A 72,089-nucleotide genomic window follows, 5' to 3' on the forward strand; every position below is an offset into this window, starting at 1 on the left:
AAAGTCTTTGTTTAGAAACACAAGTTTGCATATTCATTATTGTTTTAGGTTATTTATCTTTAAAAATGCTGTACAGTTAGCCTCAACAGTGCATAAAGTCTAGTTGAACGTGACTCACATACAGCTAGAAGTTTTGGCTTGCAACACGGGCCCGTACGGCTAGTCACTGCCTAAAATTTAGTCACAATTGCTTATTATCAGTAGATTCTAGTAGGATGAGTTCAACACTATCAAAGCAATCAACTTGAAACTTGTAATATTTGATTTTCATGACAAGACACAGTTGTAAAACTAGAGACATCATTCTTTAAGTAATACTTTGGGAGTTATGCCCTTTTAAACTTATAATATTTATGTTTTTTAGTCCCCTACCGGTTTACTGGAGGGGACTTTAGGTTTACCGTCAGTCTGTCCGTCTGTCATTCCGTCCGTCCGTCTGTCCGTCCGCACTACCGAATAGGGATAGGGGGGCATCTAACTGTAAACAGAACAAAAAAGAACAATAGAGTTCATTCCGTAACAATAAAATAAGGGGCCATTGGCCCTCTATTAAACAATAGAAAATAACAAAAGAAATGGCCCCTTATTCCATTTCGGCCGGACGTCCGTCAGTCCGTCCGTCCACAAAACTGGATCCTGCGATAACGCAAAAAGTACTGAAAATATTTTTTATGAAACTTGATATATGGATAGATGGTAGTATGGAGATTATGCACGTCTTTTTCTTTTCTTCCTATGTTGAAAATTCTGGTTGCTATGGCAACAAATAGACTGAAAATATGGCAAATTTTACACATAACCTGGATCCAGTGATAACGCAAAAAGTACTGAAAATATTTTTATGAAACTTGATATATAGATAGATGGCAGTATGGAGATTATGCACGTCTTTTTCTTTTCTTTCTATGTTGAAAATTCTGGTTGCCGTCCGTCCGTCATTCCGTCCGTCCGTCCGTCAATCCGTCCGTCAACAAAACTGGATCTCGCGATAACGCAAAAAGTACTGAAAATATTTTTATGAAACTTGATATATGGATAGATGGTAGTATGGAGATTATGCACGTCATTTTCTTTTCTTCCTATGTTGAAAATTCTGGTTGCTATGGCAACAAATAGACTGAAAATATGGCAAATTTTACACATAACCTGGATCCAGTGGTAACACAAAAAGTACTGAAACTTAAAATATGGGTAGATGGCAGTCTGGAGATTATGCACATTCTTCTCCTTTCTTCCTATGTTGAAAATTCTGGTTACTGTGGCAACAAATAGACTGAATTTCAAGATTTCTGATTCTAATTTTTACGTTTTTTCACTATAAGTTCTTTATTTCTTAAGGTATTTTCATCAAACTTTAAATATACGTTTCTAGTCATCAACCACATCATTTGTGACAAGGTTTAAAACTCTAGCACATAATTTATCAGAATTTCCTCCCTTGAACTTAAAATTTTCATGAAAAAATATTGTTTTTTTTTAATAACTTCTTTTTTCTGAATGTATCTACTTCAGACTTCATATATATGTTTATTATTTTCACTCAACATTTGTTAGAAAGTTCAATACTCTAGCAAGACTATTTCAAGAATTATGCCCCTTTTGAACTTTTTTTCGAGAAATTGGTAATTTTTACTCCAACTGCTTCAATCATTATAGGATTTTCTTCAAACTCCCACATCATAATAACATGACAAGGTTTATAAATCTAGCATCCATATTTCCAGAATTATCTCCTCCTTAAACTTTGAATTTTTCTTATTCGTTCTTTTAATTTTAAATCTAGCATCCATATTTCCAGAATTAGCTCCTCCTTAAACGTTGAATTTTTCTTTTTCGTTCTTTTTGTCGTGAACACAATGAAAATAAGAGAAACACTTTTTCGTTTCTACTTTTAATATTCAATTTTTAAACACTTTTTACTTTTACAATCCACAAGTTTTTATCTCTCTAACACTTTTTTACTATTAAATGTATTTTTCATCAAAATCCTTTTCATATCTCAATCACTTTCCTTTTACAATACTTTTTAACACACACTAAACTTCTGTGACCATGCGGTCTCTATTTATACAAAGCTATCATGAAAAGCACGTGAATATGTTTGTGGCGGGAATTCTAAGGCGGGAAAGTTAAAAGGAGCAATTTAATATAATAAAACTTTGGCGCGAAAACCAAAGGAGCAATAAACGGAGTATCAACATACAATGAAGTTAAAAGGAGCATATTCAAAGAACAGCATTTAAATACCAAGTATTCATTACATAATCGGTATGTTAGCGACACTTCCGCCATAGAAAATGAGCATACAATATTTATAGTAGAAAACACAATATGTATGTTTTTAAGAAAAATGTTTAAATAGAGCTAATTATTAAGATTTAGAAACATCTATTAACAATGCACATTGATTGACTTAGAAGTGTCAAATTAATGCAATACATGACATATGACCTATTTCCAAATACATGAAGTAAAAACAATGTATAAAAAAGTGCTTATATACAAAATAGTCTCTTCACAATCTCTTCCTGAGTGTTTCATGCTATAATGTCAAACAATTAAAGACTGTCTTCGTGTCTCTATTCGATACAGAATGTATTGTTTAATGTTTAAAAACATTTTTTAATGAAATATCATTATTTACATCATTGATTTTTTTTATAAATTTTACTTAAAATAGTTTTTTAATTTTTTGTTTTGCAATTTCCGCTGCCTTTCTGTTTGATACTTTATCTGGTTTCTTTTCACTTTTCTCACTGTTCGTATCCCCTTTGTCATCAATAAGTGTGAGATTTTTATCACATTCAAGAAGATAAAGTAAGTTCAAAGGTCTGCCTATCAGTCTCTTCGAAGGTAGTTGTACTTTAGCAGATCGAATTTCTCCATCATTACTAGTCACTTACTCAACAATGCGACCAATTTTCCAACTTCCTGTAGGTAAGTTTTCCTTTATTTACACAACATCACCCACACTCGGTATTGTTTTGGCAGTAATCCGTCCTGATTTTGATTGAGTCTGAAGGCGCTCTCTTAAACTCGCAAGGTACTGATCACGCCAAATTTTCCAGAACTCATTCAGTAATTTTTGTCCTTTTTTCCAAATCTTTAACAGTTTTTCAGTTGAACTTTCGACAGGTAAATAGCACCACAAGCATCGTCTTCTAAGTCTGGTACACCGGTGTTTGGATTTAATGTTAAAAAATGCCAAGGTGTCAAAGTGATGTTAGAAGATAAATCATTTTCTTCGTAAACTAAGGGTCTCGAATTGACAACGGTTTCCACTTCCTTGATAAGTGTTTGAAGTTGAATCATTGTAAGAAGTTTTCGTCCTTATGATTTTCTTAGTGCCATTTTAACAACCCCAACTAACCGTTCATAGAATCCCCCATCCAGGGAGCTAACTCGACAATGAAATTCCAACGAATGCCCTTCGAAGCTACGTATGACATTACTTCATCACTTTGCACTACGTTTTTTCATATATGATTTATTACTTTACTTGCAAGTTTAAACTGAGCAGCGTTATCAGAAGCAATCTCGATAGGAGTGTTTCTTTGCGAAATGAATCGTTGCAAGCACATCAGGAATTCTTCTGTATTTAAATCCTGAATCACTTCCAAATGAATAGCACGTGTTGTCATACACGAAAATAAACACATCCAGACTTTTCTATTACCATTTGATGTTTTAATGTTCAAATGTCCAAGATAATCTAATCCAGTTCGTGAAAATGCACTTGACTTTTGTACTCTTGAACTGGAAAGTGCGGCCATAACAGGCATTTTGTATGGGCCTCCATCGTAGCGGCGACAAACATTACACTTATTTAATGCTGCTTTGACCGCTGAACGACCGCGAGTTATCCAATATGTTTGTTTTGTTCTGGATAGCGTATGTGATATTCCATAATGCATACACTCTTTATGTGCCCTTTGAATCACTAGTTCAGTAAACTCTTCTTTGTGAGGTAGAAGAATAGGCTGTCTTTCTCCTTCTGATAAGCAAAAGTTCCCCAAACGCCCAGTACAACGCAATAATCCATTGTTGTCGATAACCAGTCTGAGTTGTCTTTGTAGTCCGGACGGCTTTTTCTTTTGAATATTCTTATAGTCCTTATTATAAATGTTCTTTTGTACATTAACTATCCACAAATTTTCAGCTTCTCGTAAGCCGTCACAAGTTAGATATTTTGCATCATCTTTTAGATTTTTGAGTTTCCTAATGAACTTTAACACAATAGCTGTAACATGCAACAATTTTGTCAATGTTGAATATCTTTAAATGTCAATTCCACAAGGTAATACAATATCATGTTTTGTTTTGCTTTCATTTTCTTCGACATGCAATGAAACACATGGTTCTTTTTCATCTTCTTTTTGCTTTAATTCCATGTCAATAATATTGTCGTGATTTGTATTCCAGTTTCGTGGACTTTCACAACACCAAGTGGGACCGTTCCACCAAAAAGAATTATCCTTTAAATCACTCACCGACGAACCTCGAGTTGCAATGTCAGCTGGATTATTTTTTGTGTCTACATGAGCAATAATCGAACAATTATTGTTTTTGATTTCTTTAACTCTATTTTTCACAAATACGGGAAGTTGCTTTTTAATATTAATGCAGTCTAATGCTACCTGAGAGTCGGTCCAAAGGTATTCTTGCGATATTTCTATCATTAATTGTGTCTTCACAAATTTCAAACACCTAACACCTATGAGCACTGCCATTACCTCTAGTCTTGGTATAGTCATTGCCTTGACTGGAGCAAGACGTGTTTTGGCAAAGATCAAGTTTGATTTCACATCAGTTGCATTTTCTTGCTGTAGATAGATTGCAGTGGCATAAGCCTTTGACGAAGCGTCACAAAAACAAAGCAAATTGTATTTTACATATTTGCCTTGATAAACGATACTCCGGCGTATTTTGATGTCAGATATCAACCTAAGCTGATCGCTGATAAATGACCACTTATCGAGCACATGTTCGTCTGTTATCTTTGTATCCCAGTCGAAACCACTTTCTCACATTTCTTGAAGCAACATTTTTCCATGAAGAATGACTGGTGACACAAGACCCATGGGGTCAAATACTGATGTTATTCCTTTCAGTACGATTCGTATTGTCACTAATGAACGGTTTATATTCGAACATACAGATTTTACTGACAAAATATCTGATTTTATGCCCCAAACATGTCCTAGAACCTTAGTTTCAGTTTCAGTGGATCTGTCAACCTCTGGAATAAGACTGTTTACTTTTTCACTACTTGAACTCCACTCCCGAAGATTCATTGAGGCGTCTTTAAACATGCTTTTTGCTTCTTTATACAAGTCTACAGCTTGTTCATCGCTGGATGCTCCGGTTATAATGTTGTCCACATAAATGTCATGTTTCAGCTGTTCTGATAGTTTAGTGTCATAAGCATTCAAATGAGCCTCAATCGTTGCACTCAGAAGAAAAGGGCTTGAAAATAATCCCAAACGGTACTCTACAGAAACGATAAATTTCGATGTTGTTTAGAAAAAGTGATGGTCTTTTTGTGTCTTGCAGACCAACTTGAAGAAACGCCTTTTCGATGTCCGCAACCATTGCCACTCTATGTAAACGAAATCTCATAAGTAGCCCACACAAGTCCTTGAGTAAAACAGGACCTCGAAAAAGACACTCATTCAAACTGGTGATGGTGATATTTTTGCCGACGCATCATAAACAATCCTTAGCTTTGTTGTTGACTTTTGTGGCGTGATAACCGAATATAGTGATGCATAAATTCCTTGCCTTTCCCCGAGTCTTGAACCTTCTCAATAACTCCTTTTGACAGTTGGTCTTTTAAAACATTGTTGTATTTTTCTAGCAGGTTTGTTTTGTAGTCTTTTCAAACACGACTTAAGTCGTCCAATTCAAGTCCTTTGTTTTCGGGTAAATCTGGATTTTCTTCTTTCCATGGCCAGGTAACACTGTATCTACCATCCTGAAAGGTGAGTGTGCTTTTAAACTTTCTCATTGGTAACTCATCATCATTCATTTTGTCTTTGTCACAAATGCCTATAGCCTCTATGTTCCAAAAATCCTCTAGATCTTGAATCGAGTTTTCACAAGAATCGATACCACAGAATATTCCTTTGTTTATAGTTGAATTGTTAACACTTCCGTGTGTGAATGAGCATGTTTGGTTCCTCTTTCTCTTTTATTTCTGAGTATGACCTTCCTGTCCAACCGAGTTTAGAACACATCAGATACAATCCGGGCTGAACTTCAATCTTTTGTTGAAGTGCAATGTCTAGGTAATGATCATTGCCGATCAAAAGTTCTATTTGAGATGTTTCATTTTTGTCGGGAAACGTATCAGCTAGATCCAAATTTTCTGCAATATCTCTGAATTCTTTCAGGACTTGTTTATTCAGTGACTTTCTATGTATGCTTCCACTTATCACTGGTTCAATGTTTGCTTTAAGACATAGCTTTTGTCCATTTCTTAACTTTAAATTGATGGAAGTCAATTGTGTCTTTATCACTCTAGCATCTTTACCGCCAAATGTAAATACATGTAACTCTTCGACATACTGTTTCTTTAGTCTTAATTTGTCAGCCAGTGACTGTGTGATATATGTTCTCTGAGAGTCACAGTCAAGAAGAATTCTTGTCTTGACACTTTCGTTAGATGTTGGGTTTTGAATATCAGTTAGCGCCGTCTGCATAAACACAGATTCTCCGTGAGACAACATAGCATTTTCTTCATTTTGCTCCATCGGTGAGATATTATTGATTTGCTCCGTTGCACTCATCTGTGATTCTTCTTGTGTTGTTTGTTTATATTTCTTAGGACACAGACTTCTATGATATCTATTGAATTGTTTACAGTACACACACTTTTTATTTGATTTGCATTCACGAATTCCATGACCATCCTCTGATTCTGCATCCTCTGATTCTGTTTTTCCGTTCTTCCAATGTTGCGAATCGAGTACACATGTCACTCCAATGATTCTCTGCACAATATCTACACACTGGCTTGTTATGAACAGTTTCATTGGCCAAAAATGTGTCGGCACTGCTACGGAATTTCTGAAAATGATGTTGATTATGAAAATCTGTATTCCAAGTATTCGTTGGCAATGCTCCTTCTTTCTTTATTCCTCTGTTTACTGAATTAAATTGACCTCCATGCATTCTATCACTCTTTCCTTTGTCAGACTTTTCACAAGCGGTAATGTAATCTCGTAGGTGATAACGCAAACTGTCAACAGTCCACTCATTCTTTGCTCCTTTTATTATTTCCAGCTGCCGGAGCACATCCTCTGGCAGCTTTGTGCGAATCATTGAAACAAAAACATGTTGATTCCCATTTTCCTTTAGCATCTCAAGACTGCGTAAGTTTTTGTCAACTTTATCCAAAAAAATCGCAGGCTTTCAACCTGTGTAGTTGGTGAATGAACATTAAGCATTTCTTTGTAATGAAGATCAATAATCTCTTGTTTGTTGACGTACCTCTCTCGGAGAATTCCGGCTGCAATAGAATAATTGTCGTTGGTACGCGCAAGTCCAGCTAATGCTCTCTTCGCTTCTCCGCCTAGTTTGCTTAGCAAATAATTAAACTTTTCTATGTTGGATAGTTTGGTATTTCTGTGCACAATGGATTCAAAAGAGTTCCAAATTTCCCACCAGTTTATTTTGTTTCCGTAAAACATTTCCAAATCAAGTTTTGGTAATTTAACTGCACTTGTATTTTTTCTGTCCGTTTGCATCTGCACCAACATTTGATGTTGCTGTTCAATTTGTGTCATCATCATCTTTTGTATTTGTTCTTGATATGTCTCTTTTTCTTTCTCATCATGTTTCAATGGTACAATTGACTCACAAAATTGGTCTCAATCAATCATACAATTTTCTACCTCGAAATTCAAATTGCAATCCTCATCTACAATCTGTTGCAAATATTCCGAATCACTTTCAGTTAAACGTTCTGATAGTTTATCCATTTGACTCATCAATTTCTCAGAATAAGATTTCAATAGACTTTTACACTTGTCAACATCTTTTAAAAACTCAATTTCTGACACTGCACTCACCTCACTCAAAAGGTCGTTTGCTTTTTGAAGCTCAGTTAACACCACTTTTCTGTACTTCGTTCTCACTCCTTTCAATGAAGCAACAGTTGAATAAAAATTCAGGTTGCACAAATACAATTTTATCAAAATAATTAATCGAGTAAAGAAATAATCCACCTTTAAAAATGCACTTAACACCTTTTGTCTCAATTTAATTTTCACTTCACACTTTACATCCATTTTAGTATCCGGTTCGCGGGACCATTTTCATTGTCGTAAACACAATGAAAATAAGAGAAACACTCTTTCGTTTCTACTTTTAATATTCAATTTTTAAACACTTTTTTATTTTTACTTTTACAATCCACAAGTTTTTATCTCTCTAACACTTTTTTACTATTAAATATATTTTACATCAAAATCCTTTTCATATCTCAATCACTTTCCTTCATACAATACTTTTTAACACACACTAAACTTCTGTGACCATGCGGTCTCTATTTATACAAAGCTATCATGAAAAGCACGTGAATATGTTTGTGGCGGGAAAGTTAAAAGGAGCAATGTAATATAATAAAACTTTGGCGCGAAAACCAAAGGAGCAATAAACGGAGTATCAACATACAATAAAGTTAAAAGGAGCATATTCAAAGAACAGCATTTAAATACCAAGTATTCATTACATAATCGCTATGTTAGCGACACTTTTAACTTTCTTTTACTTCAAATTCAAAATAAACATTCATCATCAATACCTTCATTACTAATTGTTCTTTGTTACACTCACATCATGTATGACGTCTTGCGTCTTTATTTCAAGAGTTATCTCCTTTGTAAGAATTTTGCTTTTAAAAATGTTATATTTTGATAACAGGGATGTTTAAAAATATAACTTTCTAGAGTGTTTAGCTGTCTGTACATAAAAATTGTTTCCTGTGATCACTTTTAAAGAACTTTTTCAATAAATTTACTTAAAATAGAAACATACGTGAATGGCCAATGGCCCTTCAGAATGTTGCTCGGGTTCTTACCGGTAGGGGACTTATGGATTGCTTGTAATTATAATAATTGCATATAGTAATTGAAACGTCCGTCCGTCTGTCCGTACGTACGAGGTTAACCTAGAACGGCAAGTTGGATTTTTCTTAAGTTCTACCTGTACCAATGGCTTCATAATTTACATACTTACTAATCCATACAAAGGATATGATCTGGGCAAGTTACATAACAATGACTTTCATTTGCACCAAGTTATTTCCCTTTTCAGCACTTAGAAAATGAATAATGGTTAACCTAAACCGGAAAGTTGGAAATATCTTATGTTCTATCTGAACTAATGGCTTAATAATTTTCATACTTACTTATCAATACAATGTACATGATATTGCCAAGTTATATAAATGTGCCATCCATTTTCCCAGTAATTTCCTTGTTTATCACTTTGAAAATAGGGCCTTGTATGATTAACCTATTCCGCCAAGTTGGATTTATCAAAAAATTTCACCTAATTACTTAATTTATTTAATGATATCATTCATATTTGGTAGGTGGATACCTTTAACGGTCCTCTAATATTTTGTGGCGTTAGGCGTCTCTACGTCAAGGTCAATGTCACTTGTGTAAAAAATAAATCTAAACATTTCTGCTCATACAGCTTTTATTTTTAAGTTAATGTCTTTCATGTTTATAATAGTCATACCAAGGGAAGTCCTCTTCCTTTTCCTTTAGTAAGGGGTCATTTGGGTCAAGGTCACCAATGTCAAAAATGGATTTTTTAACACTTTTACAGGTGTATTAACCTTTATCTATCGACAGATGTCTTGTATATTGTGTAGGAACATAAAATTGAGGTATTCTCATTTGGATGGAGGTAGGGGTCAGTTGGGTCAAGGTCACCAGTGCTTAAAATAGATTTTTACACTTTTGCTCATACAGCCTTTATTTATTGACAGATTTGTATTATAATTGGTAGGAAGATAACTTACATGGTATTCTTTCTTTGGATGGAGTTAGGGGTCAGTTGGGTCAAGGTCAACAGTGCTAAAAATAGATTTTTACACTTTTGCCCATACAGCCTTTATATATTGACAGATTTATTTCATATTTAGTAGCAAAATTAGTTGCATGATATTCTTCCTTTGGATGGAGTTAGGGGTCAGATTGGTCAAGGTCACTAGTGCTAAAAATAGATTTTTATGCCCCCCTTCGAAGAAGAGGGGGTATATTGTTTTGCTAATGTCGGTCTGTCTGTCGGTCCGTCCGTCGGTCTGTCCGTCGGTAGACCACATGGTTTCCGCTGATTATCTTGAAAAGTATTTATTACAAAGTCTTCATATTTTACATAGTGATTGGTCATAACTAGTAGATGACCCCTATTGATTTTGGGGTCACTAGGTCAAAGGTCAAGGTCACAGGGACCTTAAATGTCAAAATGGTTTCCGCTGATTATCTTAAAAAGTATGTATCACAAAGTCTTCATATTTCACATAGTGATTGGTCATCACTAGTAGATGACCCCTATTGATCTTGGGGTCACTAGGTCAAAGGTCAAGGTCACAGGGGCCTTAAATGTCAAAAGGGTTTTCGCTGATTATCTTGAAAAGTATTCATCACAAAGTCTTCATATTTCACCTAGTTATTGGTCATAAGTATTAGATGACCTCTATTGATTTAGGGGTCATTAGGTCAAAGGTCAATGTCACATGGGCCTTAAATGTCAAAATGGTTTCCGTTGATTTTTCCATAATTGAACACTTCCATGTACCCATTTTTGGCAAGTTTCTTTAATAAAATTACCAATTATGTGAGTCAATGGCTAGAAAGGGGGGTATATGTGTCGTTCGACATTCTTGTTTACACTTTTGCCCATACAGCCTTTATTTTAAATATTGTTACTGACAAGAATCTGAGCCGGGGGCATTTGTGTTTAACAAACACGTTCTTGTTTATAATATCATCAGATCATGTATAATTGATATAATATACTTTGAGACCATACACTTGGATAAAACGTAATAGTTATAGTACATGAAACGAGTTAGTTACGAGGATATAACACTGGCTGGGGCGACATTAAGGGGTGTTTCTGCTAAAAAATTCGAGGCCGTTTGGCTGAGACAATTTTTTTTCATAAACATCCCGAGATGTCGCCCCAGCCAGTGTTATACCCCCGTAACTAACGACTTTCATATACTATAACTGTTTTATCGCAATGACATAATGTTTTCTTTTTTTGTAATAGAAACAAATAAATAAATAAATCGTAACAGCTACATTACAGTTATTTATGATAAGGCAGTTTTTTTCAAGTTGTTTTCGCTGCCGCAAAAACAAAAAGATATACAAAAGACATCCAATGTTAGAGATGGATTGTAAACTTTTACCAATATTGATTCAAGATTAAAAGGCTTTTTTCAGTGGAAATAATTCATTCAGCGGTTGTACCTTTTGATTAAATGAGTGTAAATTGCATTTCGTTAATTATCTTTGTTTATATTTTTCATTGTATTTATATATTTATTTTATTTTATTGATTCCATTATTTTATTGTTTTTTTGCTACTGGGAATGGTCGTTACTACTGCCCCATCGGAGCCTCTGTGAAAAAAAACTGCATTGATATATACAAGGTACGAAAAAATATCAACCAATATATAACAGTCGAGTTTTTTTCCTATATGAATCAATGAAAAAACTGTACTGTTATATATCAATACAGTTTTCAAATGCTCATTGAAGTGTACTAAGTATAATGGGTTAGTAAGAACAAAGGAAAAGTTCCAAACCATGCGATAATGTTCACAAAAAGATAATTAATGATATCTGTAGAAGAAACATTTTTAAAAAACGCTAACATGATCGAAAATATGCGCTGCAAACTGCGGTCCCATAGCATTAAAGTGGTCCTTTGGAAAGTACTATATTGATATCAGATTTATTTTGCATGAAAACTATAATTTGTGTAATGTAAAAATGTATTTCAGAAATTTCCTTATTGGTACTTACATTAAATAATTTGAGCCGCATCATGACAAAACCAACATAATCGTTTTGCGACCAGCATGGATCCAGACCAGCCTGCGCATCTGCGCAGTCTGAACAGAAGCCATGCTGTTCGCAATCAGTTTCTCGTCTTGTTATATGGTTCGTAATTATGCAGGCGTCACACTGTCCCGAAATTGACACCAGATGGGCATACGAATATGAACTTTTTAATTTCGTGCGAATATAGCCCCGAAATTGGTCGACGGTCTCTCAACAGCCGAAACAAGTACGATTCCTACAGAAGGTCACGCGATCGCATCCGAGCCACACACGATTCTTACCGAAGGTCACGCGATGGCATCCGATACACACATGCAGTCACCTCAAAGGTGTAATTTTGTACCAAGAAGTTTACCAGCAGGACACGGAAAGGTCACAGGATAGGTACACGACGTCGTATTTGGAGTACGATGCCTTCATACGTAGTTACGAAGGCGTCAAGTGACCTTCATCTCAGGGTGGTATACAACCCACGGCCAACTGCGGCAAATTTCAGTTGCAGATAGTATTGGGAGCTAATTAAACTACGTTTAAACTTTACTTTTGGATCATTACTATCAAAAACAATTCTATTCACACAAAAATCTATGATAAAAGTGATGACTTTGATTATGGTGTAGTAAACTATCCACATTTAAATGTAGACGTACCGCATGCAACATCTGACGGGGTATATGTATCTCAGTAAATTAGATTCTTTAGAGCTTTTAGCAACGTGAAGGATTTTAACAAGCTAAATATTTGCATTACTAGCAAGCTACTCAAATAGGGCTTACGCTATTTTAAATAACGTAAATATTTTACAAAATTTTACAATCGTAACTTTGATTTAATCTCAATATTCAGTAGTGATTCAAAAATGATTTTAATCGAGATGTTATTTACAAACTTCGCAAGATCTTTGGTCATTGTAATTACTAAAACAAAAGAGGTTTTGACCCTACTTTTTTAGATATACCGCATGCTTAGTGTTCAACACTTTAACAGTTGGTCCTTTCCTCTTTTGATTACATCTGACGGACCAAGTGGGAGACTCTATGATGGACAGTTCTTAATGCCCTTTGGGACTGAATTGCCTTAATGTTCGTCTTCTGCCTTGCTTCATCAGGCCCTTGTAGGTGATTTTTTGTTACTCTGTCTTCCTTTAAAATATTGAGTACTTTTGTTATGGTCATATGGGTATTCCTTTAAATGTATCTACATGATCATTTAGGTGTTTAACTTATTTTACCTTTTGAAAACATAACAACTGTTATACTTGGTGGTGATTCATTTTATTTACACCGTCTCGTTTATAGGAACATGGTGGGCTAACAGTGAGGTTTGGTACACCATTACCCGCTTGAAACTCCCCAGTAGTACTTATGCTGCTGACCGGTCCAAGGCGGCGCTCCTCTTTGTTCCACAGAAGCATGTCTTTGTTATTAGTCTCCTACCGGTTTACCGGAGGGGACTTAAGGTTTACCCTCTGCCTGTTCGTCCGTCCGTCTGTCTGTCTGTCAGTCCGTCAGTCCGTCCGTCCACAAAACTGGATCCCGCGATAACTTGAAAAGTACTGAAAATATTTTCGTGAAACTTGATATATGGATAGATTGCAGTATGGAGATTATGCAAGTCCTTTTCTTTTTCTTCCTATGTTGAAAATTCTGGTTGCTATGGCAACAAATAGGCTGAAAATATGGCAAATTTTACACATAAACTGGATCCAGTGATAACGCAAAAAGTACTGGACATATTTTTATGAAACTTTACATATGGGTAGATGGCAGTCTGGAGATTGTGCACGTGTTTTCCTTTTCTTCCTATGTTGAAAATTCTGGTTGCTATGGCAACACATAGACTGAAAATATGGCAAATTTTACACATAAACTGAATCCAGTGATAACTCAAAAAGTACTGGAAATATTTTTGTGAAACTTGACATATGGGTAGATGGCAGTCTTGAGATTATGCATGTCTTATCTGTTCTTCCTATTTGGAAAAGATATTGGTTGCCTTGGCAACAAATAGGCTTAAAACATGGCAAATAGAACAAAATTTGTGATTAGTGAAAAAGACCTGAAAATTTTTATGAAATTGTATCTTTAATTCAAGAGTTATCTCCTCTTTAAGAATTTTGCTTTTAAAATGTTATATTTTGGTAACAGGGATGTTTCAAATATTAACTTTAGAGTGTCCTTCAGTCCGTATGTCTGTTTGTTCATAAAAACTGTTTCCTGTGATCCATTTTAAAGAACTTTTCCAACAAATTTACTTAAAATAGAGAAAAATTGAAACATTAATGAATGGCTAATGGCCCTTCAGAATGTTGATGGGGTTCTTACCGGTAGGGGACTTCTGGATTGCTTGCAATACTATGATAATTGCTTGTTTCATACTGTTTTGTTGACATTTTTGTCAGTGTTCCTTGTTTTTTTCTACGTCTACGGTAAGTATTTTCCCCTTTTGCCCCTAGTTTTATTTATTCAATAAATCAATCATTTATTTGTTTTCTTTGATTTCCTTGTCGTTTACTATTATTTCGTCTTATGTATCATTAAAGTGATAAGCCTATCCGTGCTCTACCTTGCGCCCTGTCCGTTTTTCTGGGGGGTCCTCTTGTGTTACTTGGTTCTTGTTGCTGGGTCGTGTGGGGGTTGCGTTCATTGAACGCTGTCTTTCCTTGTTGATCTTGTTTATCATATTTGATAAAACTTTATCATGCCACCCAGAGTGGGCCTGTTGGCCTCATCATGTTTTTCTAAGGTGTCTTAAAATTAGCAATGCTGCGGCCTTCTTTTTCTCGGATGACTCATCATCAAAGAATGTAATTCTGCAGCAAATAATGGAAGCTTTGGATGTCTCTGTAGAGATGTGCAAGAGTGACAGATGAGGAAGATGGCCTAGCCGTTTATATGTCCACCATGATAAATATGGTGACACGACGGTATTGCGGGGGCTTCACGTAGTCGTGTTCCCTTTTCAAGACTATCGGGAATCTTCGTGTTTACTTCGTATTGTCTTCTTGAGGCTAACAACACCAGATTGCATCGATGATCACACGAAGAAAAGACGAAGACTACACGATTTGATGGCTTCACGACGGCCTTACGAAGGGCAAAATTGACATACAAATTCAACACAAAAATGAACCTTCGCAATGTCTTCGGGCAATTTTTTGGCATGCAAAACATTTTGAAACCGCTCACGAAGTTGCTGCCGGAGCTTGTTATATGCAGCCGGGGATCATACGATTGCAAAAGATGCCCTCACGAATGGCACGATGTTATTACGATCAGATCCGAATTTGAACATTTCCTTATTCGTGTGTCCATCTGATGCCAAATTCGGGACAGTGTGACGCCTGCATAAGCGAACAGCATGGATCCTGATCAGACTGCGCGGATGCGCAGGCTGGTCTGGATCCATGCTGGTTGCAAACCCATTATGTTGGTTATGTCATGACGCGGCTAATTTGAGGACTTACACTCAGTTGTAACAGTGAGCTCATTGTGTGAATTCATTTCTTTTAACTTCATTTTATCTTGTTAGAAAATCTCAAAAAAATATTGGGGAAAAAATCTTACAAATTTACATGCAACTTGTTTGATGATGATCATATGTGAATTCGGTCTCTTATCACACAGTGGGTGATAAAATGGTACAAAAAATGATCCTGTATTTTCTTATTTTGCCTTAAAGGGACTCCACTTAGGTTTTTTGACATGATGGGAATGGAAATAATTTTTCAAGAGTAAGGATTTGATTATGATGTAGTCCAATAATTCTTATTGTGAAAAATGACTCAAAATTGGAAAGCTTTTCCATGCTTTTCACTCAGTCTGGCTAATAATAGCATGATTTTCAATATATTTCTGAGTATATTCCTTAATTATCTTTGGAATAATTTCCTTTTTTCAGCTGATCTATGTTAGAAATCCAAATGTTTCGTTTTTAGGCTTTAGGACCTCAGTGGAGTGCTTTTAATTTAAGTGTCCATCTGATATTTGCCTTATAGGGTTACAATATCAAAGCAATATTTTTAAAAGTGTCTTCGTGCTATTGACTATGAAATAATTTCCTTATTTTGTCAACAGTGTTATTTGTAATAAAATTAAATGAAAATACAGAGGGACTCATAAAGGGCTATATTCTTTTTTATCGTAAGTGATTCATGGATGGGATATAACATTTTTACTGGAATATTGCTTAAGGAAGTACTGTGGTTAAAATTTTGTTGTTTTTCCGAAGGGATATACACTTACACGTATATAGAAAAATTAGGAAATAAAACTCCCCTCTCACATACAAAGAGTTTCACCATCATAATACTGCAGCCTTTTATCAATACTTAAAAGTGTTAATGGTACATGTACATGTAAGTACAAATACATTTTGTTTAAGATGTTTTACATTTATATGTCTCGGTGACCCATTTGTTATCAAAATTTCAAATTTGGATCATTTTTAAAGGTACATTGCAAATGCCTCAAAGATGAATAAAATTTTCCATTCTTTACATATCATATTACATTGGTTTATAACACTGAAATAATGGTTGCCATGGAACATGTTAGATGCTTATTACCTGAAAAATTTAGTAGCTTTGAATGTGAAATTATGTCCTAAAATGTAGTATTTAATGTAAGAAAGTAGTACTTTGACTTTCATACAAAATACTAAATCACTTAAACTATACTAATTAATAGCCAAAAAGCAACAGAAGCAAACTTTTAATTGTTCAGGTAATAGGCCAACAAGCATCTTTTAACTTAACACTAAAATTTTTTTTTTTTAAACTTTGAGAAATGAAAACATTTCTGAGGCATAATGGGCCTTTAAGTAATGAATTTATGCATTTGATGCTCTTATACATTATAGCAAGTGCTTCCATGCACTATAAACAAAAAATTAATGAACATCATGAGATATTAAGCTGATGGTGCAGTCCATTTTGAAGGCTTGAAAATCACCAAATAACCATACACAGTTTGTGGGAGGGGCATGTTATTAAAATATTAACCCTTTTCTGTCAATTCATCACATAGTCAGTGACCTGTCTGATCACAAGGGTGTCCTGGAATGCTAAAAGTGACGCAAACCTAAACGGGACATTTGTATTTTTTATTTTCCATGAATAAGTGATGAAATAAAATAACATCTGCATTCAAAGATTTATGTAGTGGGGTGTCCATAGTCAAGTTGTTATAGTCATTTACTTCAAACCACTTGCCCCTTATTGCTGCTGTAGGATTTTTTCATGTGAGGGGAAGCTATCCAGCTAGCTTACAGAATGTTGGTGGTTCTACTCAGGTGCTTGTTTGTGCCTGAAATGCACAGAGGGGTACATAAGGTCTTCCTCTATCAGTAAAGCTGGTAAGTTGCAATATAACCGTAATTTGTGTGCGACATTAAACCCAAGCCACCACCCTCCCCCCACCCCCCAACCCCACAAAAAATATGAAGTTGGCCATTGTTGATTGATTTATAAAAGCACTTAGAATATGACGTTTAGTACTCAAATCCACAGGATATGAATGTTTCTATATAACTTTTGATAAAGTCAACTATAATTCATTTATGTTACATAAATACATATATGTATGTTACTTTACCCAACCAAAATGATTTGACAAAACATGATACAGAATTAAATGTTAAAAGATCAAAACTTTTCTTTTATCTGAACTTAAATATATACATTAATATCCTTATATTCTGAAATATATTTCTATTTCCTCAATTTAAGGACATAAGGTACAGTTTTTTTTCCACAGTTAAACCTGGGGAATTGATGGTAGAGGGATTTTATAGTTTATAGTAAGTAAACATTTTACTTAAACTTAGGGTTTAAACAACTAGACAGCCAAGTTTTATTGTTTTTCTTTGTCCCTATTTAGTTTTTTTTTTAGTTTTGGATGACCAAGTGATATTCTGTATTTCAAAAGGTATGCGTGTCACTTGATACTGTTTTGAATTTAAGATTTGTTGATTTGAATTGCATACATGTAAAACTGGTAATGTTTTTTAAAATACAAAATCAACTTGTGTAACATTTTTTTGTATGTATTAATATTATGTATGTCAGTTTTTCTGAACTTTTTTAAAGAATATAAACCGAATTGGATTTACCTGTGACAATGAATACCGCTATAAATTATGACAATAATTAATGAACCTATGGTTTGACCATAGTCAATGAACCCATGGTCTAACCATAGTCAATGAACCCATGGCATGACCATAGTTAATGAACCCATGGTCTAACCATGGTAAATGAACCCATGGTCTGACTATTGTCAATGAACCCATGGTCTAACCATGGTAAATAAACCCATGGTCTGACCATTATAAGTCCATGGCCCATGGTAAATGAACCTATGGTATCGCTATTGTAGGTGAACGCATGGTCTAACCATGGCAATGAACTCATGGTTAAGGTTAGTCAGGCAAATTGTAGCTTGACTATTCAAAGAATAAGTAATCAAGGAAGGGATGAAGAACAACATGTCAGAGAATAGGGAGAGTTACTGTTATCAGTATGGCCTTTTTGAACTTATAGATTCTACATTTATATATATATATATATATATATATATATATATATATATATATATATTCAGGCTCTGTTCAGGATTTTCTAGAAAACAGTCAAGCATGCTATGGTAATGACAGCTCTTATTTATATACAACAGTAAATTGTGCCACAGCCTATCATAATTGACTATCATGATAGGCGATCATTTGAAAATATATATGAGCAGTGTCATGACAAAAGCAACATAGTGCGTTTGCGATCAGCATGGATTTAGGATCCATGCTGTTCTCTATCAGTTCCTGTACTTGTAATAGAGTTGGTTAGCGAACAGCATGGATCCTGATCAGACTGCGAGGATGCGCAGGCTGGTCTGGATCCATGCTGGTCGCAAACTCATTATGTTGGTTTTTTCGTGACACGGCTCATATGTAGATAATTTGGATTGAAGTACTATCATGAGTTTTATGTCAATTTCCTAGCTTTATGTTTTGGCAGAGTAAAAACTTCCTGTTTTTCTGATACTGCTTAAATCATTATTGTTGGTTTTTTTGTGTTTAGTTTAGTTTTACCAGGATATAACATTATTATCCTATATCAAACTATCAATAAAGTTGTTTTGCTGTTATGTTTTCCTCAGTCTTGACTGGCTAATATAATGGGTTATATATATGTATTTTAGTGACATTTTATTATTTAATCAAGAGTGTTTTAAGCAAGATCATTTCCTCAGAGCATGAAAAGTGTATCTTCTTTGCACACACAATTGATATACATGCATATATCATATAGATAACACGATAGTGTATTGATATAGCTTAAAGGAGATTTTGTAATTTGTGAAACTTAAACCGTAAGTTATTTCATTAGTTGTCTTTTAAAATGAAAAATTTTAAATTAGGTCATAGTATGTTATAATATATCTGTTATCTATGGTTGACTTGATTTGATTGTGTACATATACTTGAAAATTGATTTAAAAAAGGTAAAGTCATTTAACTATTTTCATGGCTACAATTTCTCTTTAGCCTAGTTTAGGATATATTGTAATTATATTTTATCTCGTAATTTAAGTTTTGACCCCAATCCACTACGTGTTTGTTCCATTCTTTGTTTAACTTTTTTTCCCTCTTTATTTCATATACAATATACAGTAAATCAAGTTCTATACAAATCCATGCAAATCAACAGGTTATATTTATGGAACGAAGACTCGAGGGGATCGGAATCGAGATCTTTCAAACAGTAGAATTTCTATTTGAAAAATCCTTAGGGTTTGGATAAATGATAATGCTTGTGGGAGGGGTTAAGTCAATATATAGTTGGCAGGGCTGTAGTTGGGGATAATGTTTAGCTTGCAGATCATGTGCCTCTGCATAAGCATTGCAGTTTAACTAGGGTGCATGAGGACTTAATACTTGGGTATTAATAACCTTAAAGTCAAAGACCCCAGGGCCACTATGTTCCAAACAATGGGGTGTCTGGTGTTCCAAACAACTGACATTATGCAGGTCATAAGTCAGCAAAATATTCCTAATTAATATAGAACTATGATGATATACATAGATATATGAGAGGTATAAAGATATCTAGTAAAGAAAGGTTACTAAGTTTATTGCATATTGTTTAGGTTTAGATAAATAAATATCTAGTGAATCACATTTCACCTGATAACTTAGTTTCTTAGTTGCTAAGCAAGTCTGAGAAATGAGAAAAACAAGTGTGGAATTTAAAGTGCTATGTTTATAAAAGCTGTTTTGATAAATATACAAAAAACAATGTTGTATTGATACCACAGGCACTAGTCACATAATCAAATATTTTACATAATCGGTCTATATATGTATATAAAGATACTTACATATATAGACCGATTATGTAAAATATTTGATTATGTGACTAGCGCCTGTGATTAATAGTGTTGATAAATAAATAAAAAACAATGTTGTTTATAAAAACTGTTTTGATAAAAAAACAAAAAACAATGTAGGTGGCTTAATTTTTTAAATGCAAATATCATAGTTTCTCAGTTAGATTTTGGAAAACAAACTTTATTTCACCTAAATGAAACTAAAACTAACGGAACATATATCATATTAAATTGCTTTTTAAAGAAAATGCGGTTTTAATGGAAAACACTGATATGTTACTGATGTGATGAAATGAAAAATGAAAACTAGTAAAAAATATATATAATATTGTTACTATATTTTGGTTATTTAGTGTTTTTAATAATTTAACCTGTTTGAATGGAAAGTCATTTAATAGCATTTGCCACCAGTCTTAAGCACCAGGCCAGCTAGACCACTGTCCTGACCATTTAATTCTACAGATTCCTTAAACTTTTGTGGGTTATTTTTAAATATATATTCATTATTAATATCTCTTATCATTTGAATGGACAATCTGGACTAATTAGATACAGTAAAGTTAGATTTTTTAATATGTAAATGATTGTATTTACAGCAATAGTTTAGTAATGTAATACATGATGATTATGCAATAGTTGATTTCAAGAAACCTACCCATTTCATGGAAATGTATATTTAGAGTTAGACATATAAACAGGTATTCAATTGTGACCTATATTTTGCTCTTACCTAATAAATTGTAAACAAGTTAAATAAGTCTGTTTGTGTAATAATGTAGACAGGAAGTTTAAAAAACTTTAATGTCATTATATTTACTGGTAAGTTTTTTTTGTGGTTACAAGTAAACAATTTTTTAAAATAAACAAGTATTTTGTTATATACTGTACTGTATATAAAAAAGCTATCTTGATACAGGCACATTATGCCTCAAAAATGACTTTTGTAAATGTTCTTCTTTCTTTAGAAAGGACAGACTGTTAAATAATAGTTTTATTCCATGTTTCTTGTTTATGACCTGAAGAAAAAAGCATAGCTGAACTCTGGAACAGGACCGCATATTGCTGTGCATAAATCCGAATCCGTACCGGCTTTACATATTGTTTGTGCGACCTTTGAATATCTTTTCATATTATGCGAGCAGGTGGTCTTTAATTATCTAATCTCAATTTAATATAATCTGTTAATTTAAAAATCAGTCAAATTTACGGTATATTTGACCAGTTTTAAAAGAGACAGATTGGGTTCAATTGATACTACATGTATATTTTTTGAGGCCATATACTCGGATAATACTAAAAGATATTTAGATGTAGCAGAAACATTTTTAAATCGAAAATATGCGCCGCAAGCTGCGGTCCTGTTCTCTGGTTCCCAGTCATTGAATTTAAGAGCCAGAATTACAGTTTTGAATTTATTCTACTACATGCAGCTATATATTTAACTAAATTTTCTTAAAATTTACACTGGCCCGAACTAATTTTCACTGGCCATGGGCCACCGGGCCAGTGCTAAATTCGATGCTTGAGTTCCTATGGAAAAAAGTGCTGAATATAAATTATAATTGTTTGTCATTAAAGTAACAAAATATAAACAAAGTAATATTTTGACTTCAGAAATATAACTAAAAAGCAATAGAAGCAGATATATGGTATTTGACCAATGAGCAAATCTTTTGAAACTATAGCAGGACACTTAAAAAAGGGAAGCTTTTGAGGAATAAAAATAAAATCATTTTTTAGGCAGTCACAGGGGCCTTTAAGAAAGACTATTTATAATATATTTTGTTAATAAGGAGTTTTTTGTATTACTTGTATAATGCTTGTAGCCTGCAGTTATTTTCAGTGAACATTTTTAAACTTTTATAAATTTACAGTTTGTTGCATTGAATTTGGTAGCAATTAGCAAATATCATAATATGTGTTGTTGTTGTTATTATTAATTAAATAATTATCAAATATATAGTAAATACATAATAATAATTCTAGTTTAATTTTTGCTTATATGCTGTCGAAAGGTGAAACTTTAAAAAGAAACTGTGATTGTATTTTTCTGTATGGTATTTCAAATATAAGATTGTTTTATGTCAAGTGTTGAATGTAATAATTTAAGTGTTTTGTTGGTGAATGCAGTCAAGTACTATCCTAAATATGAGCGGAAAGAGTTGATTTATAATGTTGAGATTCAAATGTCAAACTTATTATCACATTGTCTAAGTTATATATATATATATATATATATATATATATATATATATATATATATATATATATATATATATATATATATAGAGAGAGAGAGAGAGAGAGAGAGAGAGAGAGAGAGAGAGAGAGAGAGAGAGAGAGAGAGAGAGAATTATAATGTTTCAGAAATAACAAACTCTATGTAAATTTGGAAGCGCTTTCAATGCTTTCTTCGCATATCTTCAGCCGAAACTTTAATCGTTAAAATTTCAAAGTTTCATATATATGTGTTTATTGACCTGACATATATAAGCATGTACATTTTATATCAAACTCGTTTTATGTTGGATGAAAATTTTTGTTGTTGTGTCTTTCCTAAAAGTCGTTCTGTAAAAGTTAAAGTACTGTCACTGTCAGATACAGTATGTTCAAGAAAAAACTTTTTAAAAAATGAACATTACCGATGGATTCTGAATGATATTTTTAGAAATTTCCATGGGTCATGTGGATTATTGATTATTTTAGCATAGTGAAATAATAAAAAAAAACACAATTATGGCAAAATGTAAAGTTATTTTGACTTTCACTAGTTTAAGGTCTTTATATACCATAGACATGCCACATCAGACAAAAGAAAAAAAATAATGAAGTGACTTATAACATTATAAATTTTTATAAGCCAGAGCTAGACTTTCATCTGTGCACTAGCCATTTACACTTAGACAGGCATAGTCACTGTTAAATAATTGACTTTTTGATCCAATGAATTTATCTATAATTCCAGTGTAAATTTAATGATTTTGATGTAAAAGTTTGATTTTTACCATTCCAGATTGAACACTACAGATGATGTATTGCGGGACTGTAGCATCAATGATGCTGTTTATCCTAGTGTTTGAACAAGTTTTGGCAAAAAAGGATTATAAATTCTATAATATCTCTCATGGACCTATGAAACACGAGACAGGAAGATAGTAAGTGCTTGAAATAATCACATTACCCCAATGCTTGGCAAATATATCATTCTAGAGAAGCGTTGCCGAGTGGTTAATGTGTCAGACTAGTAATCTAAGGATTGCTGACTGCATGGGTTCAAACCCTGTCTGGGAAAAGCCGTTGTTTCCTTAAGGAAGAAACTTTACATTCATTGCTTAGTTTTAGGTGGTTCCAGGAACAGATTTGAGAGTTTTTCAATAAGCTTATAGCTGCCAGTACAGTCAAACTAAAGTAAATTTGTATAAACTAAATATATCATTTTACTCTGTCTGTTATGTGTCTGTCTGTCTGTCTGTTTGCCTGTCTGTCTGTCTGTCTGTGAAGTTCATTCTGATCATATGAGCAAGATTAGGTATAACCTTCAGTTGAAGATTGCTGGTAGCCACAGAATGTTTCAACACAACCTGTGCAGACCAAGATCAGTAAGCTCATTTATGGTCTGCACTGTCCACCATTTAGTCTGTAAATATTTGAAATTTTCCCTAAAATATGATGAATGGTTTTGTCCAGATTGAAAGATGTAAAAACCAGTTTTTAGCTCGACTATCGGTGTCGGCGTCCGGGTCCAGATTTCAGATTAGAGTTTTGGTGCAGTAAAATATTTTTCACTATAACTTCTTTATTTCTTAAGGGATCAACCTCATACTTCAAATATATGTACCTTATCATCATCCCCATCTTATGTGACAAGGTTCATAACTCTAGCACCAATATTTTCAGATTTATTTCCCCTTGAATTTAGAATTTTCCGTAAAAATACTATTTTTTACTTTAACTTCTTTATTTTTGTCAAGGGATCAACCTCATACTTCAAATATATGTACCTTATCATCATCCCCATCTTATGTGACAAGGTTCATAACTCTAGCACCAATATTTTCAGATTTATCTCCCCTTGAACTTAGAATTTTCCTTAAAGAATACTATTTTTTACTGTTACTTCTTTCTTTCTTAAGGGATCAATCTCATACTTCAAATATATGTACCTTATCATCATCCCCATCTTATGTGACAAGGTTCATAACTCTAGCACCAATATTGCAAGAATTATCTCCCCGTAAACTTAGATTTTATACTAGAAAAATGTTTTTTTTACTATAACTTTTTTAGCTTTAAAGGTATCTACCTCAAACTTCAAATACTTATTCCTTAACATCAATTACATTTTATGTGACAATGTTCATAACTCTTGAAGCAATATTTACAGATTTATCTCTCTTTGAACTTTAGATTTTCTTTAAGAAATATTATAACTTCTTTACTTTTTAAGGTATCTACTTCAAACTTCAAATATATATTTCTTATCATTATACACATGTTGTGTGACAAGGTTCATAACTCTAGCGTGACTATTTCTAGAATTATTCCCCTTGATCTTGGAATTTATGTTAACAAATGTTATTTTTTTACTATAACTTAATACATAATTATACATAATTGATTTTTCTTTCATAATTTTGTCCTCACTGCATCCAGTATTTTATTAGTCGAGCTTCACTGTCTCCTGTGACAGCTCTTGTTTAAATGCGTACCAGTTGTTTTAAAAATCAAACACAACTTACACGGATACACTCAAATGGCCCAAGTGTAACTCGGATAGACTCAAGGTTGGTTTGTTTGTATGTACTGTTTACACGAGTGGCCAACCGTTTAAGTCATGTGTTGTGTGTGAGATGGCTTAAATTATGGAGTAAAAAAGTGTTGTCGAGTACCAGAATATCTCTATTACAAACTCAGTTTTAATTTAAGTGCACACCCTATAATCGGCTAAAGGGCATTAAATTCTCGACATTAAAAATAAAATTAAATGGTGGACATGTAGTCTGATAGGGATACCTGCATTATAAGTGACCTGTTTCAGAGGGGTACAACTCTATTGTAATCTAAGTCACAAGAACTATGAACAGAAAATAATTCAGATTTAATTTTTGAGCTAATTTAACAATTAATTTATATATGAATGCCATTTCTTATTTTTGTTTATTGGTAGTTGATACATATTTAATAGATTTATAAAATTATAATATTATACTTTCAGCATATATCAACCACAGTTTGGGGACCCAAAGTACTGTAGGTACTGCCCATTAGAGGCTGTGCTAAATAGTGAATATGATGATGCCCAGCAACCAAAGTGTCTAAAGAAATACCAAGGAAAAAACATTGCTGAAGAGATTTTACCCCAGGAGAAAGCTAGTTTAAATTATCCATTGTGTGACGAAGGAGATGTTCCTGGTAAGTCACTTTGATATAATTATAATTCTTATATAAGACCAGTGTCAAAGTGGTTAGAGTTACTGGACTGAATTTTTTCCCCTCTGTAGATTTGAACATATGATGAATTAAGCTAGCATGAACCATCCATAGAGGCAGAGCAGGCTCAAAACTGTCTCCTTACATAAACTTTTCATAATGGACAGTTTGAAGAACAGATGCTTGACAAATCCATTTAAGTAATTAAATAACTTACAAGTTAATTGTTGTTTTTAAATGAATCTTTGTTAGGTAGGTTATTTAATTACTTTTACACAGGGTGTGGACCACCACCAGAAATAAACAAGACAAAAAACCATGAGTGGGTTTGCGATCCAGGTTACAGTTTTGTTAATTACTCAGTGTATTTTAAGTGTGCACTTGTTTGTAATATTACTGAGAGGTTGGACTGGCAGTATTACTGCAATGAGTCGCTCCAGTGGGAAGTACAGCCAGCATCTGTGTGGCAAAAATGTGAAGGTATGTGAAAGTTAATTTATCATGCATATATGTTACCTGTGAAAAAAATGTTAGTATTTAGTGAATAATCATAGAGAACAGTTGTTATCTTGGGTATTAATTCAGCTTTTTGAAGAATAGTAGGTAGGGCTATCCTACACATATGGGCGCCTGCTTGTGTTTTTGGCGTAACAATCACTGCTAAAGTTTTGCGAGCAACATAATATCTCATTAACCACTAATTATATTTGTTGGCACATTTATTTGAGAGCATTATAGGAGAACAGTATCTAAGGCCCCTTCTAAGCTACTGAAGCTATTCACTTAAAACTTCATACATCACTTTCTGATCATAGCTAGAGGTCACTTTCCAAGACCCATAACATGTACATGTATGTCATGTACATTATTTGTATCTACATAGGAGTACAAAAAAGCCATAATGGCTGCAACTATTTTGTAAACATGTTGTCTTTGTAAAGAAATAATGATGGAAGGATTTTAACAGCAGCATGCCTCCAGATTCATAATTATTTAAATATATTGAAAAGTAAAATATTGTCAAGAGAACAAAGAAAGTCATTTACAGACTGCAAACAGCACTTTAAATCCATGTAATTTACCAAAAAGAGGTTAAAATATTCTGAAAGAGCCCTTAATGTGTTAGTAACATAGTAGAAATATTGTGATAAATACTGGAAAATCAGTCATTAATCACATAGAACATGTAAATTATTTCTTGAATCTTGAATCTTTTTACTTTTCTTAAACTCTTAGTTCATTTTTCTCAATTTTGATTTTGCCCTAAAATATTTTGGTTTATCTGGAGGCATGCAGCAGTAAATAAGTAACATAGGCAGCTTCTCTCTGTTTATTGATATGCTACTCAACATAACACAAAGGTCAATTTTTAAACTCTGCATGCCGGTTAATGCCCTGCAAAATTTAAAAAAAAATTGTCATGTTAAAACAATGTATTATGTATCTGAACTTCAAGTCAAGTGATTGCAGCCTCTGACAATTCAATCAGGGATTAAATGTTGGCTCATTGGTCTACAGTGGTGGGTTTATATGGTTTGTGTGTCGGTTGGGGTGTGACATGCATTCCGTGATGTGCTAGATTTTCCCTGTGCAACTGTCGGTTACAAATTTGAAAAAGTTTGTAACAAAGTAATTGTTTTGAAGTTTATGAAGAGTAAACAAAAACTGACTGAAACTTGAGTTACCATTTGAAGTTAAACACAAAAACAAATATTATTTACAAGATTTCCAATTGAAATATATACATTATCTACACAACAGGAAAATAAATATATAATGTTTTTGTGAAAGCAATGTGAAATGATAGTGTTTATGTTAAAAGATACTGAATTGGTGTCATGAATGATGTCTTTATATTGTTTGTTTTTTTTTCAGCCCCTGTAATTGAACCTGAAATCATTGAACCTGAAAGTAAGTATTAATATTGTATTAACTATATTTTGTCATGATGATGATTATTTAAAACGTATTTATTTTTTAAAAGTTCTTGCAATTTGTATTTATTAATTATTATAACACCCTAAAGCACCTACAACAGTATTATTTGCCTTAGTTTTAAAATGCCTTCTGTACACCACAACATTAATAATTCAGTATGAATTGACATATTGCTAAAAAACCCTTATATTTTAACATTTTCATACGCCTGTTTAAAAACGGGTTGTTTTACAGTTTTCCCCCTTTGGGGGAAGTCGTTCGGGCTGCAGCGTCCAATTTTTGTAAGGAGCAATTATCTCCTATACACATGGAGGAATTTTAATGAAACTTCATTGAAGTGTTCACCACTGAGAAACTGTGTCAAGAATATGAGTCAGGTCTCTAGGTCAAAGGTCAAGGTCACAATTAGAGGTCATAAAAAAACGCACAGAGCAAAACTTCTTCATGCGTAGGGGGATTTCAATATAACTGGCACAGATGTTCACCATAATGTGAGGTGGAGTGTCATAATTTAGGTCCCTGCTGCCAAGGTTAAGGTCATACATGGGGGTTAAAGTTCAGATAAAAATACAAAAATGTGTATTTAGACCATTTAGTCCTCATTTATTGAGGGATTGAAACACAAATGGTCATTATCATAACTACTCAGGTGTGAAACATGTAATTTAGGTTAATAAATGCAAGGGCAAGGTCACAAAACTTCTACATGCATAGAGGGATTTCAATATAACTTGGCACAAATGTTTATCATTGTGACGCTTATTGCGCACATAATCCAGGTCCCAACTACCAAAGTCAAGGTCTCATAGAGTGGTCAAAGTTTGTGTACAGGGACCATTTAGTCATTATTTATTGATGGATTGTAACACAAATGATAACTGTCATGACTACAAATGTGACACATGTAATTTAGGCTAATATTTTCAAGGTCAAGGTCAGTATAAATGATAAAATATCCAGGTATTTTCCGGATATTGCCCAGCACAAATCTCCTTTTTGCATATCTGCAATGCCCATATCTCTGTCAAATGCTTTTGTGACAGGCCTATTTTGTGACAATGTTGCCCTTGTTATATTTAGAGAATGGATATCTCAGATTAATAACAGACGGTTTCATATTTAATCTTTTACAATATCCTGCAAAACTTAGATTTATTTTGCCTTTAATAAGGGTCATTTGCACACCTGTGTATTATACATTCATTGTGTATCACAGTATGACCTATCTGGACATCTATTTTGCAGGGAGGAGTAAATCATTAGATTTTCTAAGTGAGAGTCTTTTTGTCCATTCCTGAGAATTACTTTTATATTATGAAACATTATATGAAATACAATGATTTTTAGATCATTTTTAGCTCGACTATTCGAAGAATATGAGAGCTATTGTAGTCACCCCGGCATCGGCGTCCACGTAGGCGTCTGCGTTGGTTAAAGTTTTTTGTAAAGTCAAATATCTCAATCATTGCTTGAGATATTCAATTGAAACTTACAATACTTATTTATAGTAACAATGTACATCAGATTGACAAGTTGAATAACTCTGCCTACAATATTGACAGAATTATGCCCCTTTTTAACTTAGAAATTTTGGTTAAAGTTTTTTTTGTAAAGTCAAATATCTCAATTATTGCTTGAGATATTCAATTGAAATTTACATTACTTTTTGATAGTAACAATGTACATCAGTTTTCAAAATTGCATAACTCTGTCTGCAATATTTGCAGAATTATTTTCCCATTTGAAACTTAGAAATTTTGGTTAAAGATTAAAGGTCTTCAAAGATATTTACTTGAAACTTTATACATGTACTTAGGGTCATAATTGGAGGGTCATAATTGTATGTCACTGACGGAGTTCCATAACTCTATCTTGCATTTAGGCTGATTCATCTCCCCTTTTCTTCTTAGTCTCTTGGTTAATGTTTACATGCAAGTTTTACATATCTCAATAACTATTAAAGATATTTATTTAAAACTTCACATATGCATTTAGGGTCATAATTGTAGGTCACTGACCAAGATCCATAATTCTTTCTTACATTAAGGCTGATTTTTCTCCCCTTTTTCAACTTAGAAATTCATGGTAAAGTTTTGCTTGTAAGCTGTTATCTCCATAACTACTGAAGGGTTTGTGCCTTTTTTGGGACAATCTTATGTATTCATAATAATAAAGCAGTGATTTACTTGATAAAACATTTTAATAACAAGCCTTTGTACCTTTTCGGTCAATATTATGTATTCATAGGTAATTAGCATTATTATGCTCAATAATGACCCTTGTGACAACTTTTGGAATAGTCGAGCCAATACTGTCCTACAACAGTTCTTGTTATTTGTCACTATATATTTGGCTTGCATTTTTATATTTTATGTAATTCGTTTCTTTTGATATTTCAGTTTATTGGTTGTCAAAATATAATATTATTTAAACATGATTTTGTATTTCACAGGTACTGATAAGCTTGTCATCATGGTAGTAGCTTTAAGTGGTGGATTGGTTGTAATAATTGCAATAGCTGTATTTTTTTCCTGCCTATATTATGAAAAAATTAAAAGAGCCAGATCTAGGGAAAATAGTATGTAGAACAATTTGTTTATTCAATTCCATTATAAGTTTTAAATTTTGAAAGCACCTGTAACAAATATTATGATGTTTATACATTGTAAAGTACAATACTGAATTCAATTTTACTAGTACACAGCTGTCAAAACTATATTGGATGATGCAATAGCCAAGTCTGATATAGATTTTGAGGTTGTGTAGGAGTCCAAAATAACCAGTATTGTTGCCAACCAATTGTTTAAAGACCTCTTTAATTCACACATACATTTTTTGACATTTTACTTCAATTTCAGTAAAAATTTGATAGAGGTTTTGGAGTCTGAAAGTGAAAATGAGCAGGGCTAGACAAATTTTTTGGGAGTAACTCGTCCTGCAGGGCGAGTAGCTCAGAATTTTTACTTGTCCTGCTGCAATATGTACTTGTCCTACAGTTCACTAAAAACCACACAGTAGATTAGATGATGCTTAAAGAGCAGGAGTTAATAAAACTGCGTTAGCCCTACCTAGCCTAGGCAGTTTTATATTGCACCCCCATCCCACTCCAAAGACCAACTGATAGATTGGACAAGAGTGTACAGAATGGATAGAAAATGGAGAAGATCACATTTATAACTACATATGATCTTTCCATTCTGGTAAACAGATATATAACTCAAATGAAAATAACCTACCTTTCAATAATGTCCATATTATGTTATACCCCCTGGCGTCCGTCTGTCTGTCTGTCCGCACTCACAGGAGAGTAATTATGTGGCTAGAGGGACAATAGGTTCTCTTTGATGTCATTCATTCCGTAATGCTTTTATGTGGCTATTTTCTTTTGCGTGGCTAAAAAGAACAATAGAGAAAACAATAGAGTAGCCACATAATTACTGTCCTGTGAGAACGTCCGTACGTACGTCTGTCCGTCCGTTAGCATTTTGGTTTCCGGAGCATAACTTAAGTTCCATTTGGCCCACAATGTTCAAACTTCATAGGATGATTGTCCATATTGGGTAGAAGACCCCTATTGATTTTGGGGTCAAAAGGTCAAAGGTCAAGGTCAGTATGACCTTAAAATTGAAAACAGTTTCCGAAGCATAACTTAAGTTCCATTCACCCACAATGTTGAAACTTCATAGGATGATTGTCCATATTGGGTAGAAGACCCCTATTGATTTTGGGTCACAAGGTCAAAGGTCAAGGTCACTATTACCTTGATACTGGAAACAGTTTCCGGAGCATAACTTAAGTTCCAATTGACCCACAATGTTCAAACTTCATAGGATGATTGTCCATAGAAGGAAGAAGACCCTATTGATTTTGGGGTCAAAAAGTCAAAGGTCAAGGTCACTATGACCTTAAAACTGAAAACAGTTTCCGGAGCATAACTTAAGTTCCATTTGACCCACAATGTTGAAACTTCATAGGGTGATTGTCCATATTGGGTAGAAGACCCCTATTGATTTCGGGGTCACAAGGTCAAAGGTCAAGGTCACTATTACCTTGATACTGGAAACAGTTTCCGGAGCATAACTTAAGTTCCATCTGGCCCACAGTGTTCAAACTTCATAGGATGATTGTCCATATTGGGTAGAAGACCCCTATTGATTTTGGGGTCAAAAGGTAAAGGGTCAAGGTCACTATATCCTTAAAACCAAAAACAGTTTCCGGAGCATAACGTAAGTTCCATTTGGCCCACAATATTCAAACTTCATAGGATGATTGTCCATATTGGGTAGAAGACCCCTATTGATTTTGGGGTCACAAGGTCAAAGGTCAAAGTCACTTTTACCTTAATACCGAAAACAGTTTCTAGAGCATAATTAAAGTTCCAATTGGCCCACATAATTCAAACTTCTTAGGATGATTGTCCATATAAGGTAGGAGACCCCAATAGATTTTGGGGTCACAAGGTCAAAGGTTAAGGTCATTATTAATAACTTAAGTATTAATCAACCTACAGCTGTAAAATTTAATAGGATGAACAGCGAATTCACATGTCTTACAAATGCTTCATCCTTACTAAAAAAAAAACACTTTCGGGCATATAATGCTCTGCCTAGCGGTGCTCTTGTTAGGGATTGAAAAACAAAAAACACAATGCTTAAAAAATATAGATTTCTAACATATTCTGACTCATTTTTCTTTTTTGAAGACACTGTTTAACTTTCTCCTCCCTGGCCAAACATTTGCCGAATATTTAAAAAATATTTTGTGAACAAATTTTTGTATATCTAAAGATATTGTTTATGTGACGTAAATTATCAAATTAAAAGGAATTATGGCAAAATGAAAATTTATATTTCCTCTAACCTGTTCACCCACTATATACCTTTAGATGGGCATAATGTCACTTTAATATACATAAACTACCGTACATACTGTTTGGTCTTAGAAGTTGAAGTAGGAATATAGAGAAATTTAGTTATATTAAGTGTACATGCATAGGAACAGCAGAAAATATAATGATTTTCACTTTAACTCCATTTTGTAGGAATTTCCCCTTTTCCATTGAACAATGTGTGTTAAAGTACTATTAGTTTTGACTTAAATAAAGATAAAAGATCCAAGCATTGTTTCCTCTATTGCATTTTGGTTATACCTTCTTTTTTTTAGTGGCGATGACGGAAATGGTAGAAATGAATGGAGTGATAGGTATGTCTTGTGTTATATTAATGTTAAAATTACAGTATCAATTTTTACCTCATTTGAGCATTATCAAATATGACCAGAAATAATTTATTGGTCACATGTTAATTCAGAATATAGGTTTACCATTAATATATGGGAAATAACTCTACTTGGTTTAGAATTAAATCACATATTTATTTAAATTTGCTCATGACATAATTACAATTGGCTCCATTTAGGGGTCAACAGAGCTAAAAATAGAAAAACCTTTAAAACATCTTCTACTACTAAATTAAATGATGGATAATCACCAAAATTTGTCTGTAGCATTTTAAGGCACATGTCTCCTTGTACAGAACTAATTGATAGATGATCACCAAATTTTGTTTGTTTTTTACACCTTTTCCCAACAGTATTTCAGTCATATAGGCGGGTAGTTTCCTAACCAAATTTTGTCTGTAGAATACTTAGGTAGTCTTTTATCAAGTTTGCTCATATTAATTTGATTAGCCCCTTTAACCCATTACCTCATATATATGCGAAACAACGCACTTTCGACTAGACCCCCCCCCCCTTTTTTAAGCCTCAAAGAGTGAAAAAATGTCCTATTTGGGCCCCAAACACATGTTTTCGTTTGAAAAATGTTGCTAAAAAAATTGAGCACTTTTTCGGTGCCGCCCCCCATCCAAAAGATACATCAGGGGGTTGCCAGAAGGGGGATGTGCCCCCTTCTGTTAGGGGGGTTTGAAGGCGGGCGGAATCCCCCTCATCGCCAAGAAAATTTTGGACTTGTGAGAGGCTAAAAATGACCCCAGGTCGATCATAATGTAATGTGTAACCGACGCTGAAAAGCCTTTGACTCTATCTCAATCCCTTGAGAAGATGCAGCACCAAAAACAGCACTAAAAAGGTTAAAAAGGCAATGGTCCAGTCAACATTTGTGCCAAGTTTGATTAGTATTGAAGTATTTTTCATAGTTTCATAGCAGTTTAAACTTGTAACAGGAGGCTTTTCAGTGAAAACGGCCATTTATCACAATATGCTCCTGGAGGAAAGGGTTAAGGGGCAGCTAAAGCTAAAAATAGAAAAACCTTTGAACATCATCATCTCATACTTAAATAATTGATTGATAATCACCAGACTTTGCCTGTAGCATTCTTAGTGGCCCTATTGTTTATTATGAAGAAAAAGAAAAAAAACAATCAGTGTTGTGGAAGTATATTACTAGAGGGGCAAGTTAAAGTTGATAATTTCACTGTTTAGAATTTAAGCCCCTTACATTGTTTCGGTGAAATACAAGCATGCACAGTACTGGGTACCAACTTGATGAAGTGACGTTGCAAATGACGGCGCATTGTATTATTATTTGGCGCGCTTTTCATTCAGTATTATGTTTAATGTCATTTTAAAATGTTACAATGCATATAATAAAAAGAAAATTTGTTTAGTTTCCTGTAAGATCGAAATATATTTTACCTTGTTGCTGCGCCACTCGTGAAATATACCTTTTGGTGCTCACTTGTTGAAATATATTCCGATCTTACACTGAACTAAAGAAATATCCTCTGTATATTTTCACGAGCCAGTAAAGCAAGTCAAAATATATTGAGTTTTATCATTTTGAGTGAAAATGTTTTCCATATTTCTTGACCAAAATAATACCTTTTTATTAATTTGCCATCAAGAAAAAACACAAAACTGTTTAGGAAAATCCTAATTATGCCCCCACTTCGAAGAAGAGGGGGTATATTGCTTTGCACTTGTCGGTCCGTCGGTCCGTAGACCAAACGGTTTCCGAGTGATAACTAAAGAACCCTTAGGCCTAGAAACTTCAAACTTGGTATGGTGATTGTTCATGACCAGTAGATGACTCCTATTGATTTTGGGGTCAAGGGGTCAAAGGTCAAGGTCACATTGACCTTGAATGCAAAAACGGTTTCCGATCAATAACTAAAGAACCCTTAGGCCTAGGAACTTCAAACTTGGTATGGTGATTGGTCATGATCAGTAGATGACCCCTATTGATTTTGGGGTCAAGGGGTCAAAGGTCAAGGTCACATTGACCTCTTAGGTAAAAACGGTTTCCGATCAATAACTAAAGAACCCTTAGGCCTAGGAACTTCAAACTTGCTATGGTGATTGGTCATGACCAGCAGATGATCCCTATTGATTTTGGGGTTAAGGGGTCAAAGGTCAAGGTCACATTGACCTTGTAGGTAAAAACGGTTTCTGATCAATAACTAAAGAACCCCTAGGCCTAGGGACTTCAAACTTGATATGGTGATTGGTCATGATCAGTAGATAACCCCTATTGATTTTGGGTCAAGGGGTCAAAGATCAAGGTCACATTGACCTTGTAGGTAAAAACGGTTTCCCATCAATAACTAAAGAACGCTTAGGCCTAGAAACTTCAAACTCGGTATGATAATTAGTCATGACCAGCAGATGACCTCTATTGATTTTGGGGTCAAGGGGTCCAAGGTCAAGGTCACATTGACCTTGTAGGTAAAAACGGTTTCTGATCAATAACTAAAGAACGCTTAGGCCTAGGAACTTCAAACTTGGTATGATGATTGGTCATGACCAGTAGATGACCCCTATTGATTTTGGGGTCAAGGGGTCAATGTCATATTGACCTTGTACTTAATGACGGTTTCTGACCAATAACTCAACAACTCAAGTTGCCTCGGTTGATATTTTTATATTAAACTAATACACATTTGAAGGTCTGATGTAATATAACAACTTGGCTGTCATTAATGAGGCCTACATGATTCATAAAATTTATGCATATATTATTTGGTAAGATTTGTAATAACTTAAATTGCTGCACACAACCTATGGGGTCACAATAATTATTACCTTGTGACTAGTCATGACCAGTAGATACTAGATAACCCTTATTAATTGTTTGTTCACTGGGTCAGAAGTCATGCATAATAACCTGATCACATGACTAATTGGCTGCCGATAGGGGGCATACATGTTTTACAAACATATCTTGTTAAATTCTAATTTAACGGGATGCAGTAATTGCTTATTTGTCAGCAGAAAATATAATGATTTTCGTTTGAACTCCATTTTTGAGGAATTTCCCCAATTTCATTTAAACCACTCATCTATTGCTGTATACTTATTATAGTTTAAAAACAAATTTGAGTCATCTACGTGTGTTTAAGTACTGGTAGCTTTTACTCAAGCAAAAATCCAAACATTGTTTCTTATATAGTATTTTGTTGTTTTTTATTTGCAGTCGGGTTAAATAATGCAAGACTTGATATCAATGAAGGGAATGAAGAGACAGGTAAGTCTTCTGTTATATAAATTATAAAATTACGAGTCCCATCTTAACCTCATGATATATTTGCCTGAATATTAAATATGACCAAAAATAATTTTAGTGACATTTTGGTTCACCACAGAGGACTAATTAGGTTTGCCATCAATAACTTTACTTGGTTTAGACTGAAATCACATTTTTATGAAAATCCACGTTATTGGGCAATATTCTGTATATCAGGATATGCTATCACTATAGTGCAGTTATGGGTTAGCTGGCATTAAATTATGTACTAAGTAGTTAACACTTTACTGCATATTAAATTGATGATGTATAAGTCAATTGTTTTCACTATAATATCATGAAAGATCATTGGGGTCAAAGACACTAAAGATAAATAAATAATGTTAACGACTAATTTGTCATAAAGTTATAAGTAAACTTGTGCATATATACTTGTAATTATCCAGATGAGCAGTAAAAGGGCCATAATCTCCTCTTTAAAAAAAAAAACAAGAAAATAAAACAAACAATAATATTTAGGAAAATTCAGTGATGAGGATAGGGTTATTGTCCCTCCGCCTCTCCGAAGAAAAAAGTGGGATATAGAAAAAGGTAGGGCTGTGCATTGCCATTTTTTTCTGTCACGATACATATCACGATATTTGTTTTTCAAAACGTTGCGATTCACGATATGTATTGCATACTTTGAAGAAATGCGATGCATATTGCGATTCTTATGTTGCGATGCGATACGTATCACGATACTGACTTTTAGACTTAGTATATAAAAAATTGGCCATTTGTTTACAGCATAATTACGAATATAATATAAAACTATTACAATAACAAAAAAATAAACTCTTTAACTTGTTGTTATAACTTGGTTTCCGATTTTGATCTTTTAACAATTTACTTTTCTGATTACTTGAGGATTAAAGGTATTTTTAATTAAACCATAACAGCAAATGGATATCTACTAGCTATTCTATAATTATGGCAGTTTAACAATTTCAGTCTTACAATGCACCACTAAAGATTTTTCCTGTGAAAAAAATAGTAACAAGTGATCTACAATTAGGTCAACAACTGTGAAAATAACAGTTTATAAGTTTCAGTCTCAGTTTTCTCAAAAGATTTGTGCTCAACCCCAGAGTAATTTATTTTGATTTTGCAAACACTCCACGTCCATTCCACATTATACAACACTGTCTCATGGTTCCCCAAAAACTACAATTTTCCCAAAACTCGTGACTTATATGACCAGGGAGGATTGACTGTAATTTCCCCGTCTACATATTTTGCAGTCTTCATGTTTTCTTGTTGTTTTTTACGGGAAAATGATGTCAACGGAAATGAAAGTATAAATACGTGACGAATATCATATGGGGATGTTGTCATCATCACTATTTTAATCCGACATTTAAGTGCTACAAAATAAAATTCATGTTTGTAGGTTATTTTTCTTGAAATCGCACAGATCTCTAATTATGTTTTTATTATAAACAAGTTCAAAGAACACCAGCCCATTTACATGCAATTGATAAAACTTGGTTAGTAACCGTTAAATGAGTGCGGACATGGGGAAGCGAGATGACAACGATGGTATGATAATAGTCGCGCTTGTTTATTGTTTTCATCTGAGCTATTTTTCTTTCTTCAGTCTGTCAAAAATACGTTTGTCCTTATATTCCTGGAAGATATTGTTAGTGTATTGCGATACCTTCCCGCTGTATCGATACATCGCGAGGTGAAATATGTATTGCATCGCAATATATTGGAATTTGGAATTTCATTACAATGCATACATCGGGGACAAGACAGATCGCGATGAATCGATGCATCGATGAATCGTTACACCTCTAGAAAAAGGCTCTGTCCCTAAGTCTGTCTGTCCGCACCACTGAACAGGGATAGAGGGCCATCTAACTGTAAACAGAACAAAAGAGATCAATAGTGTTCATTGCATAACAATAGAGTAAGGGGCCATATGCCCTCTATTAAACAATAGAAAATAACAAAAGAAATGGCCCTTTATTCCATTTTGGCCGGATGTCCGTCCGTCTGTGTCTGTGCAAACATTTGATATTTATGAGCTTCATTCTGTAGTTAAATAAGAACAAAAACTCATAAGATTCAAATTTAGAGCTATTTTTTTTGTTTTTATGAGCTAAATTCAGATCAAAGGAATAGTCACATAAGTACCATTTTGTGAGTACGTCTGTCCGTCTGTCACATTTTCGTGTCCGGTCCATAACTTTGTTATTTATCAAAGGAATCTAAAATAACTTGGCACAAATGTTTGTTATAATGAGACGATGTGTCATGCACAACAACCAGACCCCTACCTCCAGGGTCAAGGTCGCACTTGCTCATTCATGGTCAACATTGTCTATTTGAGGGTGTATGTCGTGTCCGGTCCATAACTTTCTTATCTTTGATGGGATTTTGTAAATACTTGACACAATTGTTCACAATAATAATGAGACTATGTGTCATGCGCAAAAACCAGTCACCTACTTCCAAGGTCAAGGTCACACTTGGAGGTCAAAGATTAACATAGTCTGTTACAAGGTATATTTTGTGTCCGGTCCATAACTTTTTCAAAGATCAAAGGATTTTGTTAATACTTGCCACAAATAGTCACTATAATAAGATGAGGTGTCATGTGCAACACCTGCATTCTTACCTCCAAGTTCAAGGTCAGACTTAGAGGTCAAAAGTTAACATAGTCTGTTTTAGGGTATATTTTGTGTCCGATGTAGAACTTCTTCGGGAATTTGAATCTAAACACAAATAGTCATAGTAATTAGACGATATGTCAAGTACAACACCTGCACCCCTACCTCCAATGTCAAGGTCACTCTTAGAGGTCAAAGGTTAACAGAGTCTGTTATATTGTATATTTTGTGACCCGTCTATAACTTCTTCTAAGATCATGGGCTTTTGAAAATACTTGGCACAAATAGTCAAAATGATAAGATGATCTGTCATGAGTAACACATGTGTCCCTACCCTCAAGGTCAGGGCCACACGTAGAGGTCAAAGATTTTCATAGTCTGTTATAGGGTATATGTTGTGTCCAGTCCATCACTTTTTCGTAGATCAAGGGATTTTAAAAATACAATAATAAGACGATATATCAGGCGCAAAGCATGGGTGTTTACCTCTAAGGTCAAAGATTAACATAGTCTGTTATAGGGTATATTTTGTGTCCAGTCCATCACTTTTTCGTAGATCAAGGGATTTTAAAAATACAATAATAAGACGATATATCAGGCGCAAAGCATGGGTGTTTACCTCTAAGGTCAAAGATTAACATAGTCTGTTATAGGGTATATGTTGTGTCCAGTCCATCACTTTTTCTTAGATCAAGGGATTTTAAAAATACAATAATAAGACGATATATCAGGCGCAAAGCATGGGTGTTTACCTCTAAGGTCAAAGATCAACATAGTCTGTTATAGGGTATATTTTGTCTCCAATCTGTTATAGGGTATATTTTGTGTCCGATCTATAACTTCTTTATAGTTCAAGGGATTTTAAAAATACTTGGCACAAATAGTTACAATAATAAGACAAAATGTCATGCACAACACCTTCACCCCTACCTTCAAGGTCAAGGTCACACTTAAAGGTCAAAGCTTAACATGATAGATTTTTCAATTCCATTTACATTTTTATTCTTTAATAAATTTATTGTTGCATTTACAGATCTAGCATTGATCATAATTTTGGACTGATAGTCCTGAGATTCATACCTCAATCTTTTGAAATAGCACAATTTTTTGGCTTCATATGAAACTTTCCCGAGTTGGGGGACATTGAAATTCTTGTTATAACTAGACTTAATGTTTTGATTATTTTCATGTTTTGCAAGTTCAAATATAAACAATACACAACAACACTCAGGGTTTTTGGTGTTTGAAAGACTCTATCTTAAAGAAATGTAATGCATGATCATATTTGAAGTATTACTTTGTGCTGAACTGAAAGCTGTGTTAGATAAAGATAAGTTTGTAAAATTTAATGCTTAGCCTGCTGACATCAACTGTATCTACCTATATCTATGTTACCAGTGCAGACCAAGATCAGCTGTTACATCTGTATAGTCGGATCATGGTCTGCACTGTTTGCTATACAGTCTGTATATATTTTTAAAATATTCCTAAAACTGAATGAAAGATCTTGTTCAGATTGAATAATAGACAGGTCTTAATTTTCATATTTAGCATATGGTAAGAGTTAATTAATGGTGCATCTCAGCAGTATTTTCCCTATTTTTCTATCTTTAGTAGTAATACATTCATTTTTTAGCTGATCCTTTTACACCAGAAAGTGATTTGGAAGGTGGCAGTCAGTCAGGTAATAGATCTCCTAGTAGAGCTGAAAGTTTATCTGGTTCTACAAGAAGCTCAGACACTGAAGATGATGAGGGCAGTACAGATGATGAAAACACCAAATTAATAATGCCACATCCTTCAGGTAATATTGAAAACTATTGATTCACAGCAGATCTTGTAGCCCCCCTTTGCCACCCCCACACCCCTGCAAAACACTGAGGAGGTATATTTCTTAACTGTTAAATTCCCTTTTTTTGAGAAATAAAAAGATCAGCACTAAAATAAATGTATACTTGAAGCATATTTAAATTTACCACAAGATACTTCTGACAAATTTGTCTTAGAAGTTTAAAGTGTGTGTCCTTTATAAAAATTGGGTCAGTCAGTGTTTAACCTACATACCTCCAAATCAGCAAAATATTGCTAGAAAATTAGACTTTTGAAAAATATACAAAGAGTTTTAAAAAAGTAAAAAAGATTCTATATTTAAATAATGATTTACATGTTTTGTGCAATTACTGAATGTCAGATTTTGAAGTATTCATCACCATATTTCTACTGCGTGACTATAGTAGTAAGAACTATTTTTGCATATTTAAACATCTTTTTGGTAAGTTATGTGGATTGAAAGTGCGATTTTCAATGTATAAAAATAAGTTTCTTTTGTTCCCTTCAGACTTCCCAAATACTTCGGTCCGACGGACATGTCCGATAAATTTTGATCAGGTCCGACAATTTTTTATTCCGGATCGGTCCGATTGTCCGGTTTTTATCCAAGCCACATGTATACAAAATGGCGTCGCTAAAGGTGCCAAACCTGGGAAAAACAAAATCTACGTCAGAAGAGTGCGCAGAACAGCAATAAAAGGATGAAAAGTCTTTAAGAATAGACCTGAGACAAAATTTAATGAAAAATGGAAGCAGAACCATGAATCATGGAGGAGATGAAAATGTTCCGATTTTGATGGCGGAAAAAAAAGTGTCTTAGAAATACAAACTCAAGTTTCTCTTTGATTTTGATCAATTTTAGTTGGTCCGACAGATTATGTTTCGGTCCGACAGATTTTCATGGTTTGTCAGACCGAATGTCTGACAATTTTTAGCTCACCTGTCACAAAGTGACAGGGTGAGCTTTTGTGATCGCTTTTCGTCCGGCGTCCAGCCGTCGTCCGTCCGTCGTCCGTCCGTAAACTTTTACTTTAAATGACATCTCCTCATAAACCACTAAGCCAATTTCATCCAAACTTCACAGGAATGTTCCTTTGGTGGTCACCTTTAAAAATTGTTCAAAGAATTTAATTCCATGCAGAAGTCTGGTTGCCATGGCAACCGAAAGAAAAAACTTTAAATATCTTCTTTTAAAAAACCATAAGAGCTAGAGCTTAGATATTTGGCATGAAACATCTTCTAGTGAGTGTCTACCAAGTTTGTTCAAATAAAAGCCCTGGGGTCAAAATTGGCCCTGCCCCGGGGGGTCATTGATTTTCCCTATATGCATATAGTAAAAACTTTAAATATCTTCTTTTAAAGAACCCAAAGAGCTAGAGCTAAGATATTTAGCATGAAACATGTTCTCATGGGTGTCTACCAAGTTTGTTCAAATAAAAGCCCTGGGGTCAAAATTGGCCCTGCCCCAGGGGGTCATTGATTTTCCCTATATGCATATAGTAAAAACTTAAAAAATCTTCTTTTAAAGAACTCAAAGAGCTATGGCTAAGATATTGAGCATCAAACATGTTCTAATAGGTGTCTACCAAGTTTGTTCAAATGAAAGCCCTGGGGTCAAAATTGGCCCTGCCCCAGGGGGTCATTGATTTTCCCTATATGCATATAGTAAAAACTTAGAAAATCTTCTTTTAAAGAACCAAAAGAGTTAGAGCTAAGATATTTAGCATGAAACATGTTCTAATAAGTGTCTACCAAGTTTGTTCAAATAAAAGCCCTGGGGTCAAAATTGGCCCCGCCCCGTGGGTCATTGATTTTCCTTATATGTGTATAGCAAAAACTTAAAAAATCTTCTTTGAAAAAACCCAAATAGCTAGAGTTAAGATATTAAGCATGAAACATCTTTTAGTGTGTGTCTACAAAGTTTGTTCAAATAAAAGACCTCGGGTCAAAATTGGCCCTGCCCCGGGGGTCATTGATTTTCTTTATATGTGTATAGCAAAAACTTAAAATCTTCTTTGAAAAAACCCTAGAGTTTAGATATTAAGCATGAAACATCTTCTAGTAAGTGTCTACAAAGTTTGTTCAAATAAAAGCCCTGGGGTCAAAACTGGCCCGGCCCAGGAGTGTCATTGTTTTTAACTATATGTGTATAGTAAAAACTTTTAAAAAAATCTTCTTTTAAAAAGCCCAATGAGCTAGAGCTTAGATGTTTAGCATGAAACATCTTCTTATGGGTGTCTACCAAGTTTGTGCAAATAAAAGCCCTTGGGTTAAATTGGCCCTGCAGCGTTGGGGGGGGGATGGGGGTTGGGGGGCCTATATACAGGTGAGCGACCTCAGGGCCATCATGGCGCTCTTGTTTTTCAACTTTCGGGAAGTCTGTCCCTTTACAATATTTTAACTTTTGAATAAATTTTTAAAATTTTCATGAAAATTAGCATGGATCTGGAGGCATATTGCTTTAGATTCTGTTGTTATTGTTGTTTTCAGTCAAACCTACTGTGAGCATTATACAATTTGAGGGTGGAGAAAGAAAGAAGAGCATACCTTGGCAAGGAGACATATACTCAATAGAACGAGGTTTGCTTAAACAGTGTTATTTGTACGAAAATATGAAAAATTTTAGTAAACCAATGAAAATTAGTGAAACAAATGTATCATTGACTTTTTAATGCCCCTTGGATTCAGGAGATATTTGTTGTTGTATCATGTACACACTGCTTCCGAGAAAGATGCAGTTCATAATACATGAACATGGTGAATGTTACTAAGAAACAATGGAAATTTTTCAAGGGAATCTTTGAAATAAGCACCTTCTGGTATAATAAATAGGGAGTCAAGATTACAATGGAGGATTTTCTTGATATTGTCAATGTATAGCAACACAAAACTTAACATATTGTCACAGAAATGGTTATGCCAGAAATGGTTATCAAACATTTATGTTTTGCAGAGAATAAGAGATTAATACACAGCAGAGTAGGGTCGGAAGGTGATAATCAGCCCACAAAATGAATAATGGCCCGAGGGCTTCAGCCCGAGGCCATTATTCATTTCAGGGACGATTATCACCTAATGGCACAACTATGATGTGTATTAATGTATTTAATACAATTGGTAGATCTAATAGTAGCATTTTTATTATGCCCCCGCCATGTAATGGCCGGGGCATATAGTGTTACCCTGTTCCGTCATTCTGTCCTTCCGTCATTCTGTCATTCCTTCATCATCAGTTTCCGTTCATTATCTTAGTAACGGTTGCACACATTCAACTCAAATTTGACATATGGATCTGTCATGAGAAAATACAGGTCAAGTTCGAATTTGGTCATGGTTGGATGATTTTTGGCAGAGTTATGCCCCTTTTACTTTAAAATAATATGAAATTTTCAGTTTCCGTTCATTATCTCCCCAATGGTACAACACATTCAACTCAAAATTTACATATGGATATGTCATGAGAAAATACAGGTCAAGTGCGAATTTTGTTATGATTCGATGATTTTTGGCAGAGTTATGCCCCTTTTACTTTGAAAATAATATGAAATTTTCAGTTTCCGTTCATTATCTCCCCAAAGGTACAACACATTCAACTCAAATTTGACATATGGATATGTTTTTGGAATGCCTAGGCCAAGTTCGAATTTGGTCATGGTTCAATGATTTTTGGCAGAGTGATGCCCCTTTCACTTTGAAAATAATATGAAATTTACAGTTTCTGTTCATTATCTACCCAACAACTCAATGGATATGTCAAAGGAATGGGCAGGTCAAGTTGGAATTTGGTCATGGTTCGATGATTTTTTTGGCAGAGTTATGTCCCTTTCACTTTGAAAATAATATAGATACATCTTAGGAATAAGCAGTTTAAGTTTGAATTTGGTCGTGGTTCAATGATTTTGGACAAACTTATCTTTCTTGAATACTGGAAAAATTTTGAACTTTCAGTTTCAGCACTGAAATGTATGTAGCAATTATTTTGGCTACAAATATGAAATATGCTATTTTCAAAAGGTTAAGACTGAATAATTTCAGTGCCTTGAACATTGTATGAAAATAGTTTGTGTTAACATTGAAAAGTTTTAAGGGCTTTGAACTTAAAATGAAAAAAAATAATTTGTGCAAACAAATGTATTATAACATCTGAAATTTTGGCTGCATGCGGGGGCATCCGTGGCATGATGACACATTTCTAGTTTTATAAAACAAATACTTGGATATTTCTTTCCTTCAAATTCATGTCTGTACTTCTACTGTACAGTTACTTCTGGTGGGATTTCAATCAAACTTTACAGGAGTGATCAGTACCATCCCTTGTTGCGCACAATACCGGCACGTTTCCCTAGGCTGCACAAAATGGCCATCAGAGCTATGAATAGAAAAATCTTGTCCGGCTTTCACAGGTCAAGCTACAGGTGGGATTTCCATGAAATTTCAACATGAGTGACCATACGCAGTTTTGGGAGACATACGTTTTTGTGACAAAAACCCTTCTAGTTTATTTTAGTTTGAATGTGCAGAAAACTTAGAGCTTTTATGTTTTGTTAATGGTAGTCTTATACTTTCAGGATCAGATTTTCAAATTATACCAAACTCTACTGGAGGTTATGAAGTTACAAAGTTTAGGATAGAAAGAAAAGGGAATAGTGCTATTGGATGGGAGGAATATATCCACATGTACAATGTAAAAAATGCCTCTGATATGGATGCAGGACTTTACATGTGGTATATTACGCTTAGCAACAAGATTGAATATTGTGGAAGCTTTGAAATTAGCATAGCTTTGCCAGGTATGATGTTGTTTATAATTAGTGTTCAATTATCACATTTTTGTGTCGCCTCTACAGAGTAGACATATAGGGATCACTTCTCCATCGTCTGTCTGTCTGTCTGTCTGTCTGTCTGTCTGTCTGTCTGTCCGTACAAACATATACATACTTAGGGGGCTATGGGAACAATAGGTAACAGTAAATTTCCTTGGATACTTGTTCATTCAGAAAGCTCTTATTTGGCAACTTCTTCTCTTACATGTCTAAAAGAACAAAAGAGAGAGAACAAAAGAGTAGCCACTTAAATACCAAACTTTGAGCACGTCTGTCTGTCCGTCACACAAAACTGGTCCGGATTACTCCACAAAAATATACTACATGTAGTGTAATTTCATCCAAACTTTACAAGAATTATCAGTACCAAGTCTAGCTATGCACATCATTGGCATTTTTCTGTTCAATAATTTTTGTCAGAGTAATGGCCGCTTGAAAAACTTTTGGCCGAGTTATAGCTCTTTAATAGAAATATCTTTTGTCCTTTTAATGATTTTTAGCTCGACTATACGAAGTATGCACGGTAAATGTTATTTAAATTTTGCAAACAGGTGACCTTGAAGACATATAACTGTCTTATGCTGTCAATTTTACAGTTCCTTATAGTGCCCATTACCTATGGTCTACCTTAAGCAATGAGGGTACTGTTAAACTTCCTTTTCTCAAACTCAGATGGCTAGAATACCTCTCTTTGCTTGAGCTTATCATCCAGTCCCAAGCAAAATTCCTATAAAATATATATTTTGTTTACCTCGGATCTCTTTAACATGATCTCTGGTTCCTTCGGCAGAAAAAAAGTTGGCGGGTGACATGTCTGAATTAGTGACAGTGAGTCAGTGTCACATGTTTATGTAATTGTTATTCAGTTCGACAAAGTTGAATTTTTTTTATTATTAATAAAAGTTATAAATCTATTTTGCAATTGAAACAATGAAAGTATTAAATTTATTCTCCAGGTCAAATGATAAGTTTCTGATTCAACAAAAAAGTTACATAATTTTTTTTTATTAATTGCAGCAATTCGACCTAATACAATAGGGAAGGAGGCTAGCAACAAGGATACCAGTAGTTTGAAAACAGTAAATCCAGTTTATAATCAACCCCAGCAACCATCGAGTACTTCTCACTTGAAGTTTGACTCTATCCTCAACAATCCTAATGACCAGGATGTTATAGAGGATAATGAATTGTTGCCACAAGGAAATTTAGTAAGAGGAGAAGTTGTAAAAGAAACAAGAGGTGATGCTGACCCTTTCAGACATGCAGCTGATTTGAGCTCTGAAATGTTCAGAGATCAGTCACACCGTAACACAATAGATTCTGGCGTACAATCTTCTAATGGGCATCGCAGTAGTAGATCAAGTAATATAGCATCTGATAGGGCCGTTAGTCAACGCAACAACTCAAATGAAAATACTAGAGATGGTGATTTAAGGTACAGCACCAGTGGTTATCAGACGCAGACTAGCGCCAGTTTGGCTAGAGAACAATTTAGAGCTATTTTTGATGATGCTCCTCAATTAAGTATTGGATCATTAAATAAAAAGTCAAGAGAACTATCAACAGGTCTTGATATACAGGCTTTGCAGAAAAGAGGATATCTGAATCCTTCTGAAGATAGAAATGAAGATACTGGAGCCAGGGGAGGTGAATATACTAGTACCAGGGCAGGTGAATATACACGTGCCAGGGCAAATCAAGATACTGGTGCCATGGCAGATGAATATGCTGGAGCCAGGGCAGGTGAATATACACGTGTCAGGGCAGATGAAGATACTGGTGCCAGGGCACGTGAATATACTGGTGCCAGGGCAGATCAACATAATGGTGCCATGATAAGACCTGATCCAGCAGGAAGTGTTTCAGCTATGAACCACAGTGAAGGAAGTGGTTCTATACAGGAGACTTTTAGAAAACAGTTATATGTACCCGATAGTAAGTAGCTAACACATTTATATTAAGTAATTCAGAAAGTAAGATTTTTTGTATTTTTCAGAAGAGTTATTCATAGCTGGTCTTCTACAAATGTTATTTAACAGGTTTCAGTTTGATACATAAGTAGGTCACAGGAGCTAAAAATAGACTTACAAAAAATGAAGACTTTAAAAAAATCATATTTGAATCTACAAAGACTGAAGTTAAGATATTTGGCATGTAGCATCACATTTCTTAAACTACATTTGAGCTGCGCCATGACAAAACCAACATAATGCGTTTGCGACCAGCATGGATGCGCAGGCTGATCAGGATTCATGCTGTTCGCCTACAAACCCTATTACAAGTAGAGAAACTGATAGCGATCAGCATGGATCCTGATCAGACTGCGCCGTTGTGCAGGCTGGTCTGGATCCATGCTGGTCTCAAACGCATTATGTTGGTTTCGTCATTACACAGCTGAAAATGTTTATGCTTCTCTGTTTTGAAGAAAGAGTCAAATTATCATGATCGTTGCGGCTAGTTTGATATTTTATAAATAATTTGTTTACAATTCTGGTAGCCAGTTGTTTAAATAGAATTGGGTTCTATTTTTAGCAGGTACTCAGCAGGAGGCTATTGTGGACCATCATCATGACACTGCTGCTGATGATGATGATATTGGTGATGCTATTGCTGATGATATTGCTCTTGATAATGGTGATGATGATGTGGACAGTATATCAGAAAGGCTCAATAGCGTTGCATTACAAAGTAAGCTTTACCTCATTTATTCTCTGAAGTGTTTTGACAGATATGCTTACGAAAACAGCCAATCTAGCCAAGAATCAAAGTGGAGATTTTAATCAACCGGCTGAAAATACAACCGACTTTAACAGAATTTCAACCAATGATACGGATCATCAGTCTGTAAATAATGAAACCCATGAAATATATCAACTTTCTTAAGCTTTTTTTTTCATTTAGTTTATACTTTTGAATTGATATGCTTACATTACATGATATAAACATAGTGTTACTTTTAAAAGACTCAGCTGAGTTTTTTTGACATGACAGGACTGGAAATACTATTTGAGATTACTGTTCTATTTTAAGTAGGTCTAGATCAATAACCTCTGAAAACAATTCAGATCATTGGCTCACTCTATTTTTCCAGAATAATTATTCTAATGGAAAAATGATGTAAAAAGACACAAAAATATGATTTTCAGTTTGTTTATGAATATACTGTAAATCACTTTATATTCGCGTGATTTTTATTTCGCGAAAACCTTACCCCCGGATTATTTCGCGTATTCATGAATTCGCGATGGCAGGGTCAAAAATTTATATTCGCGATTATTTGAATTCTATTACCGCAATATAACAGGGCAGGTTGATGTTTATTCATATACTTTGTCGCTCTCATGCAATGTAAAATAATGTAAATGGTGTTAATAAGAGACGATTTTTATTTATTTATCTCATATACAAAATGTACCTACATACATGTAATTGATTAATTATGAACGTTTTTTTCTAATTTGTCAAATTTGTTTTTGTTTGCAAATACCGTGCTTGATAAATCGTTAAATGTTTGTAAGAAGGTGTTATATACTTGTTTATAATACTGAATCTACCGTATGAAAATCATCCGTTGATCACTGTTTTACCGTAAATCTATTGTTATCAAAACAATAAGTGTTCACATTTGTCTGTAAAGTGCAAAATTTGTGGATATTGTCTCTTTTTGTGTTTAATATGCATGTATTCATGAGGAAAAGGAATTGGAAAAATAAAACCTTCATATCTTTATTATGATGTAAATAAAACATTGCACATATCAGTTATATGCATTCAGTTATTGTATTCATTATAAAACTTAATCACAATTTGAAAGAAATTGTCATCAGATTTTTTGTGTCGCCTTGAAAAGGTAACATATAGGGGTTACTTTTGTCGGCGGCGTCAGTGTCGGCGTCGTTGTCGGCGTCGTCGTCCCCTAAAGCTTGTCCGGAGCATAACTCAGTCACTATAAGTCTGATTGACATCAAACTTGGTATGCATGCTTCTTTCAATAACCCGAAGTGCAATGCACAAGGACCGGTACTCTGCAGTTCTTATTTTTTGAGTTATTGCCCTTTGTTAATTTTCATACTTTAATTTTGTCCGGGCCATTTCTCTTCAACTAAAAAAGCTATGGACTTGAAACTTCATAGGATGATAGATCTCATAAAGAAGTGCAGTGCAAAAGAACCGGTACTCTGCACTTCCTAATTTTTGAGTTATTGCCCGTTGTTAATTTTCATACTTTATTTTTGTCCAGGCCATTTCTCCTAATGTATAAAAGCCATGGACTTGAAACTTCATAGGATGATAGGTCTCATTAAGAAGAAGTGCAGTGAACAAGAACAGGTACTCTGCATTTCTTATTTTTTGAGTTATTGCCCTTTGTTTATTTTCATACTTTAATTTTGTCCGGGCCATTTCTCCTTAAGTATAACAGCTATGGACTTGAAACTTCATAGGATGATAGATCTCATTAAGAAGAAGTGCAGTGCACAAGAACCGGTACTCTGCATTTCTTATTTTTTTTGAATTATGGTCCTTTGTTAATTTTCATACTTAATTTTTGTCCAGGCCATTTCTCCGAAAGTATAAAAGTTATGGACTTGAAACTTCATAGGATGATAGATCTCATTAAGAAAAAGTGCAGTGCATAAGAATTGATACTATGTATTTCTTATTTGTTGAGTTAATGCCCTTTGTTGATTTTCTTACTTTATTTTTGTCCTGGTCATTTCTCCTCAAGTATGAAAGCTATGGACTTGAAACATCATATAATGATAGATCTTATTGATAAGAAGTGCAGTGCACAGAAACTGCTGCTCTGCACTTATTATTTTTTTAGTTGTTGCTCTTTGTTATTTTTCATACTTCATTTTTGTCCGGGCCATTTCTCCTAAACTACATTGTTCACAAGGCGACACATCCGAATCGCGGAGTTCTAGTTTATAATGTATGTTATGTTTTAAAATTTTCGCGGCATCATGAATTCGCGACGCGGCCGATTCGCGAATAATAGCGAAAATAAAAACATCGCGAAAAATACCGGATTTACAGTATTTGATTTGTTATCTTCTGCATATCTTTCTGTTTTAAGTGCCCCAGTGGATCTTTGTTAGAATTTAAATTTTAGGTTTTTAGGGTTTTTTCCTCAGTGGAGTTCTTGTAAATAATGCTAACTACATGTGATACGAAGATGTTTTGAACTTTTGTCTGAGTGTTCTATTGTATGTCTTTGATAATATGTTGATTTTAAAATTTTATTTCTTTTTTTCTAGATGATATTCTTGAAGGTGGCCGTGTGTATGAAGTTGAAGGAGATTTAGATCATACATATCCAGAGGGAGAAATCCAACACTTACCTTATAGACATGATAGCGTTCTAGAAAATGATCTGGAACATCACATTGATGACCATTCTGATAGTTAACATGGAACTAAAAAGTAGTGAATAACTTTGTGTTTTCTTGATGAGAATATACCAGTTCATCACGACTATATGGTGTAATACCTTATTAACAAAGTTTTGGAAATGTGGATGATATGATATCATGAGTTTTCATCTGTGTGAGGCACTTGATATTCGTGATGAATTGCCGAGGCTGGGATTCGAACTCATTTACAGGCAGTAGTAGTATCCTCCTAGACTACTGAGCCAAAGATTCCATTCCCTGACGCAATTGTAAGAGTCTGTACTTGTCCGGAATTGAAAACGTTCATATTAAATAGAGGATATTGAATGAGTGTAAGTTCAATACTGAATTTATTACACGAGTTGAATAAAATTTATATTATGCGAGCCTCTGGTGAGCATAATATTATTTTATTCAACGAGTGCAATAAATTCAGTAATGAACTTACATGAATTTAATATTCTATTTTATCACATACCCAAAATAAAGACCGTTTTAAAGTGAAATAAGAGTAATTTTTCTGTGACGAGTCTATAGTATAACACTAACATTTAGCGCGTCTTTACACTATGTTTTTATAACGCTAATGACGTGACGTCAGAATATATATGCACGGCCGTGCAATACCATATTTACGGAGTCGCATGGGTGTGTGATAAAGCGTGTTATATAACATGACGTTCTGCGCTAACATTTACGTCATCTCCGACATTATATTGTTTTTTGTTATTTATTTTTAATATAATTAAACACCATCATGAGAAATAGACCCTTAACGTCATTTTGCAAATGACGTTAAAAGACATTAACATTGTCATAGACGTTAAAAATAAAAGAAAACTACCCTTCAAATATTTAAGATAAATATTGATAGTTAACAATAAGCAAATTTCAATAAAAAATTTTCTATTTATTTCAAGAGCTATAGAATAGAACTTCTCTAAGACTTGAATATGTCGATTAAAAAAGTATGTGACGTCAAGGACTGTTTTAGGTTCCTACAGTACTAGTATTTATGAATGTATATAGGTGTGTGTGTGTGCACACAACTGTAACAGGAGACATGATTCTTCTGAAATACTGTTGGGAAAAGGCGTAAAATGAAACAAACAAACAAAAAAATCTTGACGGCAGAATTTCAAGTCATTCATGTTACTTGAAGCAATAGGCTTCATGTTTTAATGAATTATGTCAATGATATTACTGTAACTATATAGGAATCAGATCAATATAGGAATCTGTGGTTTTATTTCTCGGAGCTGAGCTCTGTTTGTTTTCCTTTTATTTGTTGATCTGATATATACATTGTATATACTTTACTTTGATGTAAATGAAGTTTTAAATTGGTCACATAATTATAATGTATTTAAACTCTGCTGTTTTGGCTATGACCTTAAATTATTTTGTTATGATTTTTGTTCATGATTAATTCTGAATACATGTATTTATAAAATGAAAATTTCATGTGATTTAATTCATTGATTAATTTTAATTAAGTGTACGTTTGCACCTATGTGATCAAATAACAAAGATATAGCTTATTAAGTATCTTAGAAAATTACAAAATATATACACTTATAAACATAGATTTAAAAGAACAACATATAATATGGCAATCTCTTTTTATCTGAATTTGATTGTAAATTCAAAATACAATGTATCAGTAGTATTTTGGTTTGATTTTATCACTACATACTTGCTAATGTTTTAAAAATCATAGTTTAATGTTTAACAATACAGTTTGTGAAACTTCTCACCTTATATCATTATCATAACATTTACATTAAGAATTTTAACTGAACAACTTGTTGAATTTTTTTGATCACATGGTCTTTATGTTTAATGATAAAAAGTTTAATTTGTTAGTAAAAAGCCCTATTATGCCTCAGAAATGCTTTCATCTTTTAACTTTTTTCTCAGAAGCTATTTAATTTTTGGTGTCCTGTTATATAGTTTTAAAACAGTTACTCATTACTTGTTTTTTGGCAACTCAGTACAGTAGTGATTTTCTATGGAAGTCAAAATACTACTTTGTTTTAATTTTGCTACTTTTATGTCAAATTATTTTAAATTAAGTGCTATTATCTTCATTTGACAAGCACCTAACATGCTCATAAACCATTATTTATACATAATAAAACTCATGTTTGTCTGTTATAAAGAAAAGAAAAATGTGTGAATTTCTTATGCATAATGTGCCTTAAAATGAATTATTTCTCATATTTTCTTATAAATTATTGTACATTTTATTTTCATATACATGTACATGTAAGATTTTTAACATTCATTAAATGTCATTATATACATTACAAACATACTAAATTTGTTACATAAAATTTTTTCAAAAGTTTTATATATATGTTGTTGTTGTTGTTTTCTGTGCACGAAGCTTGATCATGTTATCAGTCTTAAAATATTTAATTTTTCATGACATCTCTGCCCTGTCCCAGTACAATTATATTTTCACTGTAACAAATCTTACTCTATGTAACATATATAAATTCTTAAAGTAATTTGCAAGGGTGAATGAATCTATAAAATATTATTATTTCAATTTCATTAAATGTCAGGTTGAATATCACCCAGGGTTGAATATCATTTAAGTTTGAATGTCACTCCGGGTAGTTGCAATTGGGTTAAAATAGACCAAATACCCAACACCCTGGGGTCAAGGTCATTGTTACTAAAAATGGTTTTGTATAATATGATTGGTATAATTTATCTAATACCATGTAGTACATAGTTTGATGTGATTGTGGGTATGATGGTAGGGATGAAATGTCACCAAAAGTGTGAATATCACAAAATAATGAATATCAAAAAACGGTGAATATCAGTTTTAGTCACAGTTCTTGACCATATAATCAACAGATTACATTTTCACAATAAGGGGAAAATATGTTTACTCCCAAATACAATATGCATTTCCTAGCCAAACATTTCTGACTTCTCTTTCTTTTTTAACATTCAATGGTTAAAGTAAGCATCGGTACCATATATTTTACATGAAAATATCACCATTGTGAAACATAAATTATACATAAGAATCAGCAATGAGAATACTGCCATGGTTATTTTTATTATACCCCCACAAATAAAGTTAAGAGGTAACTAGGAGTCCGCTTGTTGGCCCGTTGGTCTGTCCACTTCATGGTTTCCAGACTGTAACTAGAGTTTTGAAGTAGATATTGTAATCAAACTTGGTGTATAGCAAGCTTTTGTGGAAACCCCAGTTGGTATTGCTTTTAGACCCCTGGGGTCAAAGTCACTTCCTCAATATAGAATCAAAGCACAGAAGGCGCTGAATTTGTTTCGGTCTCAGAATGTCAGAAAGGTGAAGGTTGTGAGATTATAAAACAATTTGTTTTTGTATAGTGCCACCAATGCTTTCCAGCGTTTTAATTGTAGTAGATTGGCTATAAGACTTTAAACAATTTGAAAAAAATGTGTTGCCTTAATTGGGATTTGAACTCCAGACCTCTCGCTTCCTAAGCGAGCGCGCAACCCCTCGGCCACGGTGGATTTACATGTTCACGGCCAGAAGAAAACCATATTATTCTAGTTAGGGTTTGTAATGACGCTAACTGTTGTTTAACACTTGTGTAAATAATCATGGCGCTTACTATAAGCATGTATATCTATAAAGAATAAAACAATATTAGAAATCTTCGACCATTCGGGAATTATTTTGCTTGAAAATCAATCCGCCTGTCGTGTGACCATATTTACGCAGTGATCTCCCCTAAATTTTTCGGCCTAAGTGTTACATCTAAAGGGAAGTAACCGCTTCAAAAAAGCGGACTACTTTCGGCACTTGCAATTAACAGCATTAGAGTCTAAAATTTCGCTACCATTATTTGTTTGGTCTGACGACCCAAACAAATTAAAATGGTTTTGGACAATAAAAAGAGTTCGAAATGAGATACTGTTATCTTGGTATATAGCCAGCTTATATGAAGACCCTGGTTGGGATTGCTTTTGACTCCCTTGGGTCAAGGTCACTGTTACTGAAAATTGGAAAATGGTTTCCAGATGATAACTCAGTTAGCAATTAAATATTGTAATCCAACTTGGTATTTAGCAACTTATGTGGAGACCTTGCTTGCGATTGCTTTTGATCTCCTTAGGTCAAGGTCAATGTCACTGTTATTAAAAATAGAATAGGCCTAATGGTTTCTGGATAAGAACGAGCTATTGTTATGAAACTTGGCATTTAGCAAGGTTATGAAAAGACCTAGCTTGCGATTGTTGTTGGACCTCTAGGTTCAAGGTCACTGTTACTAATAACAGAAAAATGGTTTCTGAAAGATAGACAATTAATTGTAATAATTATTGCCACTTCATTGTTACAAAGGAGGAAACCTCATAAATTATGGGTCGAGTTCAAATTTTGCATCAGACCTTATATTTCAAAATGTTACGGTTCCTGGTTGGGGTATGAATCACCTTTAGTTATTGTATATATAATGAACTTTCAAGGGGAAAGGTCACCGTGAGTAAGATACACATGTATATTGTACCATAGAGCTAATTGTTTATATATCTGTGATTGTACAACGGAAATTTCAAGGGGAAGAACCGTGAGTAAGATTTTACATTTGAACTTGCAGGGGGCATATTGCCGTTGGTAATATGTATTTTGCATATGGACATGCAAGGTAAATATCTGACTTCCCTCATTTTCACGGTTCGTCTACATCACGTGCAATGTTCCTTGAATCGGTTAATTGACTTCATGTAAGGAAATTTATCGCTGAAGGTCTCGGTAGATATTGTACTTGAAAGTAAAGATTCATGATGTGTGTTCCGAGTTAATTGTGTATGGGAACTTGTGAATTGTATTGGTTTTCAGGTTTGTTATGTTTACGCTTGAAATCGTTGAATGAATAAGTGTTAATTGAACATGCATCACCGCACATTTCCTCGATTTGGCCGTGCTCGGTAAATTAATACAGAAAAATAACGCTTTGATATTGTTAATTCATTAATTTTATTTATGCATGTAACATCATTTATCGGGGCATTTTATTGTTGGTGATATCACCCGAGATAAAAAAAAATATGACACACTTTTCCATATTATCATAGATTTATCGCATGGTTTGGAACTTTTCATTTGTTCTTACTAGCCCATTATACTCAGTACACTTCAATGAGCATTTGAAAACTGTTTTGATATATAACAGTACAGTTTTTTCATTGATTCATATAGGAAAAAAACTCGACTGTTATATATCGGTTGAGTTTTTTCGCACCTGTTATATATCAATGCAGATTTTTTTCACAGAGGCTCCAATGGGGGCAGTGGTAACGAACATTCCCAGTAGCAAGAAAAAAAGAAATCAATGAAATAAAATAAATAAATAAATACAATAAAAAATATAAACAAAGATAATTAATGAGATGAAATTTACTCTCATTTAATCAAAAAGGTACATCTTTCCACTGAAAAAAGCCCTTTAATTAAAATGAATCAATATTTGTAACAGTTTCCAATTCGCCTCTAACATTGGATAGTCAAGGGCCGAAGGATAGACCACATTTTTTGAGTAAAAAATCGGAACCATTCAAGCGTAACGACAGCGCCGCCATATTGGTATATATAGCAGACGATATTTTTTAATTGTCCGCCATTTATGCACTGCAAGTTTATTTTTGTATTTAGGTTATGACATTATACAGCAGACGACCCATTTTTATCCACCGATAGTCCGTTAAACTGAATAATGCGCTGTCGGGCGCAACATCTTTTACCCGTTTATTATATATAACTGCAAATCGGCTCTTACTCGGCAGTAATTAGTGTAGCCGCTATTTCATGAAGAAACCAGTGCTGATATTGAAAATTGTGATTGGCATATTTTAATTAGCCAGGTCAGGTGTTTCTAAAAAGGCTGATAACACTGTAGCAATGTGAGGATACATTCAAATTTATTACATAGATAATGCACGTGGAGCTCAGCTCGCAGAGACAAATGAGAACACAGTAACTTTTTGATATCCTTTTAACTCTAAGAAAAATGTCAATTATTAATTGCTGAATGTTTATATTTTCTAGAAAAAGTAAGCAAAAACATTATTTTGTTCATATGACAGAAATGAATTGCATTAACAATCCTAGGTATTGTTGAAAACTCATTGTTTTACATGCCAGATTAAGTAATTGGACCCCATCCTTGTTTGTACGTGACTGCTGGAGAAAAATAATGTTATGCTTAATTAAAGAGGTGACACTTTCTATATTTTTTATCTGATATCGAGTTGTAAGAGCCGATTTGCAGTTATATGGGTAAGAGTTCGATAAGACTCCCTACGGTCGTCTTAATACGAACTCTTACCCATACATAACCCTTTCACCAATAATTTAATTTCACTTGTGTTGTAACCACCGATAGATACACATCGAGGCAATCGAAACCCGGACAAAGGTAAAACTTTATTACATTTTTCACAATATTACAAAAAGTGACTAATCCATTAGCCAATCAAATCACAATACAGTGTATTGGATGTATTTTTCGCCCACTTAACCTCTACCTGATGGAGTTTAAACTAACGGTTTAACAATTTTTACAACGCCACAGTAGTTTAATAATGTTATTTATGAGCGTTTAACAGAGTAGACGACAAGTTGTTATATTAGTGATAAAGGTTTAAGCAAAACAAGCCGGTGTTTACATATTTACTTTTATTTACAAACGTTTTTTTTTTCTTTTTCACGGTACAATTTATAACATGTAAATACAATTAATAGAGTAATAATTTTTAGATAGTAAATATTTTACACATAAACTCACAGACACACAAAGTAATGTTAATTTAAGTCCGAAGCTTTCATCCAATAGTAATTATTTTACACATAAACTGAAAAACGTTAATTTAAGTCCGAAGCTTTTATCCAACTGTTAAATTTAGGCGGGAAACTTTTCCATTTGACGTAGAGTTGTTTAATTCGTCCTTTTCCTCGGGTTTTTAATATTTTCTCTATTTTCCATGTTTGATTAGGATCAATGTCCACTTGCTGTAACTCGCTTTCATAGAATGTGCCTTTGATTTCTTCTTGATGCATGTCTTGAAGACGATAGATAGGCAATGTACCTCTGTGATAACGTTTATACACTTTAAACAATGCGCCTGAGAACGTTTGATGGTATGCCCTAGTAAATATAGTTTTTAGATGGCTGATACGCACATAATCTCCTAATTTAAATTTGAAGCGTTTGAGATTTATATTCGATTTGTTGTTTCTAGGGTTTTGAGCCATGTAGGTTGATATTCGTACTTCTTCTTGATTACTGTCTTTGACATATGCGGTTCTCATTCCAATAGTTCTATGATAGGTATGGTTATAGCTGTCGGCGATGTCCTGTAATATGGATAAAAATGTACTGGTTTCTTTGTACAAGTAGCGCATGAGTCTAGTTTTTATACTCAAAATCGCCCTTTCAGATGTGGAGGCCTTCGTTTCATTTTGAGTGGGATAGTAATGGATTCCTTTCTTTTTCATTATATCTTGGACTTTCCTGGCTTTAAATTCTTGACCTGAAAATAAATAGAGGAATGTGTAGTAGCTGTCAAAACAGTCGTATACATGTTGTAGTAAAATAACACTTGACAAATAATTCATACCTTTGTCGGTCAATAATTTGGTCGGAGAACGGTTTGAAGATGTAAAGATTTTCTGAAAGGCTTGAGCTACTTCTTCCCCAGTTTTGTGTTTTAACGGCTTTAACCACACATACTTGGGAAATGTATCAATCACCAATAAAATGTATTTGAAACCCTGGTTCCAATCAGCAAATTTCACCGTACCGATCAAGTCAGCCATCCATAAATCGTCTTTACCCGCACTAACAACATGATTTCGTGGGAAACGTCTCCTAACCGGTTTGTGTAAACAATAAGATTCCTGATTATGCAAGAATTTGCGTATTCTGTGCATTCCCATATTAAATTTCCCTTCATTTTTGACCACTTTGTACAGTTTTTGTGGCCCAGCAAATGAGGCTGGGTGTTTTGGGTCAAAATATATTGACTTTAAATACTTCTCCCATGGAGCCATGTTTACTGTTCAGTGTCGTTGGTAGAAATGAAATGAATATATCTATACGTACCTATAAATTAGTTTTCAGATTCCTCCTCATCGATGTCACTTTCTTCCTCGTCACTTTCTTCATCATCAGTAATTTCAGTCTCAAATAAATTTTCAAACTCAGTCTTATGTTTTCTCAAGACCTTTGTCACGGCTAAAGTTTTGTTAAAACCTTTTGAAATAAATTTATTTATCTGAGCCATAATGTTGCTGTGCAGTTCATCGTTACTAAGTGGCAATATAAAATTATCAATTAACATTGTATAATTATTGAAAAACGCCTTTCCGTTGTAAGGCTGAATACGTTCTTCTGCCATTTCTTGTGCTTCGTCACTTTCCTCTCCGTCATCAATCAATTTGTTATATATTCTGTCGAACTTTGCATCATTTGATTTTCTGGCTCGCTTCCATGAATTTACATAAGCCTCATTATCTTCTAACGCATCTTCTTCATGCTCACTATCGCTTATTTCTTCACGTGTTCGTTTCTTCTGATCCATGCTTTCGGGACACCACCCGCTTTTGACATGTCTTTGCACGTCATGGTTAGTGTCAAATAATTGCCCACAATCATCGCAAGCTTGTCCTTTACTTTCCATTATTTCTTCCGAATTATTGTCGTAATAATCTTGCGACTTCTTTGGTTCTAAGTAATCCTCGATGTGATCTGTTTGAACTCCAGCTGTAGAATGATTTACTTCTGGAAAACCGTTTTCTTTTATAGACCCTGGTGGGGTCACGTGACCCTCGTATTCAGCATTTTTACAATATGCATTTTGTTCAATACATTTTAATCTCTGATTGTCTGGAGTAAACGGTTTTTAATCCACTAATAAATACCCGTAGGGATACTTGGTAGCTTTTGCAAATGGTTTCAAGATCTTCTCAGTATTCCCTGGGTACATTTGCCTGGCCTCACTGTTTGCTTGTCTACTGGGTTGTTAAACAACACTAAGTAATGACAGTTACGTCGCTGTGTAGGGTCTTTGTTCCCGAACAAGTTTTGGTTGATAGATATAATGGTTAGAGATCTGTGGTCGGAGCCCTCTGTAAACAAGTCTGTAATACGTTTATCTTTACCAGATTCAGAAAATAAATCGTCCAATATCAATAGATTGTTGACTTTAGTATCAAAGAAGTCGTCGTCATCTAGGTCGGATGGTAAACCTTGAATGAACTCTACTCTTGGAAAAACAGTTTTCTTAATGAACGTGTATAAAGGCTGCCATCGTCGATAAAGCCACACAATCCTTTGAATGTTGGGTTGAATTTTTGAATCATGATTCTGCAGCAAATCCTTAACCATCGTGGTCTTCCTACAGGCTGAAAATACATATTTTATTAATTATGATTAATGCAAAGTGATACGAAAGAAAAAAATGTACAAAAAATGCAGCAAAAATAGAGGAAAAAATCTCATACATTTGAAATAGAACTGTCAAAAAATATATGTTGTGAAGTAAAAGACTTTAACAAAATGATGAAATCATTTTTAAAATGTCAAAATATTTTTAAATTATCTAATCTATATGGAACTACTGAAATGCTGAAGATTTTAAATATTAAGAAACAGTAAGTTGAAAATAACAATAACCTGTAGTACCTTAAATCATCATGGTAAATGGGTGTTGAAAAAACAAGTCTTTCCTGTCACCCTCTTGGGCTGACGATGGTGGTAGTGTCACTCCAACCATCGATGGTAGTGGTAGAGGAGGCGCTCCCTGAGGAGTAGGAGGAGGCATCCCAAATGCGCTTCCTGAAGAGGAGGATGATGCGTTCCTAATTGAACTCCCTGAGGAGGAGGTGGTGTGCCCTGTGCCCCAAAATGCGATCCCTGAGGATGAGGAGGAGGAGGAGGCGCTCCTAAATGGACCCTCTGAGGAGGTGGAGGAGGCGCTCCAAAATGCACCCTCTGAGGAGGAGGATGAGGAGGATACGCTTGACTGGCTCTTTCATGCATTTGTCTCTGGTGTCGTAACATATTGTCTCTTCTCGAAAAATCTTGATGACACTCTGGACACTGTATTTTATCCATCCTCTCAGTTCAAAAGTCAAACACGTAATGAGGCAAATAACTATTTTGTCTTGGTTTTATGATTATATTTCTTTCTGACCAATTCTACGCCATCGTTTGCACAGACCTCAACCAATCACATGGCTTGTTTCTTTCAGTTCGCCTATATCATAATAATCAGATTCATTAGTGCTTCATTTCTCTTCGTGTGAGCTAACGGAGAGGTTCTTAAGTCATTTAGTATAGTGTTAACAGTCTTAGCACCAAAGAAATATTTGTATTTAAGTAAGTGATTTTCTTGGTCTCGCCCGGCTCTTTCTTAGTCTAGCCTGGCTTTTTCTTAGTCTCGCCTGGTTTTTCTTAGTCTCGCCTGTTTTTTTCTGTGTGTTCTTAATTAAAATTGAAATATTTATAAAATACCTTAATAATCCTATTTTACTTTTTGCAATAAAATTAAGAGAAAAATAATATCTGTGTATATATCTTTTTTCAAAGTTTATTATTTAACTCGAGATCAATAATGCATTTTTCATTATCATTTCAGTCGTACAACAATCAACATGGATTATACCTGCGAACAGTGCGAAGCTAGTTTCACTAAGCTAAGTCAGCTGCTCCAGCATAGAAGGACAGAAAATCATTGGCAAAAATTTACATGCCCTAGCTGCAAGAAGACTTTCAATAGAAAACAGAACTTAGATCGTCATATGAAGAATTATGCTGACGAAAATTCTCACCACTGTCCAATATGTCTTAAAATGTTTACAAGGAAAGATGCGCTTGATGAACATTTTTCACAACATGAAAATCAAAGTGGTGGTGGAATGAAAAGACCTCATGGTGATAATGATCATAATAGCTCAGGAAAACGACAAAAATTAACACAAAAGGATAATGCCACGGAATACTTTAACATTGAGAAAATAAACGAAAGACGAATTGAAAAATTCAACAATCTTGAAGCTGAGCTCTGTTTTCCTTTTATTTGTTGATCTGATGTATAGATCGTATATACTTTACTTTGATGTAAATGAAGTTTCAAATTGGTCACATATATTGTATTTAAACTGCTGTATTGGCTATGACCTTAAATTATTTTGTTAAGAGTTTTTGTTCATGATTAATTCTGAATACATGTATTTATAAAATGAAAATTTCATGTGATTTAATTCATTGATTAATTTTAACATATAATATGACAATCTCTTTTATCTGAATTTGATTGTAAATTCAAAATACAATGTATCAGTAGTATTTTGGTTTGATTTTATCACTACTTACTTGCTAATGTTTTAAAAATCATAGTTTAATGTTTAACCATACAGCTTGTGAAACTTCTCATATTATATGATATCAATTACATTAAGAATTTTAACTGAACAACTTGTTGAATTTTTGATCACATGATCTTTATGTTTAATGATAAAAAGTTTAATTTGTTAGTAAAAAGGCCTATTATGCCTTAAAATGCTTTCATCTTTTAACTTTATTTCTCAGAAGCTATTTAATTTTTGGTGTCCTGTTATAGGTTTAAAACAGTTACTCATTACTTGTTTTTTGGTAAATCAGTACAGTAGTGATTTTCTATGTAAGTCAAAATACTACTTTGTTTTAATTTTGCTACTTTTATGTCAAATTATTTTAAATTAAGTGCTATTATCTTCATTTGACAAGCACCTAACATGCTCATAAGCCATTATTTATACATAATAAAACTCCTGTTTGTCTGTTTTGAAGGAAAGAAAAATGTGTTAATTTCTTAGGCATAATGTGCCTTTAAATTAATTATTACTCATATTTTCTTATAAATCATTGTACATTTCATTTTCATATACATGTACATGTAAGATTTTTAACATTCATTAAATGTCATTATATACATTATACACATACTAAATTTGTTACATAAATACTTTCCAAAGTTTTACATATATGTTGTTGTTGTTGTTTTCCGTGCACGAAGCTTGATCGTGTTAGGAGTCTTCAAATATTTAATTTTTCATGACATCTCTTCTCTGTCCCAGTACAATTATATTGTCACTTTAACAAATCTTACTCTATGAAACATATATAAATTCTTAAAGTAATTTGCAAGGGTGAATGAATCTATAAAATATTATTATTTCAATTTCATTAAATGTCAGGTTGAATATCACCCAGGGTTGAATATCATCAATGTCACTCAGGGTAGTTGCAATTGGGTCAAAAAAAGACCAAATACCATACACCCTGGGGTCAAGGTCATTGTTACTAAAAATTGTTTTGATAATATGATAGGTATAATTTATCTAATACAATGTAGCACATAGTTTAATGTGATTGTAGGTATGATGGTAAGGATGAAATGTCACCAAAATAATGAATATCACAAAAGTATGAATTAGGGATGTCATTCGGAGTCCGGATATCCGAACGTTCGGATCACAATTCGATGTCCGGACCCGATTTTCGGATCCGGATGTTTGTAAAAAATATTTCAGAATGTTGAGAAAATGTGATAAAAAACATGCGTTGAGATAATCGACGTAGACATGGTGTTGACACCATATTCTATATTGTACCTTAGTTTGACAATACGCAGACCAAAAAAAATCAATAATTACTATAATAATTACGAATCAGTTATGACACATGTTGTTAATCTATATTAAACACCAAACAAATTTAAGTTTTGTAGGATTCAAGATGAATATTCTAAGTCCCGTGCGATTGTCATCGGCAACATTTTTTATGTCTAAATTTAAATAATAAATTAGGCTATTTTTATATATATTTCGGCTTACCGATCCGTCGACTACTTATTTTGAGAAAATGAAAAATCTACAGAAATAGAATAGTCAAATCAAGAAATGTACTTACGAATAATAATATGTTCATTATCAAAGCTTTTATTGAAATTGATACGATAATTATCCGACAAAATAACTTTCTCCTTGAGTATTAATCAAACGTGTGCATTTTTTTAAAAACATTTTTTCAGTTGTTTTTTTTTTCACTTATAAACACTTAAAATGTGTGTAATTCATGTAAGTTTCGGCAACTTCTTTGATGATTCGAATCAAACAGCCAGGGCTACATGTTGGTAAACATCAAAGATTGGCAGATTCTTTTGAAAAGCCGGCTACACACCTGTCAAAGGTCATCGTGTGTAAATTGTATGCGTGTTATTGAACAATGAAAACATATTCATTTTTGTACGGGTGTTATTTTGTTTTCACAAAATGAGCGAGTGTTATTGTGTATTATAGCACTAATTGAGGAATTGAGACAATCGGTGATGAATTTCATTTGAAATTGTAAGTACCTTATGCATTAAATTTATCGATAACAGTCATATTCTTTATAGAAATTATAAAATCAATAACGAAAAAATTTTGATACGTAACATTCAATTAAAAAGGAAGTAAAACGAATTACTACGCTTTGAAAAAGGTCTTGAAAAAATGGTTACGTTATACCAGCCAACTAAGAATATAACAACGATCCGAATGTATCCAGATGTCTGATTCGGATATCCGGATGGCCGGTGAGGCTCCAGATGACATCCATAGTATGAATATCACAAAAAGATGAATATCACAAAAGTATGAATATCATAAAAGGGTGAATATCACAAAAAGTTGAATATCAGTTTTAGTCACAGTTCTTGATCATATAATCAACAGATTTCATTTTCACAATAAGGGGAAAATATATTTACTCCCAAATACAATATACATTTCCTATTGACATGTTTAGTGCTAAATATTTCTGGCATCTCTTTCTTTTTTTAACGTTCAGTGGTAAAGTAACCACCGGTACCATATATTTTACATGGAAATATCACCATGTGAAACAGAAATTATACATAAGAATCAGCAATGAGAATACTGCCATGGTTATTTTTATTATACCCCCACAAATAAAGTTTAGAGGTAACTAGGAGTCCGCTTATTGGCCGGTTGGTCTGTCCACTTCATGGTTTCCAGACGATTAGTTAACTAGAGTTTTAAATCAGTTATTGTAATCAAACTTGGTATATAGCAAGCTTTTGTGGAAACCCCAGTTGGTATTACTTTTAGACCCCTGGGGTCAAAGTCACTTACTCAATATAGAAAAATGGTTTTGGACAATAAAAAGAGTTCGAAATGAGATATTGTTATCTTGGTATATAGCCAGTTTATATGAAGACCCTAATTGGGATTGCTTTTGACGCCCTTTTGCCAAGGTCACAGTTACTGAAAATTGAAAAATGGTTTCCAGATGATAACTCAGTTAGCAATTAAATATTGTAATCCAACTTGGTATTTAGCAACTTATGTGGAGACCTTGCTTGCGATTGCTTTTGATCTCCTTAGGTCAAGGTCAATGTCACTGTTATTAAAAATAGAATAGGCCTAATGGTTTCTGGATAAGAACGAGCTATTGTCATGAAACTTGGCATTTAGCAAGGTTATGAAAAGACCTAGCTTGCGATTGTTGTTGGACCTCTAGGTTCAAGGTCACTGTTACTAATAACAGAAAAATGGTTTCTGAAAGATATACAATTAATTGTAATAATTATTGCCACTTCATTGTTACAAAGGAGGAAACCTCATAAATTATGGGTCGAGTTCAAATTTTGCATCAGACCTTATATTTCAAAATGTTACGGTTCCTGGTTGGTGTATGAATCACCTTTAGTTATTGTATATATAATGAACTTTCAAGGGGAAAGGTCACCGTGAGTAAGATACACATGTATATTGTACCATAGAGCTAATTGTTTATATATCTGTGATTGTACAACGGAAATTTCAAGGGGAAGAACCGTGAGTAAGAGTTTACATTTGAACTTGCAGGGGGCATATTGCCGTTGGTAATATGTATTTTGCATATGGACATGCAAGGTAAATATCTGACTTCCCTCATTTTCACGGTTCGTCTACATCACGTGCAATGTTCCTTGAATCGGTTAATTGACTTCATGTAAGGAAATTTATCGCTGAAGGTCTCGGTAGATATTGTACTTGAAAGTAAAGATTCATGATGTGTTCCGAGTTAATTGTGTATGGGAACTTGTGAATTGTATTGGTTTTCAGGTTTGTTATGTTTACGCTTGAAATCGTTGAATGAATAAGTGTTAATTGAACATGCATCACCGCACATTTCCTCGATTTGGCCGTGCTCGGTAAATTAATACAGAAAAATAACGCTTTGATATTGTTAATTCATTAATTTTATTTATGCATGTAACATCATTTATCGGGGGCATTTTATTGTTGGTGATATCACCCGAGATAAAAAAAAATATGACACACTTTTCCATATTATCATAGATTTATCGCATGGTTTGGAACTTTTCATTTGTTTTTACTAGCCCATTATACTAAGTACACTTCAATGAGCATTTGAAAACTGTTTTGATATATAACAGTACAGTTTTTTCATTGATTCATATAGGAAAAAAAAACTCGACTGTTATATATCGGTTGAGTTTTGTTCGCACCTGTTATATATCAATGCAGTTTTTTTCACAGAGGCTCCAATGGGGCAGTGGTAACGAACATTCACAGTAGCAAAAAAAGAAATCAATGAAATAAAATAAATAAATAAATACAATAAAAAATATAAACAAAGATAATTAATGAGATGAAATTTACTCTCATTTAATCAAAAAGGTACATTTTTCCACTGAAAAAAGCCCTTTAATTAAAATGAATCAATATTTGTAACAGTTTCCAATTCGCCTCTAACATTGGATAGTCAAGGGCCGAAGGATAGACCACATTTTTTGAGTAAAAAATCGGAACCATTCAAGCGTAACGACAGCGCCGCCATATTGGTATATATAGCAGACGATATTTTTTAATTGTCCGCCATTTATGCACTGCAAGTTAATTTTTGTATTTAGGTTATGACAGTATACAGCAGACGACCCATTTTTATCCGCCGATAGTCCGTTAAACTGAATAATGCGCTGTCGGGCGCAACATCTTTTACCCGTTTATTATATATAACTGCAAATCGGCTCTTACTCGGCAGTAATTAGTGTAGCCGCTATTTCATGAAGAAACCAGTGCTGATATTGAAAATTGTGATTGGCATATTTTAATTAGCCAGGTCAGGTGTTTCTAAAAAGGCTGATAACACTGTAGCAATGTGAGGATACATTCAAATTTATTACATAGATAATGCACGTGGAGCTCAGCTCGCAGAGACAAATGAGAACACAGTAACTTTTTGATATCCTTTTAACTCTAAGAAAAATGTCAATTATTAATTGCTGAATGTTTATATTTTCTAGAAAAAGTAAGCAAAACATTATTTTGTTTCATATGACAGAAATGAATTGCATTAACAATCCTAGGTATTGTTGAAAACTCATTGTTTTACATGCCAGATTAAGTAATTGGACCCCATCCTTGTTTGTACGTGACTGCTGGAGAAAAATAATGTTATGCTTAATTAAAGAGGTGACACTTTCTATATTTTTATCTGATATCGAGTTGTAAGAGCCGATTTGCAGTTATATGGGTAAGAGTTCGATAAGACTCCCTACGGTCGTCTTAATACGAACTCTTACCCATACATAACCCTTTCACCAATAATTTAATTTCACTTGTGTTGTAACCACCGATAGATACACATCGAGGCAATCGAAACCCGGACAAAGGTAAAACTTTATTACATTTTTTCACAATATTACAAAAAGTGACTATCCATTAGCCAATCAAATCACAATACAGTGTATTGGATGTATTTTTCGCCCACTTAACCTCTACCTGATGGAGTTTAAACTAACGGTTTAACAATTTTTACAACGCCACAGTAGTTTAATAATGTTATTTATGAGCGTTTAACAGAGTAGACGACAAGTTGTTATATTAGTGATAAAGGTTTAAGCAAAACAAGCCGGTGTTTACATATTTACTTTTATTTACAAACGTTTTTTTTCTCTTTTTCACGGTACAATTTATAACATGTAAATACAATTAATAGAGTAATAATTTTTTAGATAGTAAATATTTTACACATAAACTCACAGACACACAAAGTAATGTTAATTTAAGTCCGAAGCTTTCATCCAATAGTAATTATTTTACACATAAACTGAAAAACGTTAATTTAAGTCCGAAGCTTTTATCCAACTGTTAAATTTAGGCGGGAAACTTTTCCATTTGACGAAGAGCTGTTTATTTCGTCCTTTTTCTCAGCTTTTTAATATTTTTTCTATTTTCCATGTTTGATTAGGATCAATGTCCACTTTCTGTAACTCGCTTTCATAAAATGTGCCTTTGATTTCTTCTTGTTGCATGTCTTGAAGACGATAGATAGGCAATGTACCTCTGTGATAACGTTTATACACTTTAAACAATTCGCCCGAAAACGTTTGATGGTACGCCCTAGTAAATATAGTTTTTAGATGACTAATACGCACATAATCTCCTAATTTAAATTTGAAGCGTTTGAGATTTATATTCGATTTGTTGTTTTTAGGGTTTTGAGCCATGTAGGTTGATATTCGTACTTCTTCTTGATTACTGTCTTTGACATATGCGGTTCTCATTCCAATAGTTCTATGATAGGTATGGTTATAGCTGTCGGCGATGTCCTGTAATATGGATAAAAATGTACTGGTTTCTTTGTACAAGTAGCGCATGAGTCTAGTTTTTATACTCAAAATCGCCCTTTCAGATGTGGAGGCCTTCGTTTCATTTTGAGTGGGATAGTAATGGATTCCTTTCTTTTTCATTATATCTTGGACTTTCCTGGCTTTAAATTCTTGACCTGAAAATAAATAGAGGAATGTGTAGTAGCTGTCAAAACAGTCGTATACATGTTGTAGTAAAATAACACTTGACAAATAATTCATACCTTTGTCGGTCAATAATTTGGTCGGAGAACGGTTTGAAGATGTAAAGATTTTCTGAAAGGCTTGAGCTACTTCTTCCCCAGTTTTGTGTTTTAACGGCTTTAACCACACATACTTGGAAAATGTATCTATCACCAATAAAATGTATTTGAAACCCTGGTTCCAATCAGCAAATTTCACCATATCGATCAATCGGTCTCCTAACCGGTTTGTGTAAACAATAAGATTCCTGATTATGCAAGAATTTGCGTATTCTGTGCATTCCCATATTAAATTTCCCTACATTTTTGACCACTTTGTACAGTTTTTGTGGCCCAGCAAATGAGGCTGGGTGTTTTAGGTCAAGATATTGACTTTAAATACTTCTCCCATGGAGCCATGTTTACTGTTCAGTGTCGTTGGTAGAAATGAAATGAATATATCTATACGTACCTATAAATTAGTTTTCAGATTCCTCCTCATCGATGTCACTTTCTTCCTCGTCACTTTCTTCATCATCAGTAATTTCAGTCTCAAATAAATTTTCAAACTCAGTCTTATGTTTTCTCAAGACCTTTGTCACGGCTGAAGTTTTGTTAAAACCTTTTGAAATAAATTTATTTATCTGAGCCATAATGTTGCTGTGCAGTTCATTGTTACTAAGTGGCAATATAAAATTGTCAATTAACATTGTATAATTATTGAAAAACGCCTTTTCGTTGTAAGGCTGAATACGTTCTTCTGCCATTTCTTGTGCTTCGTCACTTTCCTCTCCGTCATCAATCAATTTGTTATATATTCCGTCGAACTTTTCATCATTTGATTTTCTGGCTCGCTTCCATAAATTTACATAAGCCTCATTATCTTCTAACGCATCTTCTTCATGCTCACTATCGCTTATTTCTTCACGTGTTCGTTTCTTCTGATCCATGCTTTCGGGACACCACCCGCTTTTGACATGTCTTTGCACGTCATGGTTAGTGTCAAATAATTGCCCACAATCATCGCAAGCTTGTCCTTTACTTTCCATTATTTCTTCCGAATTATTGTCGTAATAATCTTGCGACTTCTTTGGTTCTAAGTAATCCTCGATGTGATCTGTTTGAACTCCAGCTGTAGAATGATTTACTTCTGGAAAACCGTTTTCTTTTATAGACCCTGGTGGGGTCACGTGACCCTCGTATTCAGCATTTTTACAATATGCCTTTTGTTCAATACATTTTATCCTCTGATTGTCTGGAGTAAACGGTTTTAAATCCACTAATAAATACCTGTAGGTTACTTGGTAGCTTTTGCAAATGGTTTCAAGATCTTCTCAGTATTCCCTGGGTACATTTGCCTGGCCAGTGTCATCACTGATTGCTTGTCTACTGGGTTGTTAAACAACACTAAGTAATGACAGTTACGTCGCTGTGTAGGGTCTTTGTTCCCGAACAAGTTTTGGTTGATAGATATAATGGTTAGAGATCTGTGGTCGGAGCCCTCTGTAAATAAGTCTGTAATACGTTTATCTTTACCAGATTCAGAAAATAAATCGTCCAATATCAATAGATTGTTGACTTTAGTATCAAAGAAGTCGTCGTCATCTAGGTCGGATGGTAAACCTTGAATGAACTCTACTCTTGGAAAAACAGTTTTCTTAATGAACGTGTATAAAGGCTGCCATCGTCGATAAAGCCACACAATCCTTTGAATGTTGGGTTGAATTTTTGAATCATGATTCTGCAGCAAATCCTTAACCATCGTGGTCAAAAGTGTAAAAGTGTACAAAAAATGCAGAAAAAATAGAGGAAAAGATCTCATAAATTTGAAATAGAACTGTCAAAAATATATGTCGTGAAGTAAAAGACTTTAACAAAATGATGAAATCATTTTTAAAATGTCAAAATATTTTTAAATTATCAAATCTATATAGAACTTCTGAAATGCTTAAGATTTTAAATATTAAGAAACAGTAGGACCTGAAATCATCATGGTAAATGGGTGTTGAAAAATAAAGTCTTTCCTGTCACCCTCTTGCGCTGACGATGGTGGTAGTGTTACTCCAACCATAGGTGGTAGTGGTAGAGGAGGCGCTCCCTGAGGAGTAGGAGGAGGCACAACCAAATGCGCTTCCTGAAGAGGAGGATGATGCGTTCCTAATTGAACTCCCTGAGGAGGAGGAGGCGCGCCCTGTGCCCCCAAAAGCGATCCCTGAGGAAGAGGAGGAGGAGGTGGCGCTCCTAAATGCACCCTCTGAGGAGGTGGAGGAGGAGGAGGCGCTCCCAAATGCACCCTCTGAGGAGGAGGATGGAGGAGGGATACCCTCTGACTGGCTCTTTTCATGCATTTGTCTCTGGTGTCGTAACATATTGTCTCTTCTCGAAAAAATCTTGATGACACTCTGGACACTGTATTTTTTCCATCCTGTCAGTTCAAAAGTCGAACAAGTAATGAGGCAAATAACTATTTTGTCTTAGTTTTATAATTATATTTCTTTTTGACCAATTCTACATCATCGTTTGCACAGACCTCAACCAATCACATGGCTTGATTCTTTCAGTTCGACTATATCATAATGATCAGATTCATAAGTGCTTCATTCCTCTTCGTGTCAGCTAACGGAGAGGTTTTTAAGTCATTTAGTATAGTGTTAACAGTCTTAACACCAAATAAATTGGATTATATTCGTATTTAAGTAAGTGATTTTCTTTGTCTCGCCCGACTATTTCTTAGTCTAGCCTGGCTTTTTCTTAGTCTCGCCTGGCTTTTCTTAGTCTCGCCTGGTTTTTTTCTGTGGTTCTTGATTAGATTTGAAATATTTTTAAGATTCGTTAATAATCCTTTTTTACTTTTTGTAATAAGGTTAAGAGAAAAATAATATCTGTGTATATATCTTTTTTTCAAAGTTTATTATTTAACTTCATACTAATACTGCATTTTCATTTCAGTCGTACAACAATCAACATGGATTATACCTGCGAACAGTGCGAAGCTAGTTTCACTAAGCTAAGTCAGCTGCTCCAGCATAGAAGGACAGAAAATCATTGGCAAAAATTTACATGCCCTAGCTGCAAGAAGACTTTCAATAGAAAAGAGAACTTAGATCGTCATATGAAGAATTATGCTGACGAACATTCTCACCACTGTCCAAAATGTC

At 34.0% G+C, this 72,089-nt stretch overlaps 3 protein-coding genes across 8 annotated transcripts; 1 reads left to right on the forward strand and 2 right to left on the reverse strand.

Annotated features, from left to right (window-relative positions):
- Positions 1-3,476: 3,476 nt before the first annotated feature.
- LOC132719590 (uncharacterized) lies at positions 3,477-6,028 on the reverse strand. Its single transcript, XM_060703374.1, has 4 exons — positions 5,885-6,028; positions 5,157-5,399; positions 4,499-4,850; positions 3,477-4,240 (listed from the first exon to the last, which is right to left on the reverse strand). The coding sequence occupies exons 1-4, from the start codon at positions 6,026-6,028 to the stop codon at positions 3,477-3,479; spliced, it is 1,503 nt and encodes a 500-aa protein (XP_060559357.1).
- A 10,274-nt stretch (positions 6,029-16,302) lies between these two features.
- LOC132719591 (uncharacterized) lies at positions 16,303-53,384 on the forward strand. 6 transcript variants are annotated; one of them, XM_060703377.1, is made up of 14 exons: positions 16,303-16,451; positions 23,492-23,633; positions 25,694-25,890; positions 26,188-26,388; positions 27,784-27,819; positions 30,299-30,424; positions 33,010-33,048; positions 36,278-36,328; positions 40,622-40,789; positions 43,306-43,395; positions 45,384-45,605; positions 46,656-47,573; positions 48,171-48,326; positions 50,897-53,384. In XM_060703377.1, exons 2-14 carry the CDS (start codon positions 23,506-23,508, stop codon positions 51,046-51,048), a joined length of 2,484 nt encoding a protein of 827 aa, XP_060559360.1. In that variant the 5' UTR covers positions 16,303-16,451; positions 23,492-23,505; the 3' UTR covers positions 51,049-53,384. The 6 variants fall into 6 exon arrangements, with proteins under 6 accessions (XP_060559360.1, XP_060559359.1, XP_060559361.1 ...); XM_060703376.1 differs by lacking the exon at positions 16,303-16,451 and adding an exon at positions 17,753-17,893; XM_060703378.1 differs by lacking the exon at positions 16,303-16,451 and adding an exon at positions 17,997-18,021.
- Positions 53,385-57,905: 4,521 nt separating this feature from the next.
- On the reverse strand, positions 57,906-59,093 carry LOC132719594 (uncharacterized). The gene has a single exon (XM_060703383.1). The coding sequence runs from the start codon at positions 59,091-59,093 to the stop codon at positions 57,906-57,908; it is 1,188 nt and encodes a 395-aa protein (XP_060559366.1).
- Positions 59,094-72,089: the final 12,996 nt, after the last annotated feature.

Source organism: Ruditapes philippinarum, unplaced genomic scaffold (genome assembly GCF_026571515.1).
Source record: "Ruditapes philippinarum isolate M1 unplaced genomic scaffold, ASM2657151v2 ctg10126_1_1_1_1, whole genome shotgun sequence".
NCBI lineage: Eukaryota > Metazoa > Mollusca > Bivalvia > Venerida > Veneridae > Ruditapes > Ruditapes philippinarum.

Coding starts and splice junctions, on each gene's coding strand:
- LOC132719590 (XM_060703374.1), bottom strand. CDS start 6,028: ATGAATGATGATGAGTTACCAATGAGAAAGTTTAAAAGCACACTCACC. Junction 4,851..5,156: donor ATATTTTGTCAGTAAAATCT/GTATGTTCGAAT, acceptor GCTTCGTCAAAG/GCTTATGCCACTGCAATCTA. Junction 4,241..4,498: donor AGCTGACATTGCAACTCGAG/GTTCGTCGGTGA, acceptor TGCATGTTACAG/CTATTGTGTTAAAGTTCATT.
- LOC132719591 (XM_060703377.1), top strand. CDS start 23,506: ATGATGTATTGCGGGACTGTAGCATCAATGATGCTGTTTATCCTAGTG. Junction 43,396..45,383: donor CATATACTCAATAGAACGAG/GTTTGCTTAAAC, acceptor TTATACTTTCAG/GATCAGATTTTCAAATTATA. Junction 48,327..50,896: donor CAATAGCGTTGCATTACAAA/GTAAGCTTTACC, acceptor CTTTTTTTCTAG/ATGATATTCTTGAAGGTGGC.
- LOC132719594 (XM_060703383.1), bottom strand. CDS start 59,093: ATGGCTCCATGGGAGAAGTATTTAAAGTCAATATATTTTGACCCAAAA.